Source organism: Microcebus murinus, chromosome 10 (genome assembly GCF_040939455.1).
Source record: "Microcebus murinus isolate Inina chromosome 10, M.murinus_Inina_mat1.0, whole genome shotgun sequence".
NCBI lineage: Eukaryota > Metazoa > Chordata > Mammalia > Primates > Cheirogaleidae > Microcebus > Microcebus murinus.
Genome location: NC_134113.1, coordinates 92,083,576 through 92,144,523, shown reverse-complemented (window position 1 = coordinate 92,144,523; position 60,948 = coordinate 92,083,576). Strand labels below are relative to the sequence as shown.

The following is a 60,948-nucleotide window of genomic DNA, read 5'->3' as shown; positions in this document are numbered from 1 at the left end:
GACGATAAAGTGGATCTGGAAAAAGAAATGAATAGCATTGGAAATGGCGACGACATGGATAAATGCATAAGATTTTTTTCTTATTATTTAAATGTCTTTAAAAGATTATTTATTACTTAAACAAAAATACTAGCAATGCATTTTGGTAGTTATAACATATATAAATGTAAAATGTATGGAAGCAATAGTATGAAGACTGGAAGAAGAGAAATGGAAGTATACCATTGTGAGATTCTTATCCTATACATAAAGTTATATGATAGCACTTGGAGGTAGACTGCAATAAGTTTTGATATATTTAAATCCTGAAGTAAGTACTAAAGCAAAGAGAAATAGCTAATAAACTAACCGGGGGATAAATGAGATAGTAAACAATATTCAATCAATCCAAAAGAGTATAGAAAAAGATGAAGGAAAGAACAAAGGACACTTGAGACACACTGAAAACAAATATCAAGATGATAGACTTATATCCTTGGAGCTAGAGTTCAAAAAAAAAAAAAAAAGATGATAGACTTAAATATAACTATATAAAAATCACAGTAAATGTAAATATCTTAACACTCAAACAAAAGACAGAAATTGTAAAATGATATAAAATAGCAAGACCCAATTATATGTCACCTAAAAGAAACACACTCTAAGTGTAAAGACAAAAAATAGATTAAAAGTAAAAGGATGGAAAAAGATAGGTAATGCTAACATTAATCAAAGAAAAGCAAAGAGTGGCTACCCTAATTTCAGATGAATAATTTATAGCACTGCATAGCTATATTCAAAAGAAGAAAGGTCTCAAATCCATTTGGGCTCAGCTTCCATATTAAGAAACAAGAAAAAGAGAGGAAATTAAACCCTAAGTAGGAAAAGAAACAATACCAATCAAGCGAAAATTATTGAAGTATAATACAAAAATGTAGTTGACAAATTCAATGAAACAGATAGCTTTTTTGAGAAGAAAAATTAAATGGATAAATCTCTGGCTAAACTGATTAGTTTAAAAAGTTAATGTCAGAAAGGAGAGAAGTGGCATCACTATAGATTCTGGAACTATTAAAATGATTAAAAAAAATTAAATGTATGCCAATAAATTAAACAACTTAGAGGAAATAGACAAATTCCTTGAAAGACACTAACCACCAAATCTCACTGAAGAAGAAATCATTTGAAAAGCTCTACATCTATTAAAAAAGAAAATGAATCTGTAGTTAAAAACCTTACAACAAAGAAAAGGCCATACCCAGGTGACTTCAGTGGTATATTGCATCAAATATTTAATGAAGAAATAGTACCAACTCTAACTAAATTTTCCAGAAAATTGACATAGAAGAATACCTCTCTGAAACTCAAGCCAGACAAAGCCATTACAAGAAAGAAAATTCCATTTAAAAATATCACTCATAGGCTGGGTGAGGTGGCTCACTCCTGCTGTAACCCTAGCACTCTGGGAGGCTGGGGTGGGCAGATCCTTTGAGCTCAGGAATTCCAGACCAGCCTGAGCAAGAGTGAGACTGCATCTCCACCATAAATAGAAAGAAATTAGCCAAACAACTAAAAAAAAAAAAAAATAGAAATAATTAGCTGAGCACGGTGGCACATGCCTGTAGTCCCAGCTACTCTGGAGGCTGAGGCAGTAGGATTGCTTGAGCCCAGGAGTTTGAGGTTGCTGTGAGCTAGGCTGACGCCACAGCACTCTAGCCCAGGCAAGAGAGCGAGACTCTGCTTCCAAATAAATAAATAAAAATAAAATAAAATAAAAATATCATTCATAAATATAGTTACAAAAATTCCAAGCCAAATTTTAACAGCTCTAGTCCATTAATATATTCAAATGATAATGCTGCCGGGTGCGGTGGCTCACGCCTGTAATCCTAGCTCTCTGGGAGGCCAAGGCAGGCGGATTGCTCAAGGTCAGGAGTTCAAAACCAGCCTGAGCAAGAGCAAGACCCCATCTCTACTATAAATAGAAAAAAATTAATTGGCCAATTAAGATATATATAGAAAAAATTAGCCAGGCATGGTGGCATATGCCTGTAGTCCCAGCTACTCGGGAGGCTGAGGCAGTAGTATTGCTTGAGCCCAGGAGTTTGTTGAGGTTACTGTGAGCTAGATTGACGCCACAGCACTCACTCTAGCCTGGGCAACAAAGTGAGATTCTGTCTCAAAAAAAAAAAAAAAAAAAAATGATAATGCTTCTTAATAATACAAGGCTGTTTTAACCTGCGATAATTAATCAGTGTAATGCATCATCTTAAAACTACAAAAAGAATAAAGATCATATAATCATCTCGATAAACATAGGAAAAAATATTAACAAAATCAATACTTATTCCTGATAAAAAATCCTCTCAGAATTCTAGGAATAAAAGGTAACATCCCCAACTGATAAGTGATTCTGTAAATAAGGTACAGTTTACACAATACTTAATGATGCAACACTGAATGATTTCTTCCCAAGATCAATTTCAAAATAGGAATGTTGTTCTTATTACTTTTATTTGGCATTGAATTGGAGGCTCTAGTCCATAAAATCGGGAAAGAAAAAGAAATAAAAAGCATTTAGTTTGGAAAGGAAGGGTAAAAGTATTTTTATTGGCAGATTACATGATTATCTATGTAGACAATCCAACAGAATCTACCAAAAAAAATGCTAGAAGAAAGAAATGAGTTTATTAAGATTTAGGATGTAAGATAATATAAAAAATTCTATTGTATTTCTACATACTAACAATGAACATTTGAAAATTAAAATAACAAATAACAATGCCAACTATAGTAGCATCAAAATTGTGAAATATATAATGATAATCTAATAAAATATTTAATATGTAAAATATCTTTACAGAGAAAACTACAGAACATTACTTAGAGAAATTAAGGACTGCCTAAATATATGGAGAGACATACTTTGTTCATGAGTCAGACAAATCAATATTTTCAAAGATTTCAATTCCCCTCTAATTGATATATAGATTCAATACAATCACAATCAAACTTCCCAAAGGATTTTTGTAGAAATTAATAAGCCAATTCAAAATTTAGTATGAGAAATACAGTGACACAGATCAGCCAAAACAACTTTGAAAGAGAATAAAGTTGAAGGACTATCACTCTATGATTATAAATTTTATTATAAAACTATTACAAAAATTATACAATGTATTATAAAACTCAAAAATTTATTATAAAACTATTCAAAATACTGAGGTGATGTAAAAATACAGAAATAGATCAGTGGAACAGCATAGAAATAAATCCATACATATATGAACAATGGATTATTGAGAAAGGTACAAAAACAATGCAGAAAATAAAGAATAGTCTTTTGTTAAAAAACATTAAAAGAACTTCAACACATAACTCACATATTAACCCAAAGTAGGTCACAGATTTCAATGTAGAATCTGAAACTATAAAATATCTAAAAAACACATATGAGAAAATTTTTGTGACCTAGAGATAAGCAACAAGTTCTTAGAAATGACAGCAGAAATGTAAAAACAGACTTCATTAAAATTAAAAACTTCTGCTTTTCTGAGTACACTGTTCAAAGAATGAAAAGATATGCCACAGACTGAAAACAGATCTTAAGACACATGTCTGATAAAGGGCTTTTGTCCTAAATATACAGTGTTCTCAAAACTCAACAAGAAAACAAATAACCCAAATAAAAATTCTCAAGAGATATATGCAGTAACTTTATAAAAGAAAACATACAGATGACAAATAAGCACATAAAAATGTGCTCAAGATCATTTTCCATTAAGAAATGCAAATTAAAACTATGATGATATACCACTACATATAAATTAGAATGGTTAAAACTGCAAGATGGACCATACCAAATTCTGGCACCAATGAGGTGGAATTGCAATATTCACACACCATGGTAGAAATGTAAAATGGTACAACTTTGGAAAACAGTTTGAGAGTTTCTTAAATAGCTAAACACACATCTAATGTAAGATCCTGACATTAGACTCCTAGCTATTTACCCAAGAGAAAAGAAATCCTGTGTTCATACAATGACTTGTATACAAATGTTCATAGCAGCTTTATTTGTAATGTCCCCAAACTGAAACAACCCAAATGTCATAAACAAGTAAATGGATAAACAAATTGTGGTAAATACATACAAGGTAATACTCAACATTACAAAGAATGAGCTATTGATACAATCAACTGGATGGAGATATATGAATCTCAAAATAATTATGGAAAGTGAAAGAAGCTAGACCCCCAAAAAGGCATCTTGCATGATTCTGTTCATATAAAATTTTACAAAATGCAAACTGAAAGTAGATTGGTGGTTTTCTGGGGAGAAGGCATTAGGGAGCGACATAATGAAACTTTAAGGAGTGACGGACATGGTCACTGTCATGATTGTGGTGGACATGTTCACAAGGTGTGAAAACTTATCAAATTGTACACTTTAAATATGTTCAGTTTATTACATGTCAATTATAATGCAATGAAGTTTTTAATAAAACACCTCGTCTTCCAAAGAATTAGGGATATGTGCGTTTGTGAGTGTGTGTGTGTATGCGCACACACATACAAGGGCTGTCCGGAAAGGATCCAGCCATGTGTTTTATATTAGCAATGGATGGATACTTCCCAGGTACACACACACACATACACACACACACGGACACACACCCCTATATATGATTGGTGTTAGATTATGTGCAACAAAATGAAAAGGTTTCCTTTGAAGTAGAATAACCTGTGAGGGGAGGTGGGAAGGAAGTAGAAGCACTGAAAATAGAAGGGGTATTTTAATTCCATCTGTTCCTATTTAGCAATATTTGCAAACCTGGCTCAGTTTGTTCTAGAATTGGGTGTCTTTATTTTTCTGATTTTGTATGTTTCTGAATTATATCACAGCATAATGGGACTTGAGAAAAGGTCATCTACAAAGGGTACGTGCTTTGAAAAAAAAATGCTATTATTTTTCTTCTGGGCTGTACATCCTATGATTCTAACAAATGCTGTTTTGAAGGGTTAAAGGTACTAAGCTGTTCTTTGGAAGAGAAAAGATGAAAAATAACTGATTCAGGAAGTGATAATGGGTTGTGCGTTACTTCACAGAAAAGACCACTCAATTACTAATTATTAATACTCCCCAGATCTCCCCAATTGTCCCCAAATATGTATGTGTGTGTGTGCACACACGTGTGTATGTATACATACTGATAAATGGTGGAGTCTGGAAATGGATCACAGTTTAAAAACCAGAGTAATGGCTTTTAAAATTGACAGAAGTTTCTTGGTTTCAGTGTGGTCTTCGCCCTTCTCTGTTTCTTCATGTGCAGTTTCCTAGGTACATTTCCTCTTTTTTGCTCTCTGCCTGCAGTTGGGTAAGTTCTCCATGTTCTGTCTTCTGTGCAGTTTTAGGAGGGTGAAGGGCTGGTGGCACAGAAGTAGAGAAAGAAAACTGACTGCAGAGGGTTCCCAAGCTTGGAGAAGAGTCAAATTTTAAAATAGAAAAGGGAAGAGGGATTGTAAGCTGCCAGGAAGGGTTGGGGCAAGCTAGGTGAAAAATATAGAGAGATGGAATCAAAACTTTTGATATAAAGGTGCCAGGCGGCTGGGGCCTTGGTCTCTGCTGAGGATTTCTGCAGCCAGCTAACAACTGGCAGTTCTCAGGGCTCTCATGCTTGATACTCAAGTGACAAAGAGCAGCTCAAATTTCAAACTTCAAAGACCTTCTTTTCTTCCAGATCCTTCAGCATCACTGTGCTGTCAATAGATTTGCCGCCTTCTGACATATACTGAATGCAACTAAAATGCAGTTTTCAGCAAAAACAGTTCCCCGCTGTATATATGCACAGGTACCTTCAGCGTACCTCTGGGAAACAGCACCCTGGAGTCTAAACCTGCAGGCAGAGAGAAAAAACCAGTTAGATTTACTGCCACCTTGTGTCAGGAACTTGGCTTGTCTTAAAGCTTCACATCAGTAATAGATGTGGAGAGGAAAAATCAAGGGATTTGAATGGGTAAATAAATGAGCAAATCCCTTTGTGAGAATGGTGAGGAAGGAAACTGTCAGAAATTCCCTGAGCTTTGCTCTAGCAAGAAGAGGACTTTGTTGGAACACAGCAATAACTTCACCAGCAGCTTCAGCAAGGAATAGGAAACTTACAAGTGGGGCATCAAAACAAACAAAAAAAACAGGAAACTTACAAGTGGGGCACCAGAGGAGAACCATCCTCCCAGAGCCAGGTGTAGTTGGGTTTCCTTAGAGACAGTCCTATCCAGAATGGGAAACTGGAATGGGAAATTGCTTGCCGGATGAAGTCCTGTGGGGAGGAATATTTCTGAGTTGATGGTGGAGTCAATATGGTGGTGTTAGAATTGAAAGTCAGTTAGCATTAGATTCATAAAACTAAAGAACCAAAAGCGATCTTTGACATCCCTGTGATGGTTTTACAGAAATGTTCCGAGAAGCCTAGAGATACTACTTAGCCTGTCAATCCAAGGTCATGGACATCCTTGGTGACCAAGTTAGGCTAAAAACCAGGTATGCTGGCCCTCAAACAAGAACTCTTCCACTGATGGTCTAAACCTGATATATTTACCTATCAACCAATACTCATCAACAAATCCATAAACACTCACCAGGTCACCTGTGCTATTAATTTTCAGCAACTGGGCATCCAAAGACAAGCAGTTCTCTCCACTCTTTTCCCAATCAAATGGGCCAGAGGAAAACAGGTAACAGTTTTCTCCATGCCAGATCCAATCTTGAGGACAAGGAACTAGGAAGGGTATTATATCCAATCAATCAGTTATGTCTGAGTAAAAGTATTTCTTAAATCAACTCTCCCCTTTGTCCTCTCACAAGCATACCATTTCTTCTTAATTAGAATTATATCCAGACTCTGCAAATACCTAAGTAGTCTCAGAGTCTTTATTTCTCCAGTTTTGGGGGGGAAAAAAGAAAGAAAGCATTCTGATTTTAGCAAACTAAATTTACTTCTCATGTAGCATTTTCACTTCCCCCTTTAAAAAGCAAGGCAAGCTGGGATGTAATTTTAGAAAGTGAGCTATTTTTTAAAGTTATGTTTGGAGTAACAAAAGTGAGATTTGAGGGAATGGATATTTAATAGCCATTCTGCTATTAAAAAGTTATGCTTATGTATGTTAAAGCTTCACATCTTTGAATAATGGAGTTGGGCTTAAATACCATGCCTCCTGTTTTTCAGCATGTGCTGTCCAATACAGTAGCCATATGTGATTCTTGAGTACTTAAAATACTTGAAATGTGGCTAGTCTACATTAAGATGTGCCGTAAGTGTGAAATACACATCTGATTTTGAAAACTTAGTATGAGAAAGGAATGTAAAATATCCCATTAAAATTTGTATACTGATCAGTATTGAAGTCATATTTCAAATATCTTGGATTAAATAAAATATATTACTGGAATTTATTTCATCTGTATCTTTTTCATTTTTTAAATGTGGTTACTAATAAATTTAATGGTACATATGTGGCATGCACTATTTTTCTTTTGGACAGAATTGTTCTAGGGAGAATCGTATATCAATGCAACGTGAGGATCTCAATTTAAATAAGATTTCAGAAAACAGGGAGTTATTCAGCAGTGCAATTCCCAGAGAGTTCAACAAACCCAACTCAGGGATTAGGCAATAGGCAAAACATGCCAATGTCTATATGTTTATGGAAGCTTTCAACAACCTCCAAATCGTCATTATTGTCATCATCATTGTCATCACCTCTTCTGTGTGTCACTAACACTTGGAATCTCTTTAAAGGGAAACAAAGCACTTTGGTCTACACTGTGACCAAATGGTGAAAAATTAAAATCTTTTGAGAAAGGTAGCATTTTAATTTCAATTTTCACTGTGGTGCAAAACCATCAGATAATTATATAAGAGTAGGCTTTATCAGAGAGGAGAAAGTAAGAGGGCACTGAAAAATGAAAGAGAAAGTGAATGAGAAAGGGCATTAAAAAAGACTAAGTTTAAAGCAATGAATTCAAACTGCTTCTTAATTTGCCTAATCCCATTATATTATGTAAATGAAAAAAAAAAACTAGCTTTTTGTGGACTAAAGGAGCAGCCTATGCAAGTTTTCCAAGCAATGACAAAGCAAGAAAGACACATCTCAAATGTGGTATTTAAACCAACTGTAGATATATATATATATATATACATATATATATATGTATGTATAATTTAACAAACCCAACATCACTATGTACTAGAAATTGTCAGAAGTACTTTATCTGTATTAACTCATTTAACCCTCATTCCGACTCTATGAGGTAGGTTACATAAGTTTCTTTATTTGACAGAGAGAGAAAAACGGGATTTGAACTTAGGCAGTCTAACCGTAGAGTCTGTGTGTTTATTCACTGTAACACACTACTGCTCTCTCAGAACCATTTGAAGAAATATTTCTCAGTGTCCCTCAAGACATTTTGATACAGGATCTTGGAATCTGCTATTTTTAAGAACCTGCTTGCGTACGTAAAGGCTGGGAGCCACCACTAATTCCAGAGCTAAATGTAAAGTGTATTCCTGCAAAGACTCTGCATCTCACTAACTCGATGACCTCAAGCAAACATAGGGTAACTTCTCAGCATCAATCTCTTCTCATATATACATTGAGGACACCAGACTTGTTAGTAAAAAACATCGAACTTGCCTCAAATTTGAGAGAACTGGCATAGCTTTTTCCATATGGTATTTTAATATTTTTAATAGTATTTTTTTGAGAATCTTCTCAAAGATGCTTGATGAAAAGCAGAACTTTATTTGGTATCTCTACTAACTGGCCTTTATCTGACACCGTCAAGAAATGGAACATGTTACCTGGTATACCTGCCAGCATCAGACAACACTTATCTTATTAGTTGTCTATGCATGGTATTTCTGGGAGATGGTTCTGAACAGTTCTGACGTAGATTTAATCCCATACAACTGATAAAGACATAGCTGTTTTACAGGCCTGCCTGTGAAATAAACCATTAGTTGGTATGTAGCTATGTCTGTTTATATAAATATTCCTATCCTTGATATATGAGCTTCCTCCCTTTAAGCCTTCTTCAAGGTATTATATTCATTTATTTCCTTGCAAGCTCCCTCCTTAAAGAGATCAAATACATATTTGATGCTCGCTAAAGATTAGTTTGTTTAAAAGATCCTGGCCAGGAGCGGTGGCTCATGCCTGTAATCCTAGCACTCTGGGAGGCTGAGGAAAGAGGATTCCTCTAGGTCAGGAGTTTGAGACCAGAGCCTGAGCAAGAGCAAGATCCTGTCTCTACTAAAAAATAGAAAAAATTAGCCAGTCAACTAAAAATGGAAACAAAAAATTAGCCAGCATGGTGGCAAGCACCTGTAGTCCCAGCTACTCGGGAAGCTGAGGCAGAAGATTGCTTGAGCCCAGGAATTTAAGGTTGCTGTGAGTTAGGCTGACACCACAGCACTCTAGCCTAGGCAAGAGAGTGAGATTCTGTCTCAAAAACATTTTTTTAAAAAAATTCTGCTTACTTTGGAAATTTAAATGAACTCATAAATTATGAAGAGATTTATAAACTGCAAAACTTTACACAAAACTACTTATCAATATTATTATCATTTAATCTTCTCTTTGTCTCAATTTTTTCATCTGTAAAATAAAGAGATGGGTTCTGTGAACTATTATTATAGAGTCTTTTTTTTTTTTTTTTTTTTTTGAGATAGAGTCTCGCTTTGTTGCCTAGGCTAGAGTGAGTGCCATGGCATCAGCCTAGCTCACAGCAACCTCAAACTCCTGGGCTTAAGCAATCCTCCTGCCTCAGCCTCCCGAGTAGCTGGGACTACAGGCATGCGCCACCATGCCCGGCTAATTTTTTCTATATATATTAGTTGGCCAATTAATTTCTTTCTATTTATAGTAGAGACGGGGTCTCGCTCTTGTTCAGGCTAGTTTCGAATTCCTGACCTTGAGCAATCCGCCCGCCTCGGCCTCCCAGAGTGCTAGGATTACAGGCGTGAGCCACCGCGCCCGGCCTATTATAGAGTCTTTATTCAAAGAAATTATGTGGTTCAGAGTAAGTGAGAAGTACAAGCAAGAGGATGGAAAAACCTCTGTTTATTAGTGTTAGTTAGTTATTAATACTAATACTAAGCACCTCCAACAAAGCAATGTACCTCTGAAAATGATTCCATCTCACACCATGTAACACTCCTTATGGCTAAAGCATATGCATGATTTAATTATACATGTAGAAAGACTAAATAATACAGACAGCTTCTGTAATGATATCAGAGTACACATCATCAGTTTCTTACAGAGGCTACTATTGATGCCTGACTCTTAGATTCTGAGTCCCTTTATAGATGGCTGAGATCTACTCAACTCTTCTTATATAAACAGACTTCCTGGACCCCTTATATTTTTGTCTAATCTGAAGTATCTACCTAACACTTGAAACCAGCCTACCTCCATTAATCCTATTTAAATGGAGGTAGTAAAGTTTAAGAAAAAGTGCCAATGAATGAAGCTAATGTGGAGGTAGGGGTAGAGAGTGGCAAGGACCAGAAGACCCTTTAGAAAAAGAAATCCAATGATTAAGATGCACTGAAATGGAAAGATAAAGATAATGCACTGAAAGGTAAAGATCTATGACAAGTGGTGAGGGTGAGAGGGTTTTTCCAGAAAAATCTCATAACTAGAATTTTAAAAAGAATAGGCTCTTGTAAGGAAGACAAACTTAAATACACTAAAAGGTGTGCTTAATTAAATCAGATATCTCAAAAATTTGGCATCAGGCGGAGTGGGGATAAGAAAAATTGAGAACTTCTGGTGTAGAACATTATGAATGAATAACAATACATATATCAATATGCCAATTTCGTGCCTACAGATATTTCCAAAACATAGTGAAGATTGAATGGAAAACTGCCAGCAACTCTCTTCACATCCCCTTTCCCCCATACCTGAAAAGTTTGCTGCTCTTTTCAGAGCTTCTTGGAGATTCAGGTTCTGGTGGCGAAGTTCCATTTGCTCCTTGGATTTCTCATCCAGCTTCCGGGCGAGGGTTTCGATCATTTCCTTGAGTTCTCTTTGTGATTCCTTGGAAGCTTCTTCTGCCTGTCGCTGAGCTAAGCTCTGTCCCTCCAGTATATTTTCCTGGTGAGTCAGGTTTGCTTGCTGTTGCTTTAGGAGGTCAGACACCTGTGATACTAAATTACAGCTGAATTAAGACTCCATTTCCAATCCCAATAAAAATCCCTACACTGGATTTTGAAGAAATGTGGAAATCAAAATACAGACTCAAATAATCTATTTTGACAACAGATAAGCTGCTGGAAAACAACCAAGGGTTACTCAGAAATTATGGATTTGGAAGTTATTCAATATTCCTGCAATATTTTTCTCTTACTGTCAGGAACTTTGCAGAAACTTCTGATTAAAAAAAAAAAATTACCAGGATTTTATTTTTTAGTTAGAGTTACACACAAGTTAAAAGTAATTAATCACCAGATAAGTAGTATACCTATGGAATAAATAAAATACACACAACCTAAAATAGACACCCACTAGACTCAGTGGCTATGAGTAGGAGTTGTCATTAGTAATTTACACTATTTGTGTCTTAATTCCTCTGTTATATCTCCTCCCATTCTGTCTACCCTTCCAGACTTCCTAATTTTATTTAAGAACTGTGAGACTCACCCCTTTTTTCAGACAGCCACCCACAGAATTATTATAAGTTACTATGTCACAAAGTCTCCTTGCCCTTTTTTCTTTTTGCTTTCTTTGGCCATAGTACATTGTAAGAAGGGTGGAGATGACTGAAGGTTGTGAAATCAAGCAGGAAATGAATGTTAAGGGTCAAATATCTCAGTTCCAGAATTTTGATGGAGTAATACAAAGTGGACCACTTGTTTTGAAGACCAGATTTGACCCTGTTGTAAGATAATCAAAGCCTTGGAGGAAGACCGTTCCAATCACTGCCACTGAGGCATGGGCACTTCTCCCAGTCATTAGGAAAGGCCCTAAGACAGTGTTCACAGATTGAAAATAAAATAGTTTGTAAACTTGAATAATTGAGATGTAAATAGCACTTCAAAGGCTAAAGGTCAAAACTCAATGAGAGCTAAATATTTATTTTTTTTACTTTTGTATCTCTCAAATTATCTTGTGGATTAGTAATTTAAAATTATTTTCTTCTCTATCATTCTAGAATGTAAAATAGGCTGTATCCATGAAGTAAGGAAAACAAAGCCAAACAAAAAACCCTACCATTTATAACCCTCATTTCATGCCTCGGATGAACACTATGCACCCATTCATCTTCCCACTCTAAAAACATTTTGCCTAAAATGAATCTAAATTAGGGCCAGGCCCGGTGGCTCACGCTTGTAATCCTAGCACTCTGGGAGGCCGAGGTGGGCGGATTGCTCAAGGTCAGGAGTTTGAAACAAGCCTGAGCAAGAGCGAGACCCCGTCTCTACTATAAGTACAAAGAAATTAATTGGCCAACTTATATAGAGAGAAAAAATTAGCCGGGCACGGTGGCGCGTGCCTCTAGTCCCAGCTACTTGGGAGGCTGAGGCAGGAGGATTGCTTGAGCCCAGGAGTTTGAGGTTGCTGTGAGCTAGGCTGACGCCATGGCACTCACTCTAGCCTGGGCAACAAAGCAAGACTCTGTCTCTAAATAAATAAATAAATAAATAAATAAATAAATAAATAATGAAATGAAATGAATCTAAATCAAGGCTGTTTGTTACGAAAAAATTTATAAACCAGTGTATAAACCTCATATCCACCCCTTATCATTTCCGTATTTCAGCGCTTACGTTGTATCCCCAGCAGTACAATGGTCACCAGTGATCCCAGGCAAAGGATCCCAAAAGTCACAGCAGCCAGGCACCACCATGGAGAAGAAAGACACTGAAGACCTAGAGTGATGGAGGATAGAATCAGAAAGGCAAAAAAAGGATGGACATGCAATCAAACCCTTCTTCGGATTCTGTCTGCACTTGGTGTTCTGTGTTCCTTGCCCCTGGTCCTCCTAGTGGCTCTGCAAATAATCCATGACACACAGTTACAAATGAGAAATACAGGCAGTTAAAGAATTTAAGTACTTTACCCATGGTCACATAACTGGTAAATTTCAGAGCCAGGATTCAACACCAGATATCTGACTCTGAATAGCTGATTCTAAATCTTATACTTTGTATACTCTTCCTACAATGACTCTTCCAGAAATTCTTAGAGCAGCTTGATTGGATGAACTTCATCCATAGTTCAGAGAACCCAGTGTTTTCAATATAGATTGTGTGTACACATACACAGTGTGCTTTATAAATAATGTCAACAAATGTCAGGCCGGGCGAGGTGGCTCACGCCTGTAATCCTAGCACTCTGGGAGGTTGAGGCGGGCAGATCGCTCCAGGTCAGGAGTTCGAAACCAGCCTGAGCAAGAAGGAGACCCTGTCTCTACTATAAATAAAAAAAGAAATTAATTGGCCAACTAATTTATATAGAAAAAATTAGCCGGGCATGGTGGAGCATGCCTGTAGTCCCAGCTACTCCGGAAGCTGAGGCAGTAGGATCACTTGAGCCCAGGAGTTTGAGGTTGCTGTGAGCTAGGCTGACGCCACGGCACTCATTCTAGCCTGGGCAACAAAGTGAGACTCTGTCTCAAAAAATGAAAAAAAACAAAAACAAAAACAAATGTCAGACATCAAGCAAATAAGCTTTAGTCAGTTAATCAGCTGAGATTCCCTCAAAGAATTTTATGCATACTTTTATGCTATCCACTTTTTATTCAACTAATATTGCATCTTGGGACTGAGGTGACAAAGAAAAATAGGAATGAAACCTCAATATTCATCTAGCTTATATGTTAGGTGAACATTATGTTCTATACTCATGCCAAGTGTGGGCCTGTTTTTATAAGGGAAAAATGCACCACTTTTATAAAAGTAAATAAATTATGTAGCTCACAGATGTATGAATATCTAATTATGTGTTCCACCACTGAAAAAAAAAATACAGATATTATGGTTCAGCAGGAAAACATCTCATACAATGTATTTGTTTTCCTAACCTTGTGAGATAAACAAATACAGTGCTGATATTGTCACCCTCTATGTATACATTAAGGAAACAGGTTCAGTGACTTGCTTAAGATCACACAGATGCTAAAACCCAAACATAGGTCTTTAATCTAATTGTCAGTAGCTACGTGACTTGAAACATTACATAACAAAATTTCCCATGTGAATGTGTCATGATCCAAGTCAATCAATGGTCAAATATATTCACAGAGTTTTCATGTGTCAAAAGAACTGTGTTAAACTCTACAGAGATAAAAAGAAAATAGAAATTGGACATAGAGGATATGGTTCATTCTCTGATTAAGTAGTTATTGGCTTTTAGAATGTGTGTATGTGGCAAGCTGGCAGAGAAGAAGTAGAAAATACCTGTGTTTCTTGCAAATAATTGCCTAATTCCTGTGTATATCTTTCAACCAACTTTTTCCTCTGGTCAGTGTTCCTTCCATATTATAGGACACCAAGTATGCCCATCACCCTAGAGTGATGAAAAACTTCTAAATTTTTAAAAGAAAAAAGTCACAGGACCCACACCTATGAAAGAAAGGTAAATGTTCCCATTTTTCATTGTACCCCCTTGGGAGGCTAAAGCCATTAATTCAACTGCCATGCCTACTGGTGATTTTCCAATCAGAAAGCAATCAGATCCTTTGTAGTAGGTAACTGATCTAATCAGGATTATGGAAGAAGAATCAATTTCATAGTTACAGCAAAAGTCAGCACTGAATATTTACTACACAAATAATGAACGATTGAACAAATGACTATTGTTAACTTCTAGCTCTACCTATAAATGCCAACACTGTCTTTATACCAATTTAGTTCATTAGCTCAAATGTTAAATTATACTATGCTCACACTTATTTTTCATTGAGAGAAATTTCCATCTTGTTTATGGAAACATGATATAGAGTTTCTTTATCTGAACTTCTGAAAATACTCGGCTGTCTTGCCTTCTTTATATTTTGTTCATTTTCTCAGAATAGATATAAGATAAAGGTAATTTATCCAGGTGGTCTGTGAAATTGGAATTGTGAATTAATTTATACCTATGCAGTTTAGTTTACTGTATATGTTGGACAAAAATTGTAATTTTCAAGGCAGTGATACACAATAAGATGTAACTTATCTAACTGAAGGGCACACTTATAACTTCCACTCAAACTCTACAAAGCAAATTATGTAACTAAAACATGTGTACCCTGTAAAATTCTGAAATAAAAAAAGTAACTTACATCAAATCATAATAAATTTTAAACATACTTTGGTCAATACATAAGATATTTTAGGTTTTTGCAGTACCTCAGAGATACTTATAAAAATCACTTGTACAAATTATAAAAATTATACACTTATAAAAATTGTGCACACTGGGTAAAGTCACTTCCTGAACCTTCTGATGTGATGGATTGGATTCTGGACAAATGGACACAATCTTAGCTCTGTCACTGATTAACTCCATAAACATGGGAGATTTGTTAGTTCTCCTGATCCCCAGCCAGCCCTCTATAAAAGGGAGATAATAACAGTACCAAACTCACAGTGTTATTGTGCAGATTCAGAGAAATAATGCATTTAAAGTGACTAGCAGAAAGAATAACCTATAGTAAATTAATTGTCTTTGTCATCATCATCATCACCATTATATCCTACTTGATTTTAAATAAACAATATTAATTCTATTACATTTTCCCATACTTATGTGCTTTAGCTTTCTAATCCCATTCTTCAGTGAATTTATGCTTTGGGGTTAAGACTGGGATTCTATTCCTGTACACATGTACCCACCCCCAGTACCTTTAGCTTTCTGTCCATTTGACTTCTCATCAGCCTGGTCCTCCATAGGCTTGGTCTTGAAGTCATCAAAAGTCATTTCCAAATTCATACCAAGAGTGAGAGAGTGAAGCAGTCAAGAACTTCAACAGACTAAAAATGTGTGAACTTCTGCTGGAGTATTTAAATAGCTACTCTTATCTAATAGAAGCGTGACTCAATCATTGGTAGGAGGAAGGGGAGGCTTTGCTTCATATTGGGAAGTTGGCTGACGCAAATTCTTGTGTTATGTCTATTGCAGGTGGAGAAAGTGGTGATTCTCATGGTGTTTCAGGATATTTCACTAAGTAATTTATGAAAAGGAAAACTGTATTTTCCACAACCATTAGAGAAGAGGCATTGTACCCATTCTTCAGATAAAGAAACTAAAATTCAAAATGAGTAAGTTGCACTAAATTTGTGAAAGAGTGTACCAGATCATTTGATTCTAATGTTTGCTAATTTCACTTTAGCAGACTGTCTCTATATGTTGTCTTTTATAAGGCATACATTTTCCTCTTTAATTTTCACTGTGTTAATTGGCAACAGACTAATTAGAATTGGTCTTAAGAATTTTGGGGTAAATCTCATATGACTCCCATTTCCAGCAGTGGTGTCCTGGGTAACTGAAGAATTTGATTGAGGTACTGGATCACACAGTGGCAGCATAACATAGCAGCAGAAAGCACTTTGAGACTATATACAGCTAGCTTCAAATCTTTCCATTGGTCTATAATCTTGAGAAATTACTTAACATTCTGAATTTGTCTTTTTGACTATAACTAATGATAAGGTCTACTTGATCACGTTGCTAAAAGGATTCAAATGAGATATTGGGTGAAACTGACAAGCTTTGTACTTGGAGCATAAAGAACTCAATAAATAATAGTTATTACTGTAGTAGTAATATTCAGCCCAGTTGAATTACCCAGCACAGAATACATTTTAGCCAAACCAGTGATTGACTTGTGTCACAATGACTCTTCCATGGGATCCCCATAAGTGCTTCTATATGTATTCACTGATAGAATATTCACTATTTTCCCTTCATAACCTCCTAACCAGATATATCTTATTGAAGTTATATGTGCTTTGTAAAAAAAAAAAAAAAAAAGTTTTATGTATTATATTAGAGATGCCTTCTGGAGTATTTATGAGCAAAATGATATGATATCTGGGATTTTCTTTAAACTACTCCAGGAGAAAAACAAGAAGGAAAGAACAGACAAAAGAAGAATGGAAAAGTAAATAAATAAATAAATAAAGTATCCAGGAAATGATTAGGAAAAATCACCAATATTGACAGCCTAATTAGTATTCTATTTCCCTCCTCTTCCCCCCTAAGTTTTCTGTATTCTCTTTTTCTTTCTTTTCTTTTATTTATTTATTTATTTATTTTTTTGCTCTGTCAATACTGGTCTGCTGTATGTATTCTCTTTTTCTGTGCAGGGTATGTTAAGGTCAAATTGAAAAAGTTTATCTGTCATTTAAAGTTTTACTCTATCACACAGTTCTGGAAAAAAAATTCAGAATGTAGCAAATACATTCTAGTCAAATGTTTGTAGCAAATCAATGTTTCTTACCTTTATCACCCAAGCTTGATTTCCTTAACTGGAATTTCAGGAAGCAAGATCCTGAATGGATACATTTCTGCACTCACAATGGTGACTTTCACATAAACATAAGCTCAGGAGATTTCTTTTAATAATAAATTAATAAATGCCAAAATTATATCACATTGAAAAGGACACATTATCATTTCCACAGTGACTCCGTTATTTTGGATGCCATTAATATTACGCAGCATAAAGTGTTTACCATATTAACCATTTTTAGTTGTATTGTTTAGTTCCATTTTACACTGTTGTGCACCCATCCCCACCAATCTTCTCCAGACATTTTCATTGTCCCCAGCTGAAACCTTGTTCTCAGTAAGCAATAACTCTTGTGATGGTGAATTTCATGCTGTCTTGACTGGGCCATGGGGTGCCCAGAGAGGATGTTTCTAAATACGATTAACATATTAACCCTTTGCACTCGGATGTCGAGTGTGGATAATGTCGAGTGGATAATGAGAAAAAAGCAAGTGAGTGCAAAGGGTTAATCGGTACAGGAGATTCCGTTCCATAGTGTGGGTGGGCCTCATCCATACGTTGAAGGCCTGAAGAATAAAACGACTAATCTTAAGTAACAAAAAATTCTCCAGCAAACAGTCTTTGGCCTGGAGCTACACCGTCAGCTCTCTTGGTCTCCCCCTGCTGGGTTTTGGACCGGAATTGTGCCATTGGCTTTCATGGATCTTGAGTTTGGCAACTTGCATTGTAGATTTTGACTTGCCAGACTCTGTAGCCATGTGAGCCAATTCTTTATAATAAATCTCTTTCTGTATATGTATACATCCTACTGATTCTGTTTCTCTGGAGAGCCCTAACTAATAGAAATCACCATTCCCTTCTCCTCCCCTGGAAACCACCCTTCTTCTACTTTCTGCTTCTATCAATTTGTCTACTCGAAGTACCTCATATAAGTAGAATCACATAACATTTGTCCTTTTGTGTCTGACTTATTTTATTTACTATAATGTCTTCAAAGTTCATCCGTGTTGTAGCATGTGTCAGAATTTTCTTCCTCTTTAAGTCTATATAATATTTCATTGTATGGATGAATCACAATTTGTTTACTCATTGATGGACATTTGGGTTTCCCTGGTCTTTAAATATCAAGGGGGATAGTTCCTACAATCCTTTTGTGGCAGATTGCTGGGCAGACTTACAAGACTTGAGGAGGCTCCCATCGTCCCTGCCTCCCGGTGTTCATGATCTTATGTAATCTCTCTCCCTGGAGTGTGAGTGGGACCTGTGACATGGAGTGTGACAAAGGTTATGGAATATACATGATCATGTATATGTGCTTACATAATGCAAAGTAACTATTATGCTAAAGTCTCTTTCTCTGCCTCTCCTACCTTCATCTCTGTCTATTCCTATGTCTACATTTAAAGAAGCAAGCTTACATGAATCCTACAGCTACAAAAAAAAATGAATTCTGCCTGAGGGAGCTTGCAAGAGAACCCTTCCCCCGGTGAGACTTTAGAGGAGAATGCCACCAAGCAGCCACCTTGACTTCAGCCCTGTGAGACTGTAAGCAGAGCACCCAACTAAGCTGTGCCCATCCACAGATACTGTGAGATAATAAATGTATGTTGCTTTACATTATTGCTGACATAATTTGTGGTGATGTGCTACACAATGTATAAACCCAATACATCCCGTGATAAACTGAATACTCCTGTCTTGTTTAACTCCTTTAAATCTAATCATCTTACTGCCTTTCAGTGCTTCTGAAGCTGCCACTCAATACCTATGCTGTGATCTTGGTTTGTAAGACAGACACGTTTCCTCGCGGAGCTCCCAGGGTTTGTAAGATGAAACTTCTTCTGTCATATTATCTGCTTTTGAAGGCATGGCTGTGGCTCTACCCAGTGCTCAGCTCTTTATAGCTTGAGGTTGATGCCTCAAAATAAATCAGTCCTGGCCTCTATTTTATTGAGGCACAGAGAAGGAAAGAAATCCATGGTGGGCCACCTGCCTTAGGCAAGGTCAAAAGGAGAATGATCGAAGCAATCAGAAATAAGTAATTTCTTTGGCTACACTTGTCACAGCAGTTGTATAACAATTCCCTGAAGCATAAGTGTAGAGGTCTGTGTACATGCACCCTCCACTGGTTCCACTCCAATTCCTTAACAAGCTGGGTATAAGCTAATGATTCACAAGCTTAATGGAACTACACAAAATTGTATAGAATTGTAATGAGATTGCTCCCCTCTGCCCCAACTACCTGCCCTTCTGTACCTGTCTAGTGTGTACTTTCTTCATTCTTCTCACCTAAATTCTCTTTCTTTTCTCATCACTCCCTACTTGAAGGCTTTGATAGGGACTGAACTTAGAGTTAAAATTGCCACAAGTCATAATCATGTTCATTACAATGATTTCTCCAGGGAATAATCTGGTGAGAAAAAAGAAATGGCAATAGTAATTCTAAGAAAGAAAAGCCACAAGAAGATCATTAACTGAACCCTATTTCGTTCAAACCTGTTAGGAAGCTGGAGGGCAAAAAGATGATGGCAATCACATGGCATGAAAGTGCAACGGGGGAGAGGGAGTGGGGGAGTCATGCAAACTGGCAAACCTGTTCAGACAGGTGAAGGCTGGCATGGCTGGGAGAAGAGATGGCCAGGCTAGCAAGGCAAAGGATCCAAGAATCGGAATATCAGAAAAGCTAAAACGTGGTCTGGGAAGGGATTGGTATAAAAATGTACATGAGAGGCATAAAAGACAGTAATTATCCAGCATATGGGAAGTAAAGGTCATGGTCAAAATCGATGAAAATTAATATAATCTTAGCTAACATATAAAATATCTGTTATCAGGACTGTTATACACATTTTATACATATTATTTAATCTTTCTAAACTTATGAAGTAACTATTATTATTATTACCCCCGTTTTATATGAAATGAATAAGCCAACAGAGAGCCCTAATAACTTACTCAAGGTCACACAGTTCATAAGTGACAAATCATATGTTTAATCCCAAGCATCCCAGCTGGGCCCTTAGCCATGATGTGCCACTCTCTTTCTGACAAGAACAAGAGAAGATGCAAAAATGTTCTCCCATTCTGTAGGTTGTCTGTTTACTTTCATGACTATTTCTTTGGCTGTGCAGAAGCTTTGTAGTTTGATCATGTCCCATTTATTTATTTTGTTGCTACTGTGATTGCCTTTGGGGACTTCTTCATGAACTCTTTGCCTAGGCCCAAGTGGATACATAGGTACTACAGTCCTAGGGTATTGGGCACGTGGGAGGGGGGAGGGGGCGGGTATATACATACATAATGAGTGAGATGTGCACCATCTGGGGGATGGTCATGCTGGAAACTCAGACTTGTGGGGGAAGGGGGGGAACGGCATTTATTGAAACCTTAAAATCTGTACCCCCTTAATATGCCGAAATAAATAAATAAATATATATATATATATATTAATTTAAAAAAAGAACAAGAGAAGAGGCCGGGTGCAGCAGCTCAGCCTATAATCCTAGTACTCTGGGAGGCCAAGACAGGAGGATCGCTTGAGCTCAGGAATTCGAAACCAACCTGAGCAAGAGTGAAACCCTGTCTCTACTAAAAATAGAAAGAAATTAGCTGAATAATAAAAATATATAGAGAAAAAATTAGCCGGGCATGGTGACACATGCCTGTAGTCCCAGCTACTCGGGAGGCTGAGGCAGGAGGATTGCTTGAGCCCAGGAGTTTGAGGTTGCTGTGAGCTAGGCTGACGCCAGGGCACTCTAGCCCCACAACAGAGTGAGACTCTGTCTCAAAAAAAAAAGAACAAGAGAAGGAAAAGTTCATGATTCTTCCCATGTACATGCCACTCTTAATAGAAATATTCAATTCAAAATGCTTTCGTGTCTCTAATTTTTGTTCTCTATGAAACAACATCTAAAGCAGGTCAAGTGGACATTCCACTCCTGTTTTATACATGGGAACATTAAGGATTGGAGAAACTACATAAGAATTTTAAGGGGGGGGGGGCAAGAACTAAAATCCTGCTTTTTTTGTCCTATAAAATACTTTCCACCTTACCCAGTTTTCTATTGAAATTTGAAAATATTCTTCACTCTTACTCCAACTGCCTTACTTTTAAAAAATAAATAAAGAATGTCAATGCTCACTTAGTTTTGAAACTGATGGATTTTAAATCACCAGTGTCATAGCAAGCTATTCTTTCACTATTTGTTTGCTTTAACTGGGAAAAAAGATTAGATTCTCCATTCTCATATCACCTTGTCATGCTGTGCGCAGGCCCCGAGAGTGTGATCAAACCCACCCAATAGTCTCCCCTCCACAATCACTCAGTATAATTAGACTTTCAGGATTAGAATGGGTCTAAAAGATAGTTTTATTCAATTCTTAGGAGACAGGTATATCGCTATGAACTAACAGCTAATTTTCTTACAAAAGGTTTCGCATTAATGGATTACCTACTTAAGTATAAATCATTCATATGGTATTCTTTTGTTCCTATGGATATGTTTCTTTACAAATATTCTATGTCCTTTCCATGTGTACTTAATTTTACTCAGACCTTAGGTTTTATTTTCACGAGTGGCAGGGTTTATTTCTCTATCATACCACTACGTTACCAAAGAGAGAGAGAGAAGAACAAAGAAGGAAACAGGGGAAAAAACAAAGAAAGAAACAAACATACAAATCTTGGAATCTAGTTTTAAAAAACTCTGTCTGACTGTGTAACTTATCTGTTTCAATGGGAACTGAAGTCAGAGTGGAGGAGGGTGTCATTGAGGAGGAGGATGTCATTGATAGCATCTGGAAAGTCTAATCCTCAAACCTGCTTTCTCCAAAGATGGGATGTCTTTCCTGTTCTTTTGGCAAACTCTCAGTCCTACCCCAGTGGTTAGGGATAAATGACCCAGAACCAGGAGAGTTGATGATCAACACAGTGCAGGGGAAGGCTTCAGGAGCAAGAAGGGGGTGTTAATCACGTGGAGAGGGGGTGAAAAGAGATTGGCAGGGTGACTTTCAATCCCCAACAGTTGCCCTGGAGCGCTCTGGTGAAGGAGCAAGACTGTTTCCAGTTTTCTGATGAAGAAGAGAATATATTTGGTCACCAGCAACCTGCCTCGGACCTTCCTCCAAGCCAAGTTTCTCATCACTGACTAGAAAAATCCCTCATCCAGAGGACAGATGGGTCCTCCTTGAATGTCCACCTTTTGGGAGCAGTGGGAGAAAGTTAAACATGTAGGAAGAATTGATAGTGGAAGGGAAGGACAGAAGGCAAAGGGAAGCAAGTGTGGAGACCACAGACACAGCAATAGAGAAGGGAACCAGGAGCCACGGGGAGAGAAAGGCCATACAGAACCACAGCCAGAGGGAGTAGGAGGAGAAAGACAGAGAGGGAGGGAAGGAAAAGCTGATTAATTGCTGAGAAAAGTTTCTCTCCTTAAGAATTCTAGGCCAGGAAGTCAAACATGGCACAGAGCATGGAAAGGAGGGAACAGACACCCAGACCCTGAAGGAGCAGGAGTTCAGCCTGATGGGAGCCCAAGCCCTTGTCCTGATGGCCTCTGTCCTCCTGCATTTCATCCTGGTGAGTTTCTTGTGAAAAGGCAGGAAGAAGGCATTTTTTTTCTCTTCAGGGTAACAACTCTCAGAAAAATCTGGGAGGAAATGGATTGGGTGGGGAGTGGGGGCAGACATGTGGAGAATCCGGGAGGTAGTGGAGAGCTGAGTAATTGCGATGTTTCCTTAGTATTATGGGGTTATACAGATGCCTGTGTGCCTGTTGGCAATGCCAAGGAAAAGGGGCACAGAAATTAGGTTAACCATGGATACGAGCAGGATAGTTGTGGTACTTTAGAAGAGTCACTTATGTAAATTTCTCTCTTTTAGCATGTTATCATCCATCCCTCAAAATCCCCAAGTAATTTATAAAAACTAACTACGATTCCACTAAACAGAACTTCCCACATCAGCCATAATATGATTTTAGCAGTTTAGGTACTTCCAGTCCGGAAATGTTAAGAGAAAGAGGACTCTTTAAAAATGCTTTAGAAAGTTATCTATCGGGCACAGTGAACTCTATTCTGGTGACAGGCATGCTAAAAGCCCCAACTTAAGCATCATACAAGGTATCCATGTAACAAAAACTTTGTACCCCCTTAACATTTTGAAGTAAGAAATAAAAATACTTTGGGCCCTTTATTTCTCCCTACAATGAATTGGAAGCCCCTGAATAATCTATTAGCTGAGAAAGGGGTCACTGAACTAAGGGATCCTGGACAATTGTCAAGGAGAAGTTTGTGTAGCTGTGAAATCTAGCAAGGGGGACAGCAAATGAAGAAGCTGAAGGGTGTATTCCTGTATAGCTCTTGTGCAAAATGGGCTGTTTTCTTCATATATCCCAGTTAAACTGATATCTGAGAATGCACTTTTTTCTTTTTCTTATCTTTTCTTATGGCTTTCTTTTCTCTTCCTTTTCCTTCTATTCCCTTCATTTCTCTTTTCGTTTCTCTTTGCAACAAGCATGAAAAGCGGCATTTTATCCATTGTGCACTTTAGGCTTCTCTTAACTTTAGTGAAGAAAGTGAAACAAAGTATCAGGGTCATTTGGAGGAAATACGCAGTTTGTCATCTTTAGTAGCAATCTATTTTAAATAAAAACAAAAATTAATAACCAGAAGTTTCTCAAATGTTATCTGCAGAGGGTGGCTGGGATGTTAATACTTTTATAAATTCCTTTCACCTGATAGGTCTTGAGTATGTGTGTTCTCTGACCCCCAGTATCCCACCATAAACTCCCAATAGGTACAAATCTCTGTGCCTTTTTAAGGGCCTTTGTTGTTGCTTTTATGAGATATCAGTTCATTCAAGGTATTGGATGACCAATACAGCTTCTGTAATTAAGTTTATGTAGAGGGGTCTTTGAAGGAGGAAGTCAGCCTGAAATATAAGGTAGAAGAAGGAGTGGAAGGTTTTTTTACAAGGAGTAGAAGGGATTTGATATTAATGTCAAGGAGTTGTTAGAGCAAACTAGTCTCCAGTTCTATTAATTCATTCAACACATACTTTATATGATCGAGTTGGCTTCGAATTCTGGCTATATCAATAGGTGTCTATAGGTAGACATATTACTTAAATCTCTGTGCCTTAGTCCCTGAACCTTTCAAAATAAGGTTAAATACAACCACAAAGAGGGTTATTGTGGTTAAATGTCATGCAATACTAAAAATTCTTAGCAGTCTGGCTGGCATATAGTAGCCATTTAATAAATAAGGTCCTCCCACCACCACCACGTTTCCCCTTCTTCTCTTGTGTGGTAAGTGACTGTCATACTCGGGATGAAAAAGGGCAGCAGGCCAGAGTTCAGCAGGGCAGGAATTAGGACGACAATGATGACATCCCGAGGGACAGATCAGGAATTTTCTAGACAAACATTTTGATATAAATGGCTGCCTCTCATGCTCACTCATACCCCAAAACCACATTAGATATTCCGGGTTCCCTCACCTCAAGAGCAATAGCCCCCAGGCATGGGAGAGGTAAAGATAACAGTCCTGAATGTGGACTGACCCTATGACCGCGTCCTCATCTTTACCAATCGATCTAACACAGCACAGCTATGAAAGATGATTAGTAGGCAGTTGCACACGGCAGACGAGATGATTTCCCTGTCTGAGACTATTTCCCTTCCTACAGCTTCCTGGGTCAAGATGTGAAGAAAACTGTGGCAATCCTGAGCAGTAAGTATCAGAGTTCAAGCTGCAAGCAAGGAGGAACAGACAGAAACATTAATACCCCGAAAGGGGTCAAGATGTCATTAGCTATCTGTGACTTCCCTTTACTCGTTTTTACTTGAATGGGCATCCGCCTACTAATCTCATAGATGGGTTGTCACAAAATAAAGACATGTGTTTGTGTCATCCTAAATTCTCAAAATAACACTGCAGACAGCATTTTTGCCAACCTTCCCATCAAAGCAACTCAATTAATCTCAAATTATATAGTCATAGAGATTTGGAAAAGATTTTCTTAGCCACGCTTCTCAGTGACTCACCAGGACAGACTGGACTCAATATCTGCTCACTGGTGTATATATTTATTTGGGTGATTTCCGTTGAGTCCAGTCTGTCCTGGTGAGTCACTGAGAAGCATGGTAGCATCACTATTTCAAGTCTGAAAAGCATTTTCTAGTTTTTAATGTATGTTAATATGTATTGAAGACTTCATTTAGGTATCACTTTGATGTAGTTATCCATTAATCCAAACCTGTCACAATTAGGTCTTATGTAGACACAGAGGATATAAGATAAAAACGTAAAACATTCATTTCACTTAGAGGAGCTATAAAATAAAATTTTAAAAAGTAGGGGTAGTTTGAATAGAAGACTTCTTTAGGCTGAAGAAAAACACATATCTAATCATGGAGGGGTTTTCCAATAGCCAAGTTTGTTAAACCCAGGGAAATGGGGATGGTGTCAATTACTTGTCACATGCATGCTGGTTGCTGGCTATGTGACACATGCTATCTGAGGTTTTAGACAGCTACCACCCTAGAAAGAGTCCTAGGAAGAATCAGAATCTAATTAGAACTAGAGGAGCTTTGAACACATGAGGCAGGTGAGAAAACCAAGAGGAGGCATTGTTGAGTGAAAACAAAAAAAACTGTATTTTCTACATATGTGTGAAAATAGATTAATAGATTTCAAAAGATGGATGTATCAGAAAATATTATTAAATGACAAAATGTACTAATCATCAAAGATACACAGATCCTTTGCTTCCCCTTTCCCTCCAACCTCTGATCTTATTTCACACTCCTCCTATACAATCCTTAATTTTTTCATTCTTCCAGAGAAAATTCACAATTGGCACCCTTAATTCAGAATATTTAGATAGCTTTCATGGTGGCGAAATTGGCTTGGACTCTTTTCCCCTCCCCTGTTTAGTCTCAGTGGATATGCATGTCAGTTTTGAGCCTAGCTGTGAAAACTTAGGGTTCTCCTTATGGTGGGTGTGATATTGTGAAGTATTCAAATGAGGACTGGTCTTCCTCTTAGTTCCTGGCATATCATTCCTAAAATCCTTGGAATCTCCAAAGTAATAAGTATCTTTTAGTATGCTAATGAGTTGACTGGTGGCTGACAGCCCCGGGTAGTTTCAAGAATGAGTCTGATCATATGAAAGACCAACAAGGATTAGAAGGTGGGACTAGTCAGCTCCACCCAACATCCAGGGAAGGAAGAGGGGCTGAGGATTAAGTTGATCACCAATGGGTAATGATTTAATAAATCATGCTTAAGTAGTGAAGCTTCCATAGAAACCCAAGAGGACTGGGTTCTGAGAACTTCTGGATAGCTGAACACTTAGAGGTTCCTGGAGGGCTGTGTGCCTGAAGAAGGCGTGGAAACTCCACACCCCTTCCCACATGCATTGCTCTAGGCATCTCTTCATCTATATCCTAGATAATGTCCTTTACAATAAACTGATAAATGCAAATGTTTCCCTGACTTCTGTGAACTGCTCTAGTATATTAATGAAAACCAAAGAGGGAGGGTCATGGGGACCTTGACTTATAGCCGGTGGGTCAGAAGCACAGGTGCAACAACCTGGGGCTTGTGAGGGGAGTCTTGGGGACTGACCCCTCAACCTGTGGGATCTGACACTGCCTCCAGGTAGACAGCGTCAGAATTGAATTGAATTAGAGGACACTTAGCTGGTATTCCCCGTGGGGGGGTTGCTTGGTGTATGGGGCATACCTCTCTGTATACCATCTCTGGTGTCAGAAGTGTTAGGAGAATACAGCAGGAAGAAACTGAGTTTGATTTTCCTACATTCTCAGTGAGAGTGTTGCAACAGCTTGTGAAACATAAGTTACAAACTTGATTGTGTTGCTTTCATACTTACAACTGAATTTTCCTTTACATTTACATTTTATTGACCTTAACTATATATAAGTCTTAACTTTCATATCCATTTTCAAACCCACTCTTTGTAAACTTACATTCAAGGTCTCTCTTGGTAATTTCCATCATAACTGTTCTTATAGTAGTTATGTCTACATTTTCTATGAATATTGTTCATGATACTGCCTTAGTCTGTTTTATAATGATGTACAAAATGATTTGCACAATGCCATCTACAGTATAAAACACTATTTAAGATATCCCACGTCTCGAAGATTCAACTAGTTATATTGAAGTTTAAATAATAAAACCCTAAACTTCTATAATCTGGCTAAAATAAATAAATAAATAAAATAATAAAACCCATGATGCTTTTGTTATAACAAGGTATCCTATCATATTGTAACTCATAGTTCTGAGCGTGGAGTTGTAACATGCATTGACTATATTTTTTAATGTAAAAAACCTTATTCTTTTTTTCATAGTTGCCTGACCACAGACTGGGTACATCTTTGGTATATATGGTAAGTTTTAGCTATAATATCTAGAAAGATACTTTATTTCTCAGGAGCATTAATTTTTTCAAGTTTTTACATATATTGTCAGCAGGAAAAAAAAAAAAATGACAGCCTGCATACTTACTTAGCATGTCATGGGGTAATATTTCTTTACCTCATCACCCACCTATGTGACAATATGTCAGGATTTCCTTTTTCAATACCACCTTCCCGGCCAACATCAAAAGATTATTGTGTCCTTCCCTCTGGGTCTGTTCTAGAACTGTCTCTACAGAGGAGATGACCTTAGTGAAGTAAAAAGCAGCCCCTCCAAACCCCCTTTAGTGTCTTATTATTCGTTCTAGTGAATTCATGTAGCCTGGCTGACACGCTAAGGAGGCATACATGTGAAGTGAAAGCCCTACAGATAAAGTCTTATAGTTATTCTATAGAATATTCAAACGAGAATCAAGATGCAGGCATTAAAGTCCGACTAGGGCAGAGCTGGGAAAGCCGGCGGATCCCAGCGCTCCGCGTCGCGGTGCTCCCGCAGGTTGCTGGTGGCGGCCGCCGCGCTGCTCCTGCTGTGGGGCCTGGCCTCCCTGTGCATCCGCTGCTGCTGCCTGAGTCGCCCGCAAAATGGGGACGAAGGGGGCCCGCCACCCTACGAAGTGACCGTCATCGCTTTCGATCACGACAGCACTCTGCAGAGCACGATCACTTGTGAGTACATCGGCCTTGTAACGTGGGAGAGGGACCCCCAGATTTCAATGATCAGATTAAGGGGGTACGAAGGTCTAGCGCCACCTACCGGCTGGCCTCGTCCTCAAATATGAGCCTGGCAGGTCACAGAGTGAAAAAAGAAGTGAAATATTGGAGACAACACTGGAAGTGGTTTGTATAAAGAATCACCCAGTTTGTGAATAGTTATTTTTGCTAAAAGTTATTTTAAATTCTGAGAATAACCCTCCTCCAAAATGTCTTGGAGTCTGTGAAAACTTAAATTTTCTATTTATACTGCTTTATATTTTTAAAGAAATTAGTGGTATGTACTTTCTTTATTCTTCAAATCTACACTAGATTTTACCCCCAACAGTACTTTGATGATTATAAGACACCTTTCTTTATCCCTTCCTATTCTATTCTTTATAAATATATTATTTCCTAAAATTGGGGAGTAAATACCAGGCAGAACACCAGGTGGCAAAACATTGTGATATTTATTTGAAAAAGATAGTAATTTGAAGTGGTGTTGTTCACGTTTTCTACTTCTCTTTCTCACTGTCAGCTTAGAAAAAAGATAAGACAGAATAAATATTACTAAGGAGTCTACAGTACCGGTGGATTGATGGGAAAGGATCTAAGTTTGAAAGGGGAAGGGAGGGGGTTGTAGGATATGGGAACACAATTTATATTATTCAAGGATACCACAGAAGACAGGTTCTTTTGACAGAGCAACAAGTTGGTCTCCAAACAAACTTCACAGGTTTTACATAAAATTTGTGGCAGGGAATGACAATCTATTTGGACACTTGTTAAAAATGAAGGGGTATTAAATGCCTGGGGATGTCACATTCTCTTTATTATTTTTTTTAATTTTTTTTCTGAGACAGGGTCTCACTGTGTCACCCAGGTAAAAGTGCAGTTACATCATTATAGCTCAGTGCAATCTCAAACTCCTGGGCTCAAGTGATCCTCCTGCCTCAGCTTCTTGAGTAGCTAGGTCTATAGGCGCACACCACCATGCCCAGCTAATTTTTCCTATTTTTGGTAGAGATGGGGTCTCGCTCTTGTTCAGGCTGGTCTTGAACTCCTGACCTTAAGCGATCCTCCCGCCTTAGTCTACCAGAGTGCTATGATTACAGGCAAGAGCCACGGTGCCCAGCCTCACATTCCCTTTGGTTCCTTACCTCTGTCTTCTCTTTCTCCACAGCCCTGCAGTCAGTGTTTGGCCCTGCAGCCCGGAGAATCCTGGCCGTAGCCCATTCTCACAGCTCCTCAGGCCAACTACCCTCCTCTTTGGACACCCTCCCAGGGTATGAAGAAGCTGTTCACATGAGTCGCTTCACAGTGGCAAGGTGTGGGCAGAAAGCACCTGATCTACCCCCTGTCCCTGAAGAGAAACAGCTGCCTCCAAGGAAGATGGAGTCTTCTGGAGTAGAACACTCTTCAGACTGATGGGAACTGAGATTTTATAAATGGGGGGTGAGGTATCCCCAAAGTCTGTGAGGATTCACAGACAAAGGGAACATTTTCTTTGCTAACTCTCAGAAGTTTTAGGACGACATCTAAACATTATCCTGTGGAAAAGATAGGTTCTATAAAAAGTCCTCATTCCCAGCCACTTGTATTTTCTGATACATAATGCTCTAATAGGGGACTCTAATTCTTTATCCAATGGCCAAAATTGGCAACTAACATCCAGCTATGTTGAATACTACCAAATCTTAGCATCATTGTATCTTGAATTCCTTCAACTGTTGACTACTTATAAAATTTCTTTATCCATAAGATAATGCAAGTTGCTTTTCTCTCTGCCAGCTAATACATTGTACTAAACTTGAAGAGAAAGCAACATTGTCAGCAGAGCCATCGACTTGGTGCACTAATGCTTGCATCTTTCCTCCTGAGAGAACAGTCAATTTTACACTGAATGACAATGATCATCTTGGACATCATATAATACATACCTGAATATCTAAAACCCAGGGGAGAGGTTACTGGTACAGGCTAAGAGAACACAGTATAGTATTGAAGTGTCAAATATCAAAGTCTTTCTTTCTTCCTTGTCCTATCCACCAGCAGTATGAAAAACTACATAAGAGTGCAGTAACAGTTCAATCAATTCTTCAGTTTCTCTTCCCTGCAAACAGGTACAGGTGCACACAACATGCATCCACGTGCTCATGCACCCTTTTGCAAGACTAAAAGAATAGCATTGATTTCCTTCTTTACTCTTCATGCTTTAACCACTTAAAGCCACAACAGGTCTCTAGTGACACAGGTCTCTAGTGGTGACCCTCACTGCCACCTAGTGGAGCCATGGTAGAAAATATACTTTCCTTTTGGCACATCTACACAACTTTCCAGTTTGGGGAGCACAAACAAGTGCAGAACGAAGCCTGGATGGGATGCTTCCCATGGCACCGTTCTGCTGTGTACTGCTAAGCCACTCACCTAACATACTACCTCCCAAGGTTCTGCTGTTGGAAAATCAAAGAAGTGAAGTGCACTTGGGGAAAAATTACTTGCCTTAAATAAGTCACTGAAATCTTTAAAGCACAGTTTTCTCATCTGTAAAACAGGGGATAATAATAATACTTCACAGGATTATTGTGACGATCAGAGAGGCTATTAATAAAAAGTATTATGCACTTGTGTTTGTTACCATCTTACTATAGTCATTTAATCTTCATCTACCTGCTGTGATTCCGCTGAGAGTTATGTTCTGGTTTGTCCATTTGCCAGCCTGCTGTGTTACTGTTAAGTCATACCTGAAGTGGCTTTATGTTATCAATAAATATTTGTTGATTAAGGTAAATGCCAAAGGGTGTAAGTGATTCCTCTTAATATGTTCTGTGTAGAGGTAAGCGATATTTGAGAAAACTCGTTTATTAGGAGCTTAGCTCCAGTACTCAGGGAAGCAATACAGACCAAGGGATTGGATGATCAGTGTATCACCCTGTTCAATGCATTCTTGGAATGCTCACTCAGCCCAGAGGGAAAAAAGTTCTGAGCATAACCCGATGGTGATCCGAACTTATCCTGAGTCATTTATCACATCACCTTGGGAAACTGTTGCAATGTACGAATGGTTAATAGCAGCTGAGGTGGCTTTGTTACACTACTGCCAAATGAATCATTTAGTCATCACACATTCCATAAGGTATTCCAGGCCCTTTCATCCTTCAAGACTGACTTGAAGAATTTAAAATGTTGATGGACATTAAAAGGGCTTGGGGAAAATCCTGCCTATAAAGTCTTAAGTCTAAAGAGAGCTCTCTGCCCCACCTCCCTCTCTAACACCCACCACTTTATGTATGGAGTCATTTCCATCTGTTTTAGGCTACTCTGTCCTCTATCTCTGTCCTATAGTGTGTCTGTTTTCATTTTTTTCTTTTTTCCTTTTCTTTCTTTCTTTCTTTTTTTTTTTTTTTTTTTTTTTTTTTTGAGACAGAGTCTCACTGTGTTGCCCAGGCTAGAGTGAGTGCCGCGGTGTCAGCCTAGCTCACAGCAACCTCAAACTCCTGGGCTCAAGTAATCCTCCTGCCTCAGCCTCCTGAGTTGCTGGGACTACAGGCATGCGCCACCGTGCCCATAGTGTGTCTGTTTTCAATCAGCTTCACATGAGTTACTGCTCAGCCACATGGAGCATGGGGTCTTTCACTCCCATAACCCTCCCATGTGATCACTAGCTATTAATATTTGCACCCTTTGTCTTCACTTCTTTCTCTACTCAATCTAATACATGTTAATCATTTCAATCATGTTCACTATTGTTCTCCATTTATTTTAAACTTCTTCATACCTACTCTTCAAATTTTAAATACTGGTGCAGCAGAGCTAACAGATTTCTCCCCAAGGCCTACACTGCTAAACAGTGCTAGAGAAAATTCTCAATTCTTCTGAGGTCTATATGAAGTCATGGTCTCCAACAACACCTGAAGCATTTAGTATTCCTTTTAGATTTCTTCTGGTAATTTCTCCACTCCTTTTCATAGGTCTTCACATTTTAATGGCTCTTTTCATACCCCACTTCACACACCAACTCATTGATTCTAGGCAGCTAACATGTTCAGAGACAGGATCAATGCCTTCAGGTAACTCCCTGCCCCAAAGCTACAAACCTCTACAGATCTGTACATAGCATTTCCTCCTCCATTCTGATCTTATTAAAATAGATATCCTTTCTTCTCCCTAATAATAATAATAATAATAATACTTCTTTTTTTTTTTGAGACAGAGTCTCACTCTGTTGCCTAGGCTAGAGTGCCATAGAGTCAGCCTAGCTCACAGCAACCTCAAACTCCTGGGCTCAAGCAATCCTTCTGCCTCAGCCTCCTGAGTAGCCGGGACTACAGGCATGCGCCACCATGCCCGGCTAATTTTTTCTCTATATTTTTAGTTGACCAATTAATTTCTTTCTATTTTTAATAGAGACAGGGTCTCGCTCTTGCTCAGGCTGGTCTCGAACTCCTGACGTTGAGCGATCTGCCCACCTCGGCCTCCCAGAGTGCTAGGATTACAGGCTTTGCATTGCATTGATTCAACAGGTTATTTTGTTCAGCAAGTGATTTAAGAAATTATGTACCAAGAACAGTGGAGAATGTGCAAGACAAACAGGGCCTCTGTTCTTGACCCTCACAGAGCTTACATTGAAAGGAGGGAAAATAATATTTTTTTTGAAAAAGCAAAACTAAAACAATAGCAAACTTTATAAGTGCAAAGAACTAAACAAAGGCTGAGAGAGTTTTACTGAAAGTTCAATACTTGTCCCCATGGCTGAAGGGAGAAGGAGGACAAGCAGTTTGAAGAAAAGGAAAGAGAAGTTTACTAACATGCCGGTGAATGAGGAGGATGGCGGACTCTTGTCTTAAAGTGCCATCATCCTCCCCTTAAACAGAAATACAGATCTTTTTAAGGGGAGTTTTAGGCCCTGGGCTATTGCTGTTTAACTATGGCAACTGTACTGAAGACAGTCTCGTGACCTCTGCCCGGACAATTCCATCGAGCCATCTCCTGTGGTACAAAGAACAAAGGACACACTCCCCTCTCCCTCTGATTCCTGGCTTCAGGAAGAAGTATAAGTTTTAATTCCAAAAAAGGGCGGAGGGTGGTTAAAGAGATAACTTGTAATATGTTTTGCCCTTTCTCAGGCCCTTATTTCTGTTACATATTCCCCTCTGTCAAGTTTACCCTTCAGTATCTATTGGAGGAGTAGTGACATAGTCATCAAGCTACTTCCTGCTGAATTAGGGTGATGCTTCAGATCAAACCTTGTACTTAGTTATGCTATCCAAAAGCTTTGGCAGTAGATTTACAAAAATAAAGAATGCAACAGATTACCAGGTAAAAAAGGACATAAGCAACAACTACAACCATGCGGATTGACAAGGTGAAATGAAGTAGGATACCTGATAAGAGAGATTTTTACCCTGCTTGCTATCTAAGACACCAGTAGGACTGAGGGTCCCTACTGTCACCTTGCACATAATGTCTGATACAGAGCTGGGCAAGAAAGAAACATGGGACCTCTGAGCACAGAGCTAATAGTTGCTCCTTGTAGGTGATCTGAGAGACCGGCCTCTGCAAATTCAGGAATTATATACAGGAATACTTGCACTGAATGAAGTTTAGGATGACAAACCCAGCAATGAGACAGATCAGCACAAGGCGCCCTCAGGAAATCCTCACTAAGGAGCTGTCTCTCCATCCAGAGACAGAACAAATAACCAAAGAAAGGCTAGTGAAAATATCAACATTTTCATTTTTCCTTCTTCTTAAGTAGATTCTTTAGATTGCTGGCCCATCCACTGGGAGTTTGGTTCTCTTCTTCCATGAGACAACTCTTTACTCTGGTATGATGGACCTGAAGTTTCACTCCTGGCAATTTCAGCGAGGCGTGCATTGTTAAAGGCATGTCATAGGCTCCCTTCCACTTCTCCACCATTTGTTGTTCATGTCACCTGCCTTCTTATTTAATGCGGTGGAGGGGTGCCTCCAACTGGGGCGAGGACCTAAAAGAGGCAAACTCATGCATAGTGGTTAGTATGTGACCCAATCGTTCAACATATTGCTTTACTCTGCTTTCTTTACTCATATTATCATGCTTACCTTGGAGTGATAGCAGGGTGTCTCATAAACTATTCCATAGGGGCTTAACTTAAGCCTGCTTTTCTAGAGGCTACCCTTATCTGGAGCAGGGCAAGCAGCAACACCTTATGTCACTTTAGATGGGGCTTCTTGCTTCAATTTTGCTACAGCTTCCTTTGAAGTATGATTTATTTTCTCCATTTTTTCCATACATTGAGGTCTCTAGGATGGGTGCAATTTCCATTCTAGATGTAGGGCTTTGCTTACTTGCTAAGTTACTTCTGATATAAAGGAGGGTCCTTTATTACTCTGTATGGAGGAAGGAAGCCCATATCTCAGAATGTGTTCCTTCAGAAGGATTCTGGTAACTTCAGACACTCTCTCCATTTGGGTAGGATAAGCCTCTACCCAGCCTGAAAAGGTATGTACTAACATAAGTTTAGACATCTCAGTGAAATCAATTTGCCAATTGTTGAAAGGATGGGTCTCCACATGTTGGGTTCCCTGTGCAGCAGGTTGCTTTTCTGTCTTGGCATTGTTTTGAGAACATAGAGAGTAGCTCTGTGTTATTTTCTGGACAGTTTGTTTCAAATGGGATCCTCTTAAATGAGGTCCAACAAAATCCATTAAGGCATCATGCCCATAACGTGTACATTCATTTAGGTGCCTCATAAGAGGCCAAATCAAGGCTTCAAGTAGGAGAATGAGTCCATGAGGATTTTGTCTCTACTAGCTGTGCCATACCTAATATTAGAGCCCCAGTTTTTAGTTTTATAGGGGGTTTATTTTGATCTAAATCTAGCTGGGGTATCAAGGCCCTGAGGAACAGATCACCTTTAGCAGCCTCCTTAGCAGCTTTGCCAGTGGCCTGTCTTGGTCCAACTTTAGGTTCCACAGGTCCTTTGAAAACCCTGAGGCAACATAGTCCAGCAGTGCTGTGAGGTCATTCTAGTCTCAGGATCCTGCCATTAAATGCCACTGAGTACCATTCATAGTCACTTGTACAATATCATTAATGGCATGTAGGTTCTGCATGAATCTATACTCACTGGTATGGGGAATTTAAATTCTTTCTGTACATCCTGAGGGCCTGTCAGCCTATACTGCCTTGCTCACTTTTTGGTAGCTTCTTCTTGCAAATGCTAAAATGATAAGCAAATGTACTGAGGCCCAAACTTCTAAATGGACTGCTCTGCAGTGACAGCCTCCTGTATGCTTCACTGGGCCGTGGTATTCAAAGGTGTCCATCAGGAGCTTGGCAATAACTTTCAGAAGTGAGCTCCGGCCATGTCTGGAACAGCTCCTGGTGCTCCTGCTGCTCAACCAGGTCCAGTGTGGCCACCAAAAATGTCAGAGTCACTGGAGTTGGTGGCAACAGGAGCAGCGCTAGCTCTGGCAGCAGCTCCCTGGAACCTGCCTCCTGGGCCCATGGTGATGAATATGGCTACTGCCCTGCCGCCTGGCCTCTGCTCCTGGCCTGGCTCATGGAGTGCCATGCACGGCTGGTGCTGGGGGGCCAGGGCAGTGGCCAAGGGGGTGGGGCTGGACCCCTTAGGGCACTTCTGCCCATGTGGCTTGGTGGTGGTGGCACGCCTGTGTCAATAAAAATGTCCATTAATTGAGTCCCCACTGACAGTCATACCTGGGACTCATGTGGGGATATATGGACTAGAGCCACTAGTGAGGCATGGGGCCCTGGCCTCTTTCATCATCTGAGTCCTAAACTCAAAAAACCATTTGCTGTCCTAGGAGTTTCTTGTTACCTGAAGCCCTTTGCAATTTTGGGCAGTGTTCTTTCCAATGCCGTTCCTCTTTACAATGAGCATATCGATTGTACCTCATTCTGAGGTGATTGTTTCTGCCCTTTCCTTTTGACTGCCTCAAAGGACACTTGGTTGGCGCAGCTAACAGAACATGCATAGGTTTCAGTTTGTGTTCTTCCCTAGCTTAATATACTCTAAAGGCAATATCAACAAGCTATGAGAGATTCTTGCCAATTGCCCCTTTCACACCCTACGACTTTCTCCTTATATCTGAAGCACCTTTGTCCTATAGAAGTCATATTAACTATGCACACATTGTCTGGGGCCTCTGGATCCACATCTGTATATTTCCTATATGGTTGACAGATGCGTTCCAAAAATTCAGAGAAATCTTCAATAGCTTTTTGTTGTAATTCTTGGACCTCGTTTAAACTCTTCTGTCTAAGAACTCCCCACTGGAGCCCTGCCAGAATGCACTTTCAGTAATGATTTATCCTCACACCATCTGTGCTTGCATTAGGATCCCAATTTGTGTAAGTCCAATAATACCCTGCCAGCTGTCCTTGTGCATTCAAGCCCCCTATCTGATGTTTCCATAATGGAAATTGCCCTGCCCCTGCTACGGGTGCCCTCTGGCCAAATTGAGTTCTCCACCAGGTCTTAGAAGAATAGACCATTCCCACTCCCAAGTCATAACCCAGTGGGTGTAGGACTGAAGAATCAGTTCCAGTTACTCCCTCCATGGCCCCTCTCATGGCCCCAAGATGGTGGCAGTGGTAGCGGCAGCAGGTTCCCACAGTTGCCCCAGGCCTGGCTCCATGCAGGGCTGCAACCTAGGCTGGCTAGGTTGCTCCAGTTGCTGGAAAGCTGCTCCTGGTAGTGTACTCCTGTCTTGGCCAACGGGACTTTTTGTTACTCGTGGGGTCAAGGGGGACCGTGCCTGAAAGAGATGGGCGAGAGAAAGGAACGAGACCAAGCAAAGGGTTGTCAAGGTCTACTTTACTTGGATTCTTAGTAGGTTTCATAAGCATACAGAAACAAGGAAGTAGAAACAGAAAAATAGAGTGGGGTGACGATGAGGCTTGGGTCTGGGTTAATCAGCCCCAATCAGCATCTTATCGGTATCCTGTTTGTGACTGATTACTCAACCCCAACCTGGCAGGTGGTCGGGAACAATTGCAGTCAGCACTCTCTGGAGCATTCTGTGGTCAGCACGTCATGGAATGCATTCTTCTCGGAGCTATAGCTGGAATTTTCCAGGGCAAAGCCTGTGCGTAGGACGAGTCATAGGGGAGTTGAGGGTCTTTGAGGGTCCTTGCCTCTAACATCTCCCCCTCTCTTTATTAATATGAGGGAGATTTATATAGGTGGGTGGAGAGCCTGTTTTAGGCTACGCGATGGGCTTTTGCGACTAGCACCCCAAATATAAGATTGGGCGATTAACGTGAAGGTGAGGCCTTTGTCTTAGGCTATGTAGGTGGCATTTAGCTCTGGCACTTTTGATTATGAAGTGTGCTTTTGGGCATGGACCTACAATATTCTTGTCATGGAGTTATTTTACCGTTGGTAGGGTGTGCTTTTGGTATATGGCATTGTGATAATTTTGTCATGGGCGTCTCTATAGCCTTTGGAACTAACTGTGTTTTATGTCTGAGCAAGGTTTGAGAAATTTAGACCTTCAGTGGGTGTATTGGGAGACTCTTTACGGAGGTCTTTTTTGGAGCCTCTTTGTTCTAGCTGTTGGTAAAACATGGAGACTGATTTTTGTGTGGCTGCGTCTATTCGTAACTTGACAAAATTAGTTAGTTTTTTGAATGCCCAAGGCCCAAAGGTGAGGAGCAACAGAAAACTTACAAGTGGCCCTAAGACACTGGGAAGCAATGTGGATAGCCAGGGGGATGTGGAAAACCAATTTTGATACCATGCTTTACTTTGTTGTTTTTTTTTTTTTTTTTCTAGGCTTTGTCTGACCCTTTTGATGCTATCTTTTACCAGACCTGTTTTGTCTGTGTAAAAGCAACATTTTTTTTTAAGTGCTGCGCACAAACTTTTTTTTTGGAGGAACACTAAGTCTAGGCCTCTTCTATTTTGTAACACCACCTCAGAAAGTGAAGCGAGGGATTTTTTGAGATATTTTAGGCCCTGCTGTAGCTCTCGGAGATCATTATTGATGGCAGCAGAGAGCTGCAGGTATTGCTGGTTGGAGGTGACTAGAGAGGCTATGCCTGTTTTAGCCCCTGTGGCACCAAGGCCTAGAACAACTGCGAGTGTTATGGCTGTGATGGGCTCTCTCTTTTTGGGGGGCATTGTGGTGCTGCGCTCTTAAAATTTGAGCAATTTGTCAGCAGGACGTATAGTGAGTCTGGGGAAGAGCATGACTAACACACAATATTTTTTATGCTTAAGAAACGTTGCAGTGACTACATATGGGGTAAGGCCAGAAGAACAAGCAAAATAAGAGGTGTTAGATGCCTGAATAGACTGAAAGGTGGAGTCGACAGTAATTGACTGATTGCATATTTTTTTAAGGGCGTGGGGGGAAGCATTTTTGGGCTAAGAAGGCAAAGGCCTAGGCCTGTGACTTGGCTGAGTGTCAGGCCATTATGAGTCTCTAGGCCCCATCTGAGTTTGCTGGTGTCATTAGTAAATAATTTTGGAATGGGGGAGACTCTTGTTTTTTGGGGGGAAATATTATAGGTGTCTGATAGAGGAACTGAATTAGTTTATTAGGGGGGTAATGATTATCTATTTTGCTCTGGAAAGACGTACAGTTAACTGCCCAATTATCATCAGTTTGTATTAGCCACCGAACTTGGGAAGCATTGTAAGGGAGTATTATGATATTTGGATTTTTTTTAAAGAGTTTAAGGGAGTTTTTTCGCCCCAAGCGAATAATCTTAGCTACTAAATAAGGGTAGGTGGGAAGGACTTTAGGGGGGGAAGCCGATAGGTGAACCCAAAAAAGGGGCTTGCCCTGCCAGAAGAGTCTTGTGGGCGAAAAGGGGGTAGGGAGGACAATGAAGTACAAGGGGGAGTCGGGGGAGAAGTAGCCAATGGCCTGGGCATTTATGGCCTGCTCGACTAAATTAAGCGCTTGCTGCCCTTTTTTAGTTAGGGAGTGTGGAGAGGTTGGATTGGCATCTCTCTGTAGGATGTCAAACAGGGGTTTTAACTGTCTTGTGGTGAGCCTCAAATATGGGCGAAGCCAATTAATGTCACCTAGAAGGCGCTGAAAATCATTAAGGCATTGAAGAGAGTCTTTTCTTATTCGTACCTTTTGGGAGAGGACCTTATTGGGGAACAATTTAAAGCCTAGGAACAGGTGAGGGGGGCAGACCTGAATTTTTTTAGGGGACAGGCAGAGGCCTCGAGCTTGTGAGGCCGAGACAACCTGCATGGTAACTTGATGTAAGGCTGCCTCATTGGCCCCAGCAAGAAGAATGTCATCCATATAATGAATTATATATAGCTGAGGATGTGGAATTTTAAAAGAATTAATTGTCTGAGCTACATATTTTTGGCAAAGGGTAGGGCTGTTGGCCATGCTTTGAGGCAATACTCGCCGTTGGAAGCTCGGAGAGGGTCTTATACAGTTTACCACCGGGAGACTGAAAGCAAAGCGCTTACAGTCATCTGGGTGCAAAGGTATGGAGAAAAAGCAATCTTTTAGGTCAATGACTATTTTATAGTAGCCTCTGGGGATAGGTACGGGCGAAGGCAAACCAGGCTGGAGTGCCCCCATGGGAAACATTGTTTGGTTAACAGCCCATAAGTCTTGTAGCAGCCACCACTTGCTAGTCTTTTTTTGAATGACGAAAATGGGGGTGTTCTATGGTGAAGTAGAGGGCTCTATGTGTCTGGCAGCTAATTGTTTTTGCACTAACGCTGTAGCTGCGGCTAGTTTGTTAGACGGGAGGGGCCACTGATCGATCTAGACAGGGGAGTTACTTTTTTAAGTGATTTTATCTGCCTGAAGTGCAGGGGGATTAATGGCCCTTATGAAAAATGGTCTTTGAACCCTAGTCTTGATCTGTCTGACTTAGGGAGGGTGGTTAAGGGTGCTCTTAGTCCCTGACTCTTTTTGCCTAAACACTGTCTTGGGAGGAATCCCTGTTTAAGCATTTGGCTGGTTACAACTTCATTGGGGCTGCACATAATGACATTCATTTGTGCAAGGATATCACGCCCCCATAATTTAACAGGTAGGCTTGGGACTATAAAGGGTTGAGTGGTGCCTCTGTTTTTCTCAGAGTCTTCCCATGTAAAAATTTTTGAGCTCTGGAGAGTGTCTTTAGACTGTCCTATACCTTGTAAGTGTGTAAGGGAGGGCTGCAGTGGCCATGAATCGGGCCAGGCGTCTTAGGCAATAACCGTGGAATCGGTGCCTGAATCAAGAAGGCCTTTAAAAAGTTTACCATCTAATTTTAGCCGCAGGGTGGGTTATTCTTTGGTGATAGCTTGGACCCAATAGAGATCAGAAGAGTCAGGGCAGGAAGCACCTCGGTTAGGGGCAATGGCTGGGAAGGATGTATTAAGGGGCAAGGGTAACGCCTGAGCTAAGCGCTGTCTCTTAGAGACATACACAGGGCCGGTAAGCGCACTGGCTAAGATGTTAATTTTTCTGAGCCCTGCAAGAGTAGAGGAGGCTCGGCCCAGAATAAAAAAGAACATATTAGCCGGGGGGGGGGGGGGTGTCTAAAGGAGCCAGTGGGCAAAATCTGAACACCATCCTCAGGTCTTAATATTGTGTCGGAGGAGGCACACAAGTCTACTCTTGTGCTCCCTGTGGTTGCTCGGAGGAGTCTAGAGTCTGGGGGCTCTCTTATCGGCTGTTCTCCGAGGCCGACTGAAATTGAATAGGACGGGGGCCCCGGGGCTGGCCCTTCAGGCCGTTTCCCGAAAGGGAGGGCAAGGGGTTTCCAAAGACATCAGTCTTGGAGTGGCATTGACTGGCCCAATGCTTTCCCCTCTCACAGCGAGGACAGAGGGAGGAGGGCTGGGCTGGCCTGCCTGGCGGCTCACTGAGGTTAGACGTAGCAGAGGAGACGGCTGGGGGCACTGCCTCGCAAAGTGCCCTGGTTGACCGCATTTAAAGCAGTCCCTCTGTGCCGCGGTCCCTCGGATGGTGGCCCCAACCGCAAGCTGTACGGCCTGCGATACCTTATGGGTGAAGGGGTCAACATCATTACACATTCTAATCATGTCATTAAGGTCTTTATTTTTGAGTTTACCCCTGAGGATGGCCCTGCAGGTGCTGTTGGCATTTTCATAGGCCAATTGTTTAATAAGCCTATTATTCTCATCTTCGCGTCTGAGGGTTCGTTCAGCAGACTCTAAAAGCCTACCCACAAATTTACTAAAACCCTCTTGAGCTCCCTGGGTGATTTTTGTCAGGGGAGTGAGAACAGATCCCGTAGAGGGAAGTGTTCGCCAGGCGCCGAAGGCGGCTGCGGCTGTCTGGGACAAAAGCCCAATCGGGAGTCTCCTTTGGCGCTGTTCAGTAGCAAATCTCCCGTCTGCTAAGCTTTTTAAGGGTCTAAGATGCAGAATTGGGGTTTTTAAAATTATTAGCAGCCGTGGTCTGACAGCGGTCGAGAAAGTCGGCCTTTTAAGAGAGGAACTTCCCGAGAGAAAAGACCGCCTGAACTAGTTTGATTTATTCTCCGGGGAGCAGGTAGCCGCCCCCTGAGGCTGCCTCTAGGAGGGAGTAGGTAAAGGGTGCATTGGGCCCATACGTCCTAACAGCAGAATTTAGTTCTTTTAAGGTTTTAAACTTTAGTCTGCGAAATTTAGTGGGCTCTGCAGTGGGCCCCGGGACTGTCTATTTTGGGGGGTCATTACTTTTACTTTTCTTTTTTTTCTCTTCTGTATTCTCGTCATCTGGCTAGAAGAAGGGGCGGCAAGGTCTCCTTGCCTATTAGATTTGGTAACTACTGGGAATGCTAGGGCTTTATGGGAGGACTTTAAGGTTTTTTTATTTAAGGTGGCGTATGATTGGGAGGTCTCATGACGTGGGTGGCTAATGAAAACCGAATCTTTAAGCGTATCTTGGAGGGAGGACAAGTCTTTGGAAAGCTGGGCAAACTCTTTTTGAAGTTGTAAGACATCTTTTAATTGTGTAACCCTTTGACTTAAGTCTTTTTTGGCATGCAAAAGTAAGGGCATTGTAAGGGGAGGCATTAACGAAGGTGCGCAAATTTGGGGCTTGTAAGGAGGCGGCCATTCGGGATTGTGATATTGGGCTGCTTCCTCTCCGAGGGTTGCCTCTTCTGCGGGATCGAGGGACTCTTGGAGGGGTTGTTTCTTGAATACCGGGTAATTGAATGCATGAGGGGCTGTACCCTCGGGTAAGGGAGGATAGAGGGTCTTGGTGTCTGTGTGAGGGGTCGAGACATTGCATACCTGCAAGGCCCACACCCCCAGTGAAGCTGGAACCAACATCCGGCTTCTGGAAACTGTTGCTTGCTTGCTATGGAAACCGTTGCTTGCTTGCTTGTTTGTGCCAACTTTGCATTGTTTGAACCCCTGTATAGTGGGGCTACCAGCCAACCAATCATGTTAAAGGTCAATGCATGATCCACGCGTGATCAGCCACTGCATAGCGTATGCACCATAGGGATAAAAGGCACGCTGCAACCCCAGTCAGGGTCCTTGCCTGCAAGAGTGGCCACTGCGTTGGCGCTCTAGGGCGTGGACCCTGGCTAGCCAGAAAATAAACCTCCTCTTGTGTAATTACATCCTCAATGTCTCTGCTTTTCTGTCTGGTGGGGCTGTGGAAGGTCGGTCCCTAACATCTGGCCTACTAATCGGGGGCTCGTCCCTAGATGTCTGGAGCTCAGCCGAGGGGTCTTGAGGGGGCATATTAATACAAACTGAGGGGCAAGGGGAAGGGCATGTTGGTCTCTCAGGATCATTAGGGGAAGCCGACCCTCTGGTCGCCTCTAAAGACCTTCTTGAAGCGGACCGCGACACGGGTCGGAGGCAGAATTTTGCTACTGAGAGCAGCTGCTTTTTATTGGAGTCTGAATCTGCTCCCTCAACAATATCTCTGATTAGTCCTCAGTACGAGAAAACGGATACAGGGACGGCATCTGGGCCCTGATTTAGAAGTAAATTGTTTAGATCTTTGCCTACCTTTTGCCACTTGCGTGGGTGAATCTCAGGTCCACCAACAATGAACCAAGGACAAGCATGATCAATGAACACAAAAAACTTTACTAGGTCCTTTTTCTTAACTCTAATTCCTTTCTCTCTCTGAGCGAGGCCTTGAGATCTTTGATAAAAACGGCCTCTTTAGACAACGAATGGCCCATCTCGATGGGATGACAATGTAAAACATCTACTCACCAGACCGTCGATTCTGTGAGTGGCAGAAAGGAGGTCTCTTCAGGGATTCTCCAGAGAACTGTCTGTAAACCGCGTGTCATCCGACAAAAGTCCGTACCTTGGGCCCCACGTTGGGCGCCACTTGTCCCCGCCCTCGGGACCTTCTGTTACTCATGGGGTCAAGGGGGACCGTGCCTGAAAGAGATGGGCGAGAGAAAGGAACGAGACCAAGCAAAGGGTTGTCAAGGTCTACTTTACTTGGATTCTTAGTAGGTTTCATAAGCATACAGAAACAAGGAAGTAGAAACAGAAAAATAGAGTGGGGTGACAATGAGGCTTGGGTCTGGGTTAATCAGCCCCAATCAGCATCTTATCGGTATCCTGTTTGTGACTGATTACTCAACCCCAACCTGGCAGGTGGTCGGGAACAATTGCAGTCAGCACTCCCTGGAGCATCCCGTGGTCAGCACGTCATGGACTGCATTCTTCTTGGAACTATAGCTGGAATTTTCCAGGGCGAAGCCCGTGCGTAGGACGTGTCATAGGGGAGTTGAGGGTCTTTGAGGGTCCTTGCCTCTAACATACTCCATGACCACCGCACTGGGGGCCCCAGCAGCACAAGCTCAAGTGTGGCTGAGCTCCAGCGCCTTCCCCAGTGGGTGGGGAGCTGGCAGCAAGGAAGTGGGCTCATGAGATCCAACCTGGTTAATGCCTCTTCAATTTTGTCACACAGCCTTTTGGCCTCTTTATTGTGCAATTGCATGAAAGATTGTACATATGGGATCTCATCCCATTTACCTTTGACAAAATAATCCAAGTTGTAAAATAGTATAATAATTTAAGATTCCATTCAGTGGCCACTTCTCCTCCCACTCCAGCACATACATTGGCCACACACTATTATAACAACACCATTCTCTTTTAGACATAGACTTGTATTAATAGCTATAAGTTGGCCATTCAACCAAGATTCTCCCCCAGGGGCCTTCAGGTGGAATAGAAACAGAGCTTCCCATGTTGACAAACAACAACAACTAACGACATGACAAGCAGACAATACAGGGAATTCCCAATGCAAATCTTCTTAATGCTAAGGCCTTACCAAGTGAATGGAAACTACACAAACAAGAACCAAATTCTCAAACGAAAACTGCCTCCTAATTCAAAAGGGAATGAATTCCCCAAGTTCCCTAGTTCTGCTCAATTGTGACTTCCAACTCCAAATGGTGCCTACAAACAAAAGCCCTGCCACAGGGCTGGAAGGTTCAAAATCCTTCCCCAGTGGATGGGATTAAAGGTCTCAGTGTGCACACCGGGAACTTACCGAAATGGCGAAGGCATTGCCACACGTCCCAAATCTGTTTTTCCTCAACAAGGTTCAGGTTGTGTGGATCTGCATCTAATGCCCGGAGGGAGAGACAGGAGTTTCCCAGAGCTAATCAGGCTCTAGCAGCTGCTGGTGTGGTCCCCTACACTCTCACCCCCAAAAGACGGTGCTTCTACCAGTGAAGACCCATTGCTTGACCCAGGGCTGCTCCCCATCTCTTTCAGACATGGCAGTAGTTGCTGGGTGCTGTTCCACCAAGGATGCTAAATTTCCTTACTGAAAGTTTGGTACCTGTCCCAAGGCTGAACAAAGAATGGGGACAAGCAGTTTGAGGAAAAAGAAAGAGTTCATTAATTTGCTGGCAAATGAGAAGGATGAAAGACTCTCATCTTAAAGTATCATAATCTTCCCTTTAAGCAGAAAATTAGAGCTTTAAAAGGGAGGCTTCAGCTTCAGGCTACTGCTGTTTATAACATTACTGGTGAAGACTATCTCCCGACCTCCACCGGGATAATTCTATGAGCCATCTGCTGAGGTACAAAGAGCAAAGAATCCTCCCCTGCCTGTTTGATTACTAGCCTCGGGCAGGAATGTACTTTTTAATTCCAAAGAAGAGTGGGGGGTGGTTAAAGAGACAACTGGTAATACATTTTTCCTTTTTCAGGCCCTTATTTCTGTTACAAGAGGGAATAGCAGTTAAAGAGGGAGTGTAGAACACTTGGGAAAGGTAGAGTGAGGGAAAACATTTTCAAAGGTGAGCAAAAGTTTGGTGCATTTGAAAAATTAAAAAAAGACTAGAGGCCAGGTGCGGTGGCTTATGCCTGTAATCCTAGCACTCTGGGGGGTCGAGGTGGGAGGATCCCTTGAGGTCAGGAGTTCGATACCAGTCTGAGCAAGAGTGAGACTCTGTCTCTACTAAAAATAGAAAGAAATGGTCTGACAACTAAAAATATATAGAAAAAATTAGCTGGGCATGGTGGCGCATGCCTGTAGTCCCAGCTACTTAGGAGGCTGAGGCAGAAGGATTGCTTGAGCCCAGGAATTTGAGGTTGCTGTGAGCTAGGCTGACACCATGGTACTCTACTCCGGGCAACAGAGCAAGACTCTGTCTCAAAAAAACCAAAACAAACAAACAAAAAAACCAGAAGCTTGGGCCAAATGCTTGGAATGTTTTAACTTAAGATAAGGATGTCTGTTATTTTAAACTTTTATTTATTTATTTATTTATTGAGACAGAGTCTCACTTTGTTGCCCAGGCTAGAGTGAGTGCCATGGCGTCAGCCTAGCTCATAGCAACCTCAATCTCCTGGGCTCAAGTGATCCTACTGCCTCAGCCTCCTGAGTAGCTGGGACTACAGGCATGTGCCACCATGCCCGGCTAATTTTTGTATATATATTTTTAGTTGGTCGATTAATTTCTTTCTATTTTTAGTAGAGATGGGGTCTCGCTCAGGCTGGTTTCGAACTCCTGACCTAGAGCGATCCTCCCACCTTGGCCTCCCAGAGTGCTAGGATTACAGGCATGAGCCAACATGCCCAGCCTATTTTTTATTTTTTTGAGACAGAGTCTCACTCTGTTGCCCAGGCTAAAGTGCCATGGCATCAGCCTAGTTCACAGCAACCTCAAACTCCTGGGTTCAAGTGATCCTACTGCCTCAGCCTCCCGAGTAGCTGGGACTACATGCATGTGTCACCATGCCTGGCTAATTTTTACTATATATATTAGTTGGTCAATTAATTTCTTTCTATTTATAGTAGAGACGGGGTCTTGCTCTTGCTCAGGCTGGTTTTGAATTCCTGACCTCGAGCAATCCGCCCGCCTCGGCCTCCCAGAGTGCTAGGATTACAGGCGTGAGCCACCACGCCCGACCATCAAGACAATAATTTGTAAAAGTGGGGAAAGGGCATTTGATGGCATAATGCGTATGAAGTTAATCCAAGACAAGGCCCACTGAACTAAACAGCAAGCAAAGCTCAGATGTGCCAAGAAATAAGTCAAAGTTTTCTTTGAAATTGAATGAGTTAAACTTCAATTTGTGAAAAAGAAATGCTACAATGGACCTTTAAAATGCGTAATGTTTTTAAGATAATCCACTGGAGGCAGCATAGAGACTGTTAGATATGCCTCTCTGAGACTCTGGGGTCTGGACAAGAGGATATAAATTCATAGAGTTAAATATGTATTTTTATATACAGGCATAAATGAGATCATCTCTCCCCATCTTCACTCTTCCTTTTATCTCTCTTGCTCCTTCTTTAATTGTTCATTTTCTACTAGCTTCTTCCCTAGTATACAGCATACAGTAGTTTAGTACGAGTTGTATGCTGTAAAAGGGAGGGCAGAACACAAAGTGGAAGAGTCAAGCCGTGCACTAAGCAATTTGGATGCTGAACTTGAAGACAATGAGAAGCTACTTAATGTTTTATTAACAGGTGAGTTTCACAGTGTGGTGAATGAATGTTTTAGCAATATACCCTGATGGAAGTTTGAGGTCTTAGCTGAAGTGTGGAGAAGACAGGTCTTAATTCTAGCTCAGAGCATATTGTGAAAATCCTAAATGTTAAAATGATGAGAGCAGGAAAAGGAACATTCTCCAGGTGGTGGTGACATGGCAGTCATTATTTCTTTATTTCAATAGAAAATTCTAAGCTGTGCTCAAATTGAAAAAATAAGTAACAGTGGTTAGGAAATGTTATTTTTACACGATTGTTCTCTAGGTCTGTCCTCTAACTTTAAGCAGTGGAGATTCACTGACCCCTCTTTGTCAACACAAGTGACACAGACAGGCACAAGCTCCCTGCAGCCTGGCAGTGCAGCGCCACTTTGCCTCCTCTGCAGCTTCCTCTGAGTTTCCTGAGGTGACTGCACTGGACAAAAACCACATTCTCTGTCATGTTTTACTTGCCCGAACTGAAGCTCCTGGAAACAATTAGGGCTCTGTCTAGCGTTATGTCAGTATTTGAAGGAAAGTGTCAATATCTACACAGCAGGAGGAAATGACCTGGGTAGCACAAAGCTCCTAATCTGAGTGGGAGACCTGAAAGATGGACATATATTAAATTACACAAGGACAATGCAACTCTCCTTTCACGAGGAAGGGGGGTATGACAGAATATTCATTGGGCTGTGATGACAAGTTCTGTCTGTGGCTTGGAGACAAGTAGCACAGTACAGGGTGCTTTGCAATGTAACAGGCTCCATGAACAAATTTCAACGGCCCCGGTCTGGTTTTTTTGTACTCTCCTCTCTTAACTAACTACTTAAACTTTTTGAGTTCTTTCCCAGAAATGGTGGAATTTTTACAAGACATAGGAGCTGAGATTCCCAAGTTCCCTGTGCAGCAATTCTGATGCCAAGAAACATCATCCCCCGTGGCCTGCCCCAAGGCACGCACGTGGCCTCTCCTTAAAAAGCCCATGATCTCTGTTGATCAGGGAGATGCATTTGAGACTATTTCTGCTATTCTCCCAACAGACATCTTTCGCATTAAAATTCCTTTCTTCCTTGGCAATCCTTGTTGTCTCAATAACTGGATCTTTGTGTGGTGAGCAACTGGATCTAGGCAGAAAGCCCCCTGCGGTTTGGATGACAGCGGTGGCCTGCTTTCAGTCCAGGTCTAGGTCAGGAACTGCAGCATAAACTCTTACCGAGTTGGCCTTGTAGGTATGGCTCTAAAAGATCCTCATTAAAAGATCTGATTAGTTAATATGTTAAGAGGTTACTTGCATATGAAGATATGGAAATAAAGGGGAAAAAAGAATTATTTAACAAATTTAAGTGTCAGGAAATTAAAATGGCAACATCTGGGGATAGCTTGTTTTGAGTCTTTTTAATTGGGTAAAAAATGCTTGACCAGAAGGTAACCAAGAGACCAGTATGGGGAGCCTGCCTTTGAGCAATCGGACTGAGAAAGCAATTTCAGTGATTTACGGATTATCCAAAACACATGGAGAGTTCACCTGTGGAAAATATTTGACATGCTGTCTCTGAGTAATGTTGGCCAGTATCCTTCTATTGGCATCTGCAGCCCAGTTAACCCAGAATTGCACTATTTCCCAGAATCTCACAACTTTAAGGATCTGCAAAGGGTACCATGAAAATAATAGTGTTTGAGTTGAAATCCGAAGGATGATAGAACTTCAAACTTCAAATAAACAGTATAAGGGCATTTTCTGTTTAAGAGCAAAGATAAAAAAAAAATGAGAATATGAATCATGGAGAATGGTAAAAATTCTAAGAGTGATATGATAGGAATGAATCTGGGAAGACAGGTTGGCATCTTTTTATGGAAGGCATTAAATGTTAGCATAAGCAGTTTGGACTTTATCCCGCATTTGTTGAAAGCCATTGTAAGTTTCTGAGGTGGAAAAAAGGATAATGTACCTTTTAAGATCCTGTGGGGTACCTTTTAAGATCCTGTGGGGTAACTGAAGTTCCTGGCACCAATCCAGCTCAAGGAGGCCCAAAGAGTTTAAAAGAAAAAAAAAAAAAAGAAAGCTAAAACAAAGAAATCCACAGGGCACTGCCCCCGCCCCTTCCCCTGGTGCAAGACTTAGACCATGCTGACCTTTATGGAGGACGGCCCCACCATACCTGGTGATGCACACCCCATCCCCCAAGTTGATGTCTCTTTGCCTATATAACCACTGGCTGTCTCTGGGTGCAGCACAGAGAACTGCCCAGCCTGCTGCCACCAGTGCCCTGGCATGTGCATTCTCTGAATAAACTCACATCTCTTTTCTCTGGTCCTCCAGTTTTGGTTCTTTGGATTGGTTCGCATTATGCCCAGGCTTTAAAAGCCCTTAATTTGCAGAACAGATGCTTTTGTTGTCAGTAGAAGATGAATAAGAGAAGTAAAATACAGAAGACAGGGTGACCATTATGGCTATTGAACCACCCCCAAAGGCAAAACCTCTTTAATTTCTTTGACAAAAGCCTACCGACAAAATTATGAAATGAGGCAGACTTTCCTCTCTTCTCTATTTGTAGGATGCCCAGTATTCAGCCTTCAATTGTTCATGGCGCCCTTTGGTTCTCGCTGTTCCTGTTGGATACATGACGTTAGAGCTACAAGTATCTAAACTTTTCTTGAGTTCCAGTTTGTGCATCAAACACCCCCACATAGGATCTCTTTTAGACTTCCCTCTTGCGTGACACTAGGGCCTGCTCTCTCCTACAATAGTAATACTAATTCTTGTGTTAGGTCCAGTGTCGTCAAGAGGGAGACATATCAAGTCTCAGGTGTAGCAAAATGTTGTTTATTTTGAATATCTGGGTGTAGATGGGTGGAGGCCAAAAGAGTGTCTACTACGAGGGAGGGGAAAGCCTTGGGTTTAATAGAGGGTTTTGCAGGAGAAGTGAGCAACACCTGCAGAGATAGAGGAGGGAGGTAGTAACTTCCTCCTTATTAGCAGAAATAGGAATGCTGTCGTAGCTGTCTGTTAGATTTATAACTTCCGGACTCTCCAGACTCCTGCAGCTTTTGTTTCACAGGCTTTATGATCACTATCTAAGTATTACGTCCTATACATATTTTTGGGGTTCCCACTCTAAGTAAACCTAACAATTATAAGTGGTAAAGTTGAGTCCTATCCTCTCCCTCTCCTAAAGAGTTGTAAATTCAAACTCAGTACATACCAAAGTTGATAAATGGAAATCCAATTTAATGGGGACAAAAGTTCAGCAAGAGTCAAGTAACAGGTTAGTAATCACAACCATGAGAATGCCCACTGTGCACTTAGCACAGTACCCACTTAATTTACCAAAATATGTTCTCTTTCTTTTTTGGTGTTGGAGGCTAAGTTGTAGGGAAGTAATGGAATGTGCAGAGACCTGAATTACAGCCTGTTTTATACTCAACTTTCTCAGACTTCAAACACCAAATGGAAAAAGTTTTTGCTCTTACTTCTTATATAGTTTTTACTTTTAAATCAAATCTATCTATCCATATAGATTAAAAAGTCAAATAGCTCCACAAGTATCGGGAAGAAAACTAGCACCTTCTCACCACACACACATTTTCTACACTCTGCTTTTTAGCTGACATTTTTAAACCTACATTTCTCCAAATAGCATGCATATGTTGCTATTCTTGATTTTTATTTTCAGTTTGGAACATTATCTATTGACTTGCTATTATAGAAGATGAATATGAGGCTCTTTTTTTACCACCACCATCTCTACCTCTGCTACCATCACACATCTGAATATTTCTCATGCCCACCCATCTTCCACATATGATTATATAATAATTTTGATTAGGTCACTATAATGAGAAGTGAAAAAGAAAGCATTAATTAATGGTTAAGAGCCTGAAACTATAATCTGCTAGATGAAAGAATTTCAATGACTTATAAATGTATTTTTATAATCCTCTTCCTTAACTAAGTATTTGACTTTTTGAGTTTTTTCCCAGAAATGGTGGATTTTCCACCAGACAAAGGAGGTGAGATTCTGAAGGCCCCAAGGGCAGAGTTCCTGATGCCAAGATTCACCATCCTCACAACCTGCTCTCAATGCCCCGCCTCCAGTCAGTTACACCATGACCTGCCCCAAGGCAGGGGCCCCTCCTTTAAAACCCTTGGTGACCTTTAGTTGGGGAGACATCTGAGGCAGCTCCTCCATATTAAAAATTCCTTTCTTCTTTGGCAATCCTCGTTGTCTCAATAACTGGATCTTTGTGTGACAAGCAACTGGACCTAGGTGGAAACCTTGCAGTTTTGACAACCAAACCAGGCTTTAGGGATTAAGATTCTGGCTTTGCCCCTTAATCCCTGTCCAATCTTGGTGTAGTCACTTAATCATTCCATGCTTCATTTATCCATCTGTAAAATTATAATAAAATTAAGTATTACATTATTATATAAGGACTAGGGGAGTTTACATACAGGTATTCACATATTAATAAAGTATGTATATTAATCAATAGTAATTGCTTTTGTTATCTTGTAAATCACCTTCATCTTGCTCTTATGATAAAACCTGTTTCCTTTATCCTGTGTCTTTTCCTTTTATTTTATTATTATTATTTTTAAATTTTTTGGCAAAGACTAGATAACCACCATGTCTTTTCCTTTCTTGATTTATATCCTCATTTTGGGGGTGCTTCCTGAAAATAGGTACATGAGAAGTACATTTTTGGAGAACTTTTATGTCTAAGAATGTCTTGAGCTCCCCTTCCCCTTAAACAATAGTTGAGCTTGGTATAAAATTCTAGGAAGAAAATAATTTCCCTTAGAGTTGTCATGGTATAGCTCTTTAAATAAAGTCTGACCAAATTCCCTTATTGTGTGAGACTCTTAGTATTTGATTGCTGGACATCTAATTTACATTCCCTTCCCCCTTCTTCTATCTCTGTCCTCTTGCTTTACTTTCTAGGAAATTTCCTCAACTTTCTTCTAATATATCCACTGAATTTTTTTCCTTCTCATAGTTTTAATTTTTAACTTTTTTGGTCTGAATGTTCTTTGATTGCAGCTGTTTTTATTTCCTGGAAGCAATCTTCTTTACTCTTGTTTTACTGAGGATATTAACAATATAATTTTTTGATGTCTTTATCTTTCTGAGTAGTCTTTTATATTTTCTCCAACTTGTTTTTCATTGATTGTTTCATATTAGATCTTTTCTTCAAATCCCTGGTGATCCTTGACTTCTTTCTGTCTGTTCATATTAAAAAATGAGATGCTAAAAAAGCTCATTTGAAATTCTACACACATAAGCCGGGCATGGTGGCTAACCCCTGTAATCCTAGCACTCTGGGAGGCCGAGGCAGGTGGATTGTTTGAGCTCAGGAGTTTGAGACCAGCCTGAGCAAGAGCAAGACCCCAGCTCTACCAAAAATAGAAAAAATTAGCTGAGCATGGTGGCTCATGCCTGTAGTCCCAGCTACTGGGGAGGCTGCAGCAGAAGGATCCCTTGAGCCCAGGAGTTTGAGGTTGCTATGAACTAGGCTGACATTACAACTCTAGCCCTGGCAACAGAGTGAGACTTTGTCTCAAAAAAAAAAAAAAAAAAGGGAGAAATTCTACACACATGAAAAAACCTTGTTAACTGAGGTCTTCTGCTGGGCAGGTTGTTATCTGGGCTGGTGTAGTTCTGAAAACAGCCTAGGAGGAAGAAGGTTGGGAATGCAAAATCTCACTTAACCATCTTGGCTTCAGTATGCCATCTAACAGCCCTTGTCCCTTAGCTTTTCTAGTCCATGGACTCTGTTTAGCCTGCACAAATAATAAATCTCCGGTCTATACAGGGATGGGAGAGACAATTGCATGGCTCTATTGGGCTAGGGAAGTAACCTGGCTATGGAAGTGCCCTGAGCCTTTCTAAATTCCTTAATCAGTAATAGGCCACTTTAGACTCTCCCTACTGCCAGATTTAGATTCCATTTCTTAAATCTACTCTATCAGTTACTTAGCATTTATCAGTCTTCTTTTTAGATTTCACAATTGATTTCTGTTTTCTCTTCTTTAATTTTTGTGAGTTTTTTTACATTTTTTTTTCTTTTCCAGTCTATCTCTTTTTCCTAGGACTGCCATAACAAAGTAGCATGAACTGGATGGTTCAAACAACAGAAACTTATTGTCTCACTGTTCTGAAGGCTGAAAGTCTGAAATCGAAGTGTCAGCAGAATTAGGTCCTTCTGAGGGAGGATCTGTTTCGTGCCTCTCTCCAAGCTTCTGACAGCCTGAGGTGTTCTTTGGCTTGTGGATGACATTTTTTCTATGTCTTCACACCCTCTTTCCTTTATCCATGTCTGTCTCTGTCTAAATTTCTCCCTTCTATGAGAACACCTGTCATATTGGATTAATATCCAGTCTACTGAGTCTTATTTTAATCATCTGCAATGACCATGTTTCCCAAAAAATGACACATTCACTGGTACTGAAAGTTAAGACATTAACATCTTTTGGGGATGCTAATTCAACACAGTTATTAGTGGAGTTTCAGGAGTCAGCAAAGCTAAATAAAATATATCTTTTCCTTCTACTGTCTTGAATCAGAAGTCTATCCTTCACTCCTTTGATAATGCCACACTGCAAATTTGAGTCTTTTTATTCTTTTGAGACAGTCACTTTGTCATCCTGGTTAGAGTGCAGTGGCATCACTGTAGCTCACAGCAACCTCAAACTCCTGGGCTGAAGCGATGCTACTGCCTCGGCCTCCCGAGTAGCTGGGTCTACAGGTGCTCGCCACAGCACCAGGGTAGTTTTTCCATTTTTAGTAGAGATGGGGTCTCACTCTTGCTCAGGCTGGTCTCGAACTCCTGACCTCAAGCAATCTTCCCACTTCAACCTCCTAGAGTGCTAGGATTATAGGTGTGAGCCACTGCGCCTGGCCCGAATTTGGGTCTTTATGTTATGGGCTATCCGAGGCACTGTGCATATAAAAACAATATAATATATTGTTTTGTATCCTTTTATGAAATGGTCAGTTAGTTGAGGCATCCTCTTGGCTGGGCCCTTGCCATCTCTAAGAATTGGCTAGCCCAAGAAAGGACAGTCCCTTCGCAGCCAGAAATGTTTTTTAAAATATCAAAGCATAATATACAGAAAATAAGTGTCTCTCTCTCTCCCTCTGCACACACAAACACACAAACACGCACACACACATTATACATGCCATCAAATAGTATAGTTTATTGGGAGAGACCATATATATCCCCCCCAAGAAAACAATGAGATATACATAGACATCATATTATCTAATGAACAAAAATACATCATTATTAAGGACCTAGTGCCTTCAATGCTATTTCTCTCTCTCTCTCTCTCTCTCTCATATATATATATATATTGCCTCTTTGAGTGTCACTTTCTTCATCTCCCCTATTTGGTGACTGCATGAGACTAAAACAATAGCCACTGTAAGCCTCACATTCTCTGCTACGGTTTGAATGTTTTTATTTCCCCCAAATTCATATGTTCAAATCCTAACCCCCAAGGTGGTGGAATTAAGAGGTAGGGCCTTTGGGAAGTGATTTAATCATGAGCACAGAGCTTTCAGAAATGGATTAGTACCTTTACAAAAGAGGTTTGAGAGAGACCTTCTTTCTTTACTTCTGCCACGTGAGGTTAGAGTGAGAAGGCAGCTGTCTGTGAGGAAACGAGCCCTCACTAGATGCTGAATCTGCTGGTGCCTTGATCTTGGGCTTCACAGTATTCAAAACTGTGAGAAACAAATCTCTGTTGTTTATAAGCTACCCAATCTATGGTATTTTGTTATAGCAGCTGGAATGGACTAAGACATCATCCAAACTTCATCACCAAAGAAGAAGAGTCTTACTTCCTTTAGTTCATATGTAAGAAATTCTAAGGAAAAATTCTGACTAGTCTTGCATAAGCCATCTGGCCTTCCAAATGGTCAAAGCGGTCAGGCTCTATGATTGCTGGGTTCCACTAGAAGAACCATGCGGTGTCAGTGTGGGAAGAGTAGTTTCCTTCAAAACCATATATATCCCCCCAAAACAGGGACATAATGGGCATATTATCTCACAAACAAAAATACATCATTATAAGTGCTATGACAAAGAAAAGCACACAATGCTTTGCAAGCACCTAGAAATAATATAGAATACAGACAAATGAAATGAAAAGCTTTCTTGGAGAAAGTAATGCTGGAACTAAACCCTGAATGATTTACAGGAATTAGCCAGAAAATAAAGGAGAAAATGTTTTCACAGGAAGAGCCTTTGAGAATATCCAGTGGCCAGAAACAACAACAATATAGGGAAAGAAGTAATTTGGCATGCCTAGAACACAGAGTGCAAAATAGAAAATGGCTATATATGAGGCTAAAGAGAGAAATAGCAGCCAGATTGTAAGTAATCTATTTTTCTTCTGAGGAATTTGAATTTTCTCCCAGAGATTTCAGAGAAACCTGACCACTGAGAAATGACACAATGAAATATGGTTTTATTACATTTATTCTGGCATCAGTGAGCTTACTTGCTCTCTTTTTCCTAGAAGTGATGAGGACAAGATTGAAGACCGATTACGAACGTGTTTGAGTAACAGTGGTGATTTTAAAGCACGTCCTGGGATTCTTTAACACATCCCCATCTAGAGATAGAATCTATGTCCCCTCCCTTTGAATCTGGGCAGAACTTTGTGCCTGCCTTGAGGAACAGAATGAGGCAGAAGTGTCCCTTTGAAGCTAAAATGACTAGGTTACTAGAGGCTATATGCTTTCTGCTGATTTCTCTTAGGAAATTTGCTCAGAGAGCCTCTAGCTGCCATGGGAGAAGTGTGGCTGGCCTGCAGCCAGTCTGTGGAGAGACCTACAGTGAGACCATATGGAGAAAGAAAGAAATGGCACAGGAGGCCCAACTGTTTGAATCCTCCCAGGCCAAGTACCAGAAGTGTTAGTGAAGAAGGCTTCAAAGAAGATCCTATCACCAGACCAAAACCAAATGAGACCCTAAGCAAGTATTGCCTAGTTGAGCCCCACAACACACAACCTCAGATGTGTGAGCAAATAGATGATGTCATTGTTTTAATCTGCTGTTTTGAGGCAGCTTCCTATAAAGCAACAGATAACCAGAACCATGGTCCAAGTAAAAAGCAATGAAGACTAAATTAAGGTAGGGGCAGTTGGGATGAAGCAAAGTGAGCACACTGAGATTATAAGAAGGAAGATCTATGTATGCACAGTCCTAGGGACATGAAATACATTTCTGGTCTTGGGGAGCCAACCGGTGTAATCCTGATGGTTTCTGGCACTTATTTTATGAAGGTAGCTTATTTAAAAATTCAAACCAAATAACAAAATCTCTTGTTTCAATTCTAAGCTTAGCAAGCAAATTTAGTACATGGCAGTGAGTATCTGAATTTCCAGCTATTATATTTCTCAATGGAGATCAAAACACTGAAATTCTGGTTTTATATATCAATTTAAACATGATAATATTAAAGACCCTCAATAAAATAAATCAGACCCATTTATATTGTCAATTCCAGCTGTTTTCAGATTCTAATGCCTGAGTAGGGAGAAATAGAAAAAGTATTTTAGGAGAAATAGAAGAAATGCAAATATGAATTCTTTATTAGATAATGTTGGAAAATATTAGTAATTTTTTAGGTGTAATACCAGTATTGTTATTAGGTAGGAGCATATTCTTATTCTCAGGAGAAATATACTGAGTATTTTGGGGTGAAGTGTCATAATATTTGTAATTTACTTTCAAATGGAAAAAAGTCTAGGAGTTGAGTATATTGTGTTCATCATGCTATTTAAAATTCTCCGCATGTTTAAAAATGTTCACAAAAGATTGGAAAAAATTCAAACCCTTAAAATATTTTAAAAAATAGAAAATTACAAGAAAAATTTGAAATGGATATTTGAGAAGATGTGAGTTTTTTAATGTAGTATTTTGTCTTTGGTTAAATAAGGAATTTTAAAATATTTTTATCTGATTGAGTGTGTTACTTTATAAAATTTGCTTCTATAATTCTAAATATGCTAAGAATAAAGGAAAAGAGCAAACTTTGTAAACTGACAGATTGTGTGTTCTAAAATAAAGTGTTAGCTTTTGGAAAGCCTTGTGGCAGAAAGATTAACTGAAATTTCATCTCCAAATTATTTTCCATATATAAATTGCCACTATGCTTTGGTATTTTAAAAACAGGTTAAAATCAACATTTTAAGTAGCTATGATGGCTTCCAGCAGATTTGATCAGAAAACAACATTGTTAAAATTTTAATCTCCACCGTAATTAGCTTTCTCAACTGGTTGTAAAGAACTCCTTTGAAATATTTAGTTATATATGAGTCAAAACTAAAATGGAAATTAATTAAACTATTTTCAGTTTGAAAATAAGGCTTGAAAATTATAAACATATAATGTGAGAAAATAGTTGATGGATTTTCACACACAAAAAAGATTGAAAGATGCCATGGAGAAAAATAATTAACATCAATAAGTGGAACTATGCAATTCATTTTCTTGTACCAATAATGAAACTTAGTTTCTTTTGTGGGTTCGTTTTTTTAATTAGAGATACTGAGATCCTGATAGAAGAAGACAGGCGATGGGCCTGGTGTTGTCTATTAGTTTTCTGAACTCAACTGCCTTGTTCAGGGAAAGCAGCCCTTTTCTTGCTCTTTTTAGCTTGACGATTTCTGCCGCCCTCCCCTAAAAGACCTCTGGAATCGCTGTTGGAATGGCCTTTGTCCTTTGATTCTTAGCGGGCAAAGGGGACCGCCAGGGGGAGGCTTCACCGGCAATCCAGGCTGCACTCTTTATTCACGTGAGGGGCACTAGAACCATCCTTCAGCCGAATTTTTACTGAAGGAAAAAAAAATGTTTGAGAACCTCTGAGTTAATCACCTAAATTGCTTTATACTTTCTTTTCCAGAAGACAGGCCCAACTTTGGGGTTAACAGGGAAAAGCGAACCATTTCTACACTTGAACGTACACGAACCCCTTAGTAGTTACCACTGGCATCGCTTCTTTGGACCTTGATTACACTGCGTGCCCTTCACCTGACACGTCTCTCCGAACTCCTGAGTCACGCTGTGCCGCGTCGCCGCTCGGGAGCAGACGCGGCCGGGCCCAGACAGCGCGAGGCCGCGCGGGGAGGGCCCGGGCCGAGCACCGAGCGCCGGGCGCCGGGCGGGGGCAACCGGCGGGGAAGGAGACGCGGGTGCGTCGGCCCGAGGGAGCCCGCGACGCCCGGTCCCTCAGGCGCCGGACGCCGGATACCCACCCGCTGGAAAGGGCTGCATTCTCGCCCTTTGTATTTGTTTTGGGACCCAACCAAGAAACAGCGAAGGAGAGGGGAAAAGATACGTTTAGAACATTTTTTTTTGTTTTTTGTCTAAAAGCTATCTTTAATGTCACAGTCACAACAAAATAGTCGTTAGCAAGTTTTCGTGTCTGTCTGTAAGGAAATCGATGTGGGAACAGTCCAGACAGAAGGAAAACACAGCGAAGTGGACAGCGCGCACCCCCAGCGCCGGCGTCCGCAGGCCGGGGGCGGGGCCGGGCCCGTGACGTCACGGCACCGCGCCTGGTGTTTTTGTGTTCCCAGCTCTCCGGGGAAGCCGCCGGGATTTCTCCACCTGGCCGTCGCTCGTCTCCAGGCAGAGGCCCCCGAGATCCCTTCTGAGCGCTTGGCCAGGCAGTGTTGCGACGGGAGGCGACATTTCCCGAGAGGCTCGGGTATCATATTGAACTTGGAGGAGGGAGGCAGGACGCGAGAGACGCAGCCATCAGCGAGGGAGGCAGGCCCCGCCCGGGGATCTTGGAAACCCTGCGGTCCACCATGAAGTTCCAGTATAAGGAGGACCATCCCTTTGAATATCGGAAAAAGGAAGGAGAAAAGATCCGGAAGAAATATCCGGACAGGGTCCCGGTGAGTGCGAGGGGAGGGGGAGGGGCGGGCGGGGTGGGGGTCGCGGTGGCTGCCCTAGGGCGCCGAGGGGGCTCTGGAGCAGGAGGTCCCTCTAATCCTTTAGCCCTGAACGCCCTTCACGCCCGGAGCCAATCGCCATTCGGACCTGCGGGCCTGTTAAACCCGCGTCCCCAGGCGGTCCCCGTCGGTGGAGCTGACCGCGTTTTTAGGGCCGAGCCTGCGCGTTCAGTGACTCAGCAGTATTCGGAACGCGGGTGGGTCGCGGTGTTCGCCGAGTCGGGCCGTCCGTGCGGGAGTGGTCGGGACGCGGCCGTGGCTCGCTGCGTGTGGCAACGCAGGGCGGCTGTCACGGCAGCGACTGAAGCGGCGGGGTTTGCTCCCACCGACTTCTGCCTCGGATCGCCCCCCTCGAGGGGAGTTGACTTTGCTCTTCCTGTCTTCGGGCTTGGGGCGAAAGGTTCGGAAGCCAGGAGATTCTTTATTGTCTTCTCAGAGCTGGGGACGGGGAGGGTGCGCCACGGGACAGGCCTGGCCCGGGAACAAGGTCACGTTCTCTGCGCAGCGGCCCGCCTGGCGCTGCGTTCTGGTCCCCAGGGCGAGCGGGGGCCGCCGGCCCTTGCCCGGTATTGATCCTGGTACGACGGTACCGGCGCGGTAAGCCAGGGCTGAGCCTTTTTCTTTTTGGTTTGGACTCCAGCTTGAGTAGTTTAAAAGAGTGCAGGCCGTGAGGAGGAACGGAGAAGAAATATTAAGGCATCTTTCAGCATCCGGGCGCTTTCTCCCATTACCCCTCCTCCGCCCACGCGCCTGGGTGTCTCTCTAATGTAGGCTGCGCAGCCTAGTTGGAAGGCAGAAGACTTCTAAGTGTGGTAGAGGCGACAGTAGCTGTTGGGTTTTGGAGATGGGGTAGCAGAGATTTTAAGGTTGTGCTCTTTTTTCTTCAGGCAGGATAGGATAAGTATACTTAAAGGTAAAAGAATTGCAGTTACCTGATGTCTTTTCTTGACCTGCAGGCACTCTTTGGGATTCTTCTTCAATATTTACCTAACTTGCATGGTTTCATAGCTACCAGAAGCAACTTGAGCCTTAGCCCAGCAATAGAAAGCCCTTGCACTTTTCCTGTAAGGAAGAGAAGACATGAGGGCTTTTCCATTTCCCAGGAATTACACACCAAAGGGTTTTCAGCTGAAAGCAGGGTGCTAACCCCTACCCAATAAAGGATCCTTCACAAATTACTTTCCTAGTTTCTGTCCCCTGGATGCCTGCTTTTAAAGTTTCCCCTAATTCTAGTTATACCAATCCTACTCTCAAGTAATATTTAAAAATGACAGCTAACTTTCACTGATAGCTTACCATGTCCCTGGCAGTACTGAACTCTTTCCATATTCATTCACTTAATCCTCAAACGATTTTAATCCCCATTCTAACGATGGATAATCTGAAGCACAGAGAAGTGAAGTAACTACCTAAAGGTTTCACATTGCTGGTCTG

At 40.9% G+C, this 60,948-nt stretch overlaps 3 protein-coding genes across 3 annotated transcripts in view; 2 read left to right on the top strand and 1 right to left on the bottom strand.

The window, feature by feature from the left end:
* Positions 1-3,161: 3,161 nt before the first annotated feature.
* Positions 3,162-16,040, bottom strand: OLR1 (oxidized low density lipoprotein receptor 1). Its single transcript, XM_076007667.1, has 6 exons — positions 15,876-16,040; positions 12,816-12,917; positions 10,950-11,195; positions 6,619-6,758; positions 6,184-6,299; positions 3,162-5,876 (listed from the first exon to the last, which is right to left on the bottom strand). Exons 1-6 carry the CDS (start codon positions 15,961-15,963, stop codon positions 5,732-5,734), a joined length of 837 nt encoding a protein of 278 aa, XP_075863782.1. The 5' UTR covers positions 15,964-16,040; the 3' UTR covers positions 3,162-5,731.
* Positions 16,041-22,566: 6,526 nt separating this feature from the next.
* Positions 22,567-31,416, top strand: TMEM52B (transmembrane protein 52B). The gene is made up of 6 exons (XM_012755550.3): positions 22,567-22,714; positions 22,922-23,063; positions 25,172-25,215; positions 27,864-27,902; positions 28,429-28,598; positions 29,809-31,416. The coding sequence occupies exons 2-6, from the start codon at positions 23,010-23,012 to the stop codon at positions 30,051-30,053; spliced, it is 552 nt and encodes a 183-aa protein (XP_012611004.2). The 5' UTR covers positions 22,567-22,714; positions 22,922-23,009; the 3' UTR covers positions 30,054-31,416.
* A 27,671-nt stretch (positions 31,417-59,087) lies between these two features.
* Positions 59,088-60,948, top strand: part of GABARAPL1 (GABA type A receptor associated protein like 1) — an 8,308-nt gene continuing 6,447 nt past the window's right edge. The window contains exon 1 of the mRNA XM_012755532.3: positions 59,088-59,457. Within this exon, the coding sequence (XP_012610986.1) occupies positions 59,368-59,457 (90 nt within the window). The 5' untranslated portion in view covers positions 59,088-59,367. The remainder of the gene's footprint in view (positions 59,458-60,948) is intronic.

Coding starts and splice junctions, on each gene's coding strand:
- TMEM52B (XM_012755550.3), top strand. CDS start 23,010: ATGGGAGCCCAAGCCCTTGTCCTGATGGCCTCTGTCCTCCTGCATTTC. Junction 23,064..25,171: donor TCCTCCTGCATTTCATCCTG/GTGAGTTTCTTG, acceptor CCCTTCCTACAG/CTTCCTGGGTCAAGATGTGA. Junction 28,599..29,808: donor TCTGCAGAGCACGATCACTT/GTGAGTACATCG, acceptor CTTTCTCCACAG/CCCTGCAGTCAGTGTTTGGC.
- OLR1 (XM_076007667.1), bottom strand. CDS start 15,963: ATGAATTTGGAAATGACTTTTGATGACTTCAAGACCAAGCCTATGGAG. Junction 6,759..10,949: donor AAGAGCAGCAAACTTTTCAG/GTATGGGGGAAA, acceptor TACCCTTCCTAG/TTCCTTGTCCTCAAGATTGG. Junction 6,300..6,618: donor TTAATAGCACAGGTGACCTG/GTGAGTGTTTAT, acceptor TCCTCCCCACAG/GACTTCATCCGGCAAGCAAT.